General features: G+C 36.6%; 2 protein-coding genes across 2 annotated transcripts; one reads left to right on the top strand and one right to left on the bottom strand.

Annotated features, from left to right (window-relative positions):
• Positions 1-35,859: 35,859 nt before the first annotated feature.
• On the bottom strand, positions 35,860-40,176 carry LOC149223851 (uncharacterized). The gene is made up of 2 exons (XM_089388020.1): positions 39,271-40,176; positions 35,860-39,090 (listed from the first exon to the last, which is right to left on the bottom strand). The coding sequence occupies exons 1-2, from the start codon at positions 40,174-40,176 to the stop codon at positions 35,860-35,862; spliced, it is 4,137 nt and encodes a 1,378-aa protein (XP_089244146.1).
• A 1,678-nt stretch (positions 40,177-41,854) lies between these two features.
• Positions 41,855-45,439, top strand: LOC149223850 (uncharacterized). The gene is made up of 2 exons (XM_089388018.1): positions 41,855-41,963; positions 44,727-45,439. The coding sequence occupies exons 1-2, from the start codon at positions 41,855-41,857 to the stop codon at positions 45,359-45,361; spliced, it is 744 nt and encodes a 247-aa protein (XP_089244144.1). The 3' UTR covers positions 45,362-45,439.
• Positions 45,440-72,089: the final 26,650 nt, after the last annotated feature.

The following is a 72,089-nucleotide window of genomic DNA, read 5'->3' as shown; positions in this document are numbered from 1 at the left end:
GGATGCAAAATTTGGTGCTAAATCATATTCAGTATATGGTGCAAAATTTGATGCAAAAAATGGTGTGGAAATAGGTAAAAAATTAAGAGAAGGAATTGGTGTAATCTTAGATGCAAAGAATGCCACAAATTGGATGCAAAAAAGTGCTAAATCAAATCCAAAAGATGGTGTAAACCCAATACAAATGATGGCGCAAAACTGGAAACAAATAATGGCACAAAGATGGAAACAAAAAACGACACAAAAACATATGCAAAAATTGGTGCATAACAAGAAGAAAAACCTATCATAAAACTAGATGTAAATCCTAGCGCGAAATTGGAAGTAAAAGTTGTCGTAAAATAAGGTGAAAAACTATATGCAGAAAGTCGTGCAAAATTAGATGCAAAACATGACGAAAAAGTAAATGCAAAATCTGATGCAAAAAAAGATGCAAAATTTGGTGTAAAAAAGGATCAAAACTATGGGACAAAAAAGGGCACTTTAAAAATTGTACAATAGAGTCTAATTTAGCACCAAGATGCTCATCCCAATTGGAAAACAAATGCACAAAAATTTGGTGCAAATTGCCTGTTTTGTTGTAATAGCACATTTGATGCTACCAGAAATAAACACGATGTTGATCTACTTCTTTTTTCATTCGATTCTGCGCCAGAGTGAGGTTATCCTTTAAGTGTTGGAGAAATTGTTGTTGATGTTCTATGTGATCTTCCACTACTTTGACCTTAAAATTTTCTCTTAAATATGATTTGATGGATGGTGGATGATATCCATAAAGTGTAATAAATGGGGTCATTTTTGCCACAGTATGGAAGGAAGTGTTATACAACCATTCAGCTAGAGGTAATTGTTCCACAGTATTTTGTCACACCTCCTACACTTCCCTATGACATACACTGAAGTGCCCGAAACATGATCATTATACAGTATACTCATCAATTTATACATCTTAGATCCCTCCTTTAACTTTTCTTGGAAAATATCTGGAGCTTTCCCTGAAGAAATAGCTCATGAAACCCTAAAATGAGAATCATCGCCCTTATGAAGCTCAAAACCACGATGATCGCCTGTTGCACCTTGTTAAGCCAGCGATGACATCACTTTGTTCTCTCTCATACTCATGATGGTATCAAAAAGAAATTTTTCCCAAAGAGGATGAGAAGCTTCGTGATCTAGAAGCTTCCAAAGTGGCGAGCTGGAGGTGGTTTCTCATAGATGAGGTCGAATCATCCTAATTTGACCTCTTGGTCTCATCCCTATGAGCTACCTCCTTAAGATGTGACCCTTAAGATGTGACCCTAATCCTGTAACTCCCTCTCCCAGCCTATAAATTTCCCCTCTACCATTCCCAAAAGGTTGATCTATGTCCATTTGCACCTCTATGCTGAGCTTGTGCTTAGAAGTTATTCATTAGACTTGGAGAAGGAGTGTTGGAGAGTTTCTTGGCTTGGACTTGGATTACCACTCAAGGATAGCCTTTCAACATCAAGGCTATGGTTGTAAGCTTCCCATTTATTCTTTAAATAATATTACAATTATTGGTTCATATTCCCAATATATATGTTCATGTATGTATTTGTTTGGCATTCCTTGATCGGCTAAATATATTATTACTCAATTTGCTATTGGTTTTGGCATGCTTTGTTGTCTCTTGGATGTTTTTGCAGGTACATAAGAGCTTAAAGAAGCAGGAACAAGACCTTGACACAAGCAGTTTGGGGATCTCAACAAAGGAAATTGGATTATCATCAGAGCAAGGTAGGCCTTCTCTCTTGTTCTATTTGTGAATCATAATCTAGGAAGATTTCTAGTTGATTGTCCTCTAAAGTTGCTAGACCCACTCATTGGGCTAGAGGGATCATCTCTATTCCTAGAGAGGATCAACCTTGTCAACAAAATGGTGACTCCACTGGGGAGCCAATGACCTTTTCCTTTCTTTCCTTCACCTTGTCTTTTGACAAGTTTGGACAACCACTGATTTTTAGAATTCATTGCTTTCTTGCAGTCAGTGTCATTACCTGGTAGATGTTTGAAGATTTTTAACTTGAGCTATTTTTGAAAATTTTAGATATCTTTGTCCCTTTCCTCGACCATCACGGATATGAACCTGACAGTTGCGATGATATCGTGGGTTTTTTATTTACAGTAGCAATGATCGCTACTTTACTACTGATAGGTGCAATGATTGCAGAAAACTTAGAAATTTAAGGTTTTCTCTTTGATTTTCGGTTTCAACTGTCTTCTCCTTGTGATTTACTAGTGTGTTTGTTCATTGACTCTCTCATTTTCTGCTTGCAATTTCCTTTTGACTTGGCTTGAGTGTTATTTAAGTTTGATTAGTTGTTTAGGGTTCTAGGTCTTCTAGGTCAACCTTAGTACACTTGTCGATCTTCCGATCGGAGATCAGAGATTGATTGTTTGTGTTTAAAAGTCTTTGTGTGTTCAGACGTGCTTGCAGAATACTTTTGGTTCTTATGACTTAAGTTGTTTTCATTAGAGGATATAGTGAAAGTTTCTTAAGATTCATTTGATGAATGATAAATTATAATTCAGTTGTCTCATTAGGATCAAAAGAAAGTGTTTTCTTTGAAGTTGTTTATGTTTCAAACTGAAGTGAAAGTGCAATTCCTTTCCTAGTTTTTAGAACATTTTGCATTGCATTCGAATCATTGATGTGAAAGTGTTTTTCATACTTCTTGGTTTTCTTTCATTCTCTTTCCCTTTGCACTAGATTACGTTTGTTGCATTTTGGAAAAGAGAGAAAAAAAATATCATTATATCTTAGAGATTTTGCTTTAAGATCTATTTTGGCATTACATTTTCTTATCATATGGAAGATTAGATTTCATATTTTTTACATCTAGCATTTGAAGAATGTCATAGATGCATACTACATTTGGTTTCATGCATGATTTGAGTGATTTTCTTCCCTACATAGCTATCCTTCATCGAATTGAATGATTTCATTTCATCACCAAGTTTTCATTTTAGGGGAAAAAACATCGTTAAGGCCTTGAAATTGAGACATAATTACAAGATCAACTTTAAAATCTATCAATTAACCTAAGGAGAAATTGAAACATTAACGGGCATACCTAGTGGTCTAGGTTAGAGATGTTTTTCAACGTCTCTAAAACTTGGCAGCTTTTGTTAGGTTCAACATTAGACAACGCTAGCACGGACTTGTGCTCCCCATACCATCGCGTATATAAAGGGAGACCCCTATAGGTTGAAATACTTTATCCATAGGAAGCGGATTTTGCCACCTTGTAAACGTGATACATCGAACACATCATTCAGGGAGATTGCCTACACGTATGTCAAGTCCTTGGTCAATTTATTAGCTGAGAAGTATATTGTTGTTCACGGTTACTTGGTATTCCTTTTACCTAGATTCACCTGAGTAGTCATTTGAGCTTTTCTGACTCTTTAAATTTGAAAAGATCATCAAGCAACTTGTCCTTTCACACTCGTGAAACCATTGAAAGCGACTAGTGTCAAATTTTCGCCTTTTTTCGACTCTTAAAAGACGACAAGGAAATTTTTTGTTTTTAAAATATAACTTTCCACGGTAAACATGTCATCCCAAGCAGTTGCTTCTTAGACCAAATTGAATAATTCCCTATTAATTTCAATACTGTTAAATCCCTAATCAAATTGTTTCCTTTCCTTTTTTCTAGTGAGGGGAAACCATCATGGCTGAACCATTGAGTCCATCTCATAGTTCCCCTTCATTGTCCAATACTGAAGGGTCCTCCCAAGGAGTTCATCCGGAACTTCCTTAGTCGCTTGAGGATCAAGGTGTTGAACTTGGAATTGTTTTTTGTATCCAACCTTTGTCTTCTCGACTGCCTCCATCGGATTCTTGGTCACCACAAGAATCTAATCTAGATTCCTCTGATAATCCCATTGGAACACTCGAGAGTCCACAGACTCTAGAAAGTCCGCAAAGACTGGTTTGTTATCCATTGAACCCATTATTTGATCATGTTGTGATATCTCCACAGCATTCGTATAGTTCATATGATCGGCCTAGTATTCCTTTGGAGTTATCTCCTCAAACATCTCCAGTTCCTTGTCGCTAGTTGTTTCCATCTATGGAGTTAGAAGGCGAGATGCCAGTCTCCTCTCTGGGTCATTCAGAAGTTTCTGCTACCCACACTCCTCACGTATATGATGAGCAGGGATATGAGTTCCCTCCAGAAGGCTTCCCTTTTACGTGAAGAGTCCCATCTCTCTCATATCCTGAGTTTAGTGAGCCCATATTTCCACATGTTCATACCTCTCTAGTGTAGGTTTTAACCCTCTATAGAAATTACCTGCATACAAATTATAAAACAAAGAAAATAAACAATGCGAGAGAATAACACATAAAACACATATACACAGAGATTTCCCCTGGATCCCAAAACTGAGACTACTAGCTTGATTTTTCATTATGTTCCTTTCAAGATTACAATACATATTTATACATGCCGAAGAATCCAATACCATGGACTGAAAACCATTGCATCCAAAACCATGGACCAAAAACCATCGTGTCCAAAACCATGTGCGAAAAACATGCACAAAACCATAGGTAGGTCCGCCCAACCTAATATAGGGTCCAAAACCAAAATTTTCCAAGGCACTGCCCTGGACCCCATAGAGTGGGGTTACCTACAACCCTCAAACCCCCTGTGACGCCCCCCGCTATGCAATCAGTGCAATGAAGGGGGTCTCGCCCCCCTTCTAACCCCCCGGTTAACTACGTGGGCTAGTTGTGGAAAGAATATAACACAACCCAACATTCTACCACTTGATATATTCTTTCCACAAAGGGGCACAAGAGAGCTTAGTCATTTATCTAGCCCTGCAACACCCATTGTTTCTCTACACCAAGATAACTTCTCAGAACTCATAGATTTTGTCCAATCATCTACAGTATTCTTCAAAATGTCCACCTTTACCAGCAACACCTTTTTGTCTTCTATCGAATCCATCACAAAGTGATACTGAGCATCAATGTGCTTTGTCTTTGAATTATATGCAAAGTTATTTGCCAAGAAAATTGCACTTTGGTTGTCACAATCTATCCTTATAGCTCCCTGTACTAACCCCGTACTTGAACACAATCTCTACAACCAAATTGCTTCCTTGCTTGCATGAGTGGTTGCCATGTATTATGCCTGTGTATTTGATAGTGCCACTACAGATTGTTTCTTACCCATCCACTGACTGCACCTCCAAATAGGTTAAACATGTACCCACTTGTAGATCTTCTCTGATCCAGATATCCAACCCAATATGCATCAACAAAGCCATGAATAATCAACACTCGGTCCAATCCTGGTCTTCCTTGGTAACACAAACCATAATCACTAGTGCCACACAAATACTTGAAAACCTGCTTCACTGTTGTTCAGTGCTCCTTCCTTGGTTTTGACATAAACCTGCTCAGTACTCCCACTGCATGTGCAATGTCTGGTCTAGTACAGACCATTTCATACATCAGGCTATCGACTGCACTTGCATATGGAACACAGGACATGTCCTCTTCCTCTTCTTGTGTCTTGGGACATTGTTCAACAGATAACTTTACACCTACAGGAATAGGAACCTACACCGATTTACTATCCTGCATATTAAACCTCTGCAATATTGTCTCGACATACTTCCTCTCATCTAACCAAAGCTTCCTCTTTGTCCGATCTCTTTTAATTTCCATGCCCAAAATATAGTTTGCAGCACCAAGATCTTTCATGTCAAATTTGGAGGAAATATGGGTCTTCAAATCCTGGATAATTTCTTTGTCATTTCCAACCAGCGACATATCATCCACATACAAGACCAGATAAATAACATGGTCACCAATTAATTTAAAATACAAACAGTGATCTTCTTTGCTTCTGGTGAAGCCAAGTCCATGTATAAATGTATCAAATTTCTGATACCACATCCTTGGTGTCTATTTTAACCCATACAGAGACTTCTTTAACTTGCATACCAGTTCTTTCTTACCCTTCATCGCAAAGCCTTCAGGTTGCTTCATGTAGATCTCATCTTCCAGATCCCCATGAAGAAACGTTGTTTCACATCCATCTTCAAAAGCAACAACAATAGATAAAAGTAATCTAATAGAAGTTACCTTGGCAACAGGAGAAAAAATATCACCAAAATAAATTCCCGACACCTGGGAATAACCTTTTGCTACCAACCCAGCTTTGTATTTCTCCACCTTTCCTTATGCATTTGTCTTCTTCTTGAATACCCATTTGCTGCCAATGGGTTTCCTTCCATCCGGTAACTCCACCAAATCCCAAACCTCATTTTGTGCAAAGATGCCATTTCATCAACCATGCCCTCTTTCTAGAGTTTTCCATCCTCTAAATCTACTGCTTCCTTAACAGTTCTGGGATCATCATCAATAATAGATAAAGAAAAATTTGAATAGAAGGTAGATGGACTATACCTTTCTGGTTGTCTTCTTTCTTGAACTTATCTTCTCACACCCGAAGTTTGTGGCTCTTCATCTTATGATTCCTCCTCTGCTGTAGAGTCTGATTCTTTCTCCTTTAGCTCAAACTCTATCTTCTCAGGTTCCTTTGGTTGGACTTCATGTTTAATAATATCTTTTACCTCTCTGAACACCACATCTCGGTTGTACACAACCTTCCTTGTTACTAGGTTCCAAATCTTATAACCCTTTAAACCATCCTTATACCCAATAAAGATGCACTTTTCAGATATACTATCCAACTTGGTTCATTTCACCTTTGGACCATGTACATATGCATCACATCTAAATACCCTTAGATGTGAAAGAGAGGGTTTCTTACCATTCCATACCTTTTGTGGAGTCTTATCCTCCAACACTGACGAAGGTGATCTGTTGACTAGGTAACATGCTATCTCCACTGCCTCTGCCCAGAATTCCTGTCCTAACCTGGCACCATTGAGCATGCTTCTTTACCCTTCCATCAACGTTTTGTTCATTCTTTCTACAACTCCATTTTGCTCGGGTGTCTATGGAGTAGTATTCTACCATGCTATACCACACTTCTTACGGAATCCTTTAAATTCTTTACTGCAAAACTCTCCACCGTTATCTGTCCTCAGCCCATTTATCTTCTTCCTTGTCTGGTTTTCCACCAGAACCTTAAATTCTTTAGACCTGTCAAAGACTTCAGATTTCTTCTTAAGGAAATATATCCATGTATTCCTTGAGAAGTCATCTATAAAGGATACATAGTACACAGACTTACCCAGTGATGGAACCTTCACAGGTCCAAACACATCACTATGCACAAACTCTAATATTTGTTTTGCCCTCTTACCACTAGAGGGGAAACTCACTCGATTCTGCTTCCCATATGCACAATTTTCACATAAATCAAAATCGAAAGAGCTATTACTCATACCTTCTACCATACCTTTACCATGAAGTATTTGAAGGCCCTTCTCTAATATGTCCAAGCCTATGATGCCACAGCATGGTCTTCTCTCTAGAGACCACTATATTTTCTGCTCCACTTTCAGGAACCACAAAACTGTTGCTCCCATCAACAACAATGCTACCTTGCAGCTTGTTCATAGTTCCAATTTGAACTCCCCGCATCAATACCAGTGTGCCCTCAACCATCTTGCAGGTATGCTTCTCGTACACTGTTTTTCCACCTACATAATCCAGCTTGCTTACAAAAATCATATTTCTGGCTAATGCAGTAATATGTAGAACACCTGGAAGTGTTCTAGCCCTTCCACCTTGCAAATTCAACTTTACTTTTCCGCGACCACCGATTCTAGCCTTCCTATCATCCCCCAAGAGACATCACCACCATCATATTTCTCATACTCGTAGAACCACTCTCTATGGGGAGTGAAGTGAAAGGATGCACCTAAGTCAATCAACCAAGCCTCATGATCTACATGTGTACTTGAAGAAGCCAAGTACACATCCCCACCTTCATCTGAGGTGGTTTTCACCTCTGTGAAGGAGCATCATCAGATCCCTTTCCTTTATCAGGAGCTTTAGATTTACATTCCCTTTTGTAGTGCCCTTCCTTTCCGCATTTCCAGCACACCACCTTTACAGGTTTTCCTAGAGATTTATATCTCCCTCTAGATTTAGACCTCCCATTCAATGACTTCTTTTTGTTTCTATTCTAGGACCGTCCTCGTACAAACAAGGCATCACCATTCTGACTCTCCATATTTTTCCATCTCATTTCCTCCGTCAGCAAGGATGAGACTATTTCATCAAACTGTAAGGTTGTTGCATTGCTACCTATTTCAATAACCAGACTATCCCACGAATATGGTAGAGAACACAACAAACTGATGCACTTATCTTCATCTGAAATTTTAATATCAACAGATGATAGCTGACTTACCACAGTATCAAATGCGTTCAGCTTCTCTGTCACCAAGTCTCCATCTTTCATCCTCAGGTTATACAGATTTTTTCGTAGGAACATTTTATTCACCGGAGACTTAGATTGGTATAAAGTCCCTAACTTGTCCCACAAAGCCTTCACCGTAGCTTCCCCTGATACATTCAGCAATACTGATTCTGAGACACACAAATGTATTGTGCTCTTTGCCTTTCGATCCAACCTCTTCCATTCTTCATCGGACACTCCCGTTGGTTTAGTACCTGGATCTACCACGATCCACTGATCTTTATCCACCAACAGATCCTCCATCTTGAGTTTCCATGACTCAAAAATCTGACCATTAAATTTCTTGATCTCTATCTTTCCACTACTCTCCATCTTCTTTTACCACTAGAATCGATCTCGCAGATCTCCCACTAAACAGGGTCTACCAGAGGCCCGAGCGAAACCCCTCAACAACAAAGGCATCCCCTTGAAGCCAAAACAACTCTAATACCAAATGTAGGTTTTCACCCTGTACATAAATTACCTGCATATGAATTCTAAAACACAAAAAATAAACAATGCGAGAGCATAACACATAAAACACATATACACAGAGATTTCCCCTGGATCCCAAAACCAGGACTACCAGCTTGATTTTTCATTATTTTCCTTTCAATGTTACAATACATATTTATACATGTTGAAGAATCCAATACCACGGACTGAAAACCATCGCGTCGAAAACCATGGACCGAAAACCATCGCGTCCAAAACCATGTGCGAAAAACATCCACAAAACCATAGGTAGGTCCGCCCAACCTAATATAGGGTCCAAAACCAAAATTTTCTAGGGCACTACCCCGAACCCCATAAAGTAGGGTTACCTGCACCCCTCAAACCCCCTATGACTCCCCCTGCTATGCAATCAATGCAACGAATGAGGGGCTCTGCCCCACTTCTAACCCCTCGATTAACTACATGGGGTAGTCATGCAAAGAATATAACACAAGCCAACATCTAGCTCAGTTGGTTTCAGGCACTTCTAGTGCCTCGTCATTGTATCAGAACCCCATTTAGTCTTCTGGAGCTATGCTACATCATGTTCATTTGTTCAGAATATGACCTCTCGATCGATTGTGAAAACTACAGTCGCTTTAGTTCCAATTCAACCTACCATTCTATCTCAACCTATCTCGTCGTTTCGACTGAATCTTTCGGTTCTACCAACAGTCTCAGGTCAAGTCTTGGTAAGTTCTTCTATCCCTCCTGCAATTGGACAGACTATGCCACCTCCTGCGAGGAAAGATCCAAATATCCATATGATGTTTGGCGAAACTAGTGTGAGTGGATTACAAACTCACATGGTTGGAATGAATCAACTCTTTTACGATGTTATTCCTAAACCTGTTGCTCCATCTGGGTCAGATAACGTCCAACACTAGTAGCCATATATGGCGCAGGTCCCATTCCAACCGGCTTATTTCCCATATGGTTCGCAAGCTATGGTAAATCTACCTTACATTCCTCAAGTTGGGCCTTATGTTCAGCTTGGCCAATCCATTGTGCCTGGTAGATATGGCCAGATCCAATTCAGGGACTATCAACACCCTCAAGGTATCACCCCAGGAACTATCCAGATACCCTTGCAGCAACAAGGACAACCTTTGCAGTAGCAAGGGCAACCTTCGTAGTAGCAAGGGAAATCTTTGTAGCAACAAGGGCAAGAATTGCAGCATCAAGGAAAACTACTACAACCACAAGGGAAACCTTTGCAATAGTCGTAGCAAACTTTGCAGCTACAGATGTAGTTTGTTCAGCAGTTCCCCCAACCTTTGTCCTCACAAGGACAACCTCTACATGGCCAACCTTTACAGCAGCAAAGCCAGCCTTTTCAGCAACAAGGTCAGCCTTGGAAGTAGCAAACCTTATATGCATATCATTAAGGTCAGCCTTTGCAAGGTCAAGGTCAACCCCTCCATCAGTAGGTTCAAAATCCTTATGTCCAGGGTCAGCAGGTTCAGCAATGTTATAACTCATATGCCACATACAATGCTCATCATGGGCCTATGGGAGGGCAGTGTCAAACCTACCCAGGAAAAAATCCTCCTTATGGGAAAGGTAACCCTCAGTGGCGACCAAATTAGATTCCATATGGACAAAATCTGCCACTATGGAGGCAAAATAATTACCATCAAGGATGGACTCCATAGTTTGGGTCTCCTCAAAGGCCCTATATGCCATTTAACATGCAATTTCCTTTCTTGGATACGTTGAAGTTTCCCGATGTTTCCAGGCTCATGAATGATCCCATTATTCAATCGCCATACTAGCCTCCAGTTCTATCAAAGATTCCGAGCGATTGCCCCAAATGTTTCCAGGTTCATGAATGATCCCATTATTCATTCACCATACTAGCCTCTAGTTCCGTCGAAGATTCTGAGCGATTGCCCCAAATTTGAGGGAAAAGCGAAGCAGGATGCACAAGCTCATGTGATGACATATCACCTCTGGTGCTCATCAAATTTGTATGTCGATGATTCTATTCGTCTTCGACTTTTCGAAAGGACTCTCACAGGTGCTACCACCAAGTGGTACATCAAATTGGCTTGAGGTACCTATGGTGACTTCAACTCTCTCGCTATGGCTTTTCTCACTCATTTCCAGCTACAAGTTCGCTATGAAACTGGCACCCATTTGGTTACGTCACTAAAGCAAGACATCGCGACCCACATCTCTAATCATATCCATGAATGGAGACGTTAGGGTCGCCTCATCAAGTTTGAGATTACTGATGAGTTGTTGAAAGAATGTTTCACAAATCATTCATCAGCAACATTGCTAAGGACATAGCCATGGCTGGATGTGTTAGCGAAGAACAAGCTATCGCCATGCTTAGTATTTAGACCTAGTCTATTCGTAATATGGCACAGTGTATGAGATGTTACCTGATTCTCTGAGACCATCATCAGATCTGATAGCATCGAAGTCTCTGGATACACCACCTGTTGACAGTGTGATTGGTTCCATGTCTCAGACTCCTGCAAAAGCTTCTTTGACGCAGAAATCGGTCTGGAACACTTGTTCCAATAATCCATCTAAGAATTCATCCAGTCCTAGTAAAACCTCTGAGGTTCATGCTATCTAGTCTACCAGAGCAGATAAATCCTCTAAAGATAAAAAGAAAGGTAAAGGTAAGGCCAAATCCGATGCCCCAAAACAAGAACCTCCTAAATGATCTCTTGATGATGCTTCTCAAAGAAAGATGAAATATCCTTGCCTCATCTGTGAGGAGGATCATTACACTAAAGATTGTCCCCGACAATCTGAAGTTAGTCGCTTGCTAAAAGGGACTCCGACTGCCTTAAAAAATCCTTTTCCATCACAGCAAACCCAATTGGTAGACCAGCCTTAGTCTTCTACTGCATCAAGTTCCCAAGTGTTCATAACACAAGGTTGGTCACCTATCTCAATCGCTACTCGAACCAAGGACTATCAAGCTACATCTAAACAGACCATGGAGAAAGAAGCCCATGATGCTCCTTTTACTTCTACTCCGTCCTCTTCTGGTCTACTCCATATCGAGCGCCCTAATAGTGAGTCTATCATCTGACCACCCCCTAAAGGTGTTCTTCAGAAGTCATCTTTCAATCCGAATGCTAGAGCTCCACAACATTACAATATTGTTGAGGATTTAGCTTAGGCACCTTCGGTGATGTGGTTCTTCAATCCTGTCCAATGAAATGGAAGTCACTGCTATCTGCTATCGGTGTTATCGATCCTTTTGATTCGAGTCTGATTACTTTCGATCTACAGAATCATGTGCCTTGTCTTCCTCATCAGATCAAATTTCTGATCCAGGTCCTTATTAAAGGAAAGACGATTCATCGAGTGGTTATTGATGAAGGTGCCTCAACCTGCATCATGTCAGTTTTGTGTTGGAAAGCCATTGGCTCGCCTCCTCTTAACCAATCTCGGAACACCTTGGAATCCTTTGATGGCAGAGGTTCGTGACCATAAAGTATTCTCATGAACTTACCAATTACGTTAGAAGGCAAGACTATTGAATTAGAAGTAGAAGTTGTAGATTCCAATCTCAACTACAACCTTCTTCTTGGGCAAAGTTGGACTCACGCCATGTTTTTTGTGGTTTGTTCTTTGTTCTGTGTACTTTGTTTTCCTCATGAACGAAAAATAGTCACGGCTGATCAACTATCCTTCTTTTCTTCTGGTTCGTCCAATAGTAACCTTCCTTATGTGGGAAATACAGAGATTCCTTACAAGAACTTGGGCATAGGTCTCTTCAAAGACTCTTCTTTAATGGGTACTTTTACTCTTCCACCTCCACAAGTTCATTCAGTCAATATGATCTTGGATTCCACGGATCCTTGGGTTATCCCTTCCGAAGATCAAATTGACTCATTTTGTGATGTTATGCCTTTAAGTCCATTGGAGATAAATTATCAAGAAATTGTTTTAGCTTTGATGGCCACTTCAAAAATTCATACTGTCATTAGTGTGAACCTAAACACTTATGTGCCATCCCCTTGGCTTGGTTCTTGGGATTCTCTGGATCCCTTGAATGAGACATTCCCCACTGGTGAGAGTATCGTGGAGTTCATGTCTTTGGAGGAAGTTCCACGGAATTGTCTACATCATTATTCTTCCTTTGTCCCTCGCCTTGATGAGATGCCTTCCTGTCCTAAAGCATCTATTTCTCATCCTTTTAGGCCTCCATTTCAAAAGCCTATTTGGGTACATGAAATTTTTTCAAAGGGTAATATGGGAAACATCACTGCTATGATTCCTATTAACATTTCCGTTAAACCAGGAATTGTCAAGAACATCCATATATGGGTTTCTTGTTCTCCAAATGAGATCAATATCTATACTCAACATTTTAAGCAATTCTAATATGTTTTCACTTGGTCATATGAGGAGATGCCTGGTATTGATCCATCCATAGTGGTGCATTAGATCCCGACATATCCTGGTGCTAAGCCTGGTCGACAACGACTTCACCCTATGCACCCTTGAAAGGCTGCTTCTATCAAAGCATAAGTAGAAAAGCTTTTGAAAGTAGGTTTCATTTATCCTATTCCATTGACAGATTGGGTATCTAATATTGTGCCTGTTGCCAAAAAACAGGGCACGATACGCATTTGTGTTGATTACGGTGAGATAAATTGTGTGTGTCGTAAATACAATTATCCTACTCCCTTTATCAACAAGATCATTGACGAATGCGCAGGGAGCGAGATTTTTTCTTTCATGGATGGATTTTCTAGCTATAACTAGATTAACATTTCACCTGCCGATTAGCATAAAACAACCTTTATCTGTCCTTGGGGTGTACCTTCTCTTACAAAAAGCTTCATTTTGGTCTGAATAATGTTGGTGCCAATTTTCAACGAGCAATATCCTATGCATTCCATGAAATTTGACATATTGTTCAACCATACCTCGACGACTTGCATCCTCATTTGGCTAAACATCATGACCATCTGGATCACTTAAGAGCTATCTATTTACGATGTCAGCATTATAATATTTATCTCAATCTACACAAGTGTTTATTTTGCATCGATTCTAGACGACTCTTAGGTTTTGTCGTGTCTCGTGAAGGGATCAGCATTGATCCTTTGAAAGTTGAGGCCATAGTCAATCTACCCTCTCCTTCATCATTGTTGCAATTGAAGAGATTGTAGGAAAAAGCTAATTTTCTCCCTCAATTTGTCCCAAATTACGACGAACTTGCCAAAGGTTATACTCGCTCACTTAAGAAGGGGATGCCTTTTATTTGGGATGAGTTTGCATAAGAATCCTTCAATGCTTTAAAAAAAGTCCTGATTAGTGCTCCTTTACCCCATCCCCCGATTACCGCCATGATTATTTCCTGCATTTTACTACAATTGATAATACCATTGCTATGGTGTTAGTTCAGGATGAGGATGATGGCAATGAGCACGTGGTTTATTATCTGAGTCAAAATATTCTTGATACTGAGTTTCGCTATGCTCATGTCGAGAAGATTGCTTTGGCGATGGTTCATGTCATCCAAAGGTTTCGACACTATATCCTTTTAAGGAAAACCACTATAATTTCTGATTGCAACCCCATGACATATATACTAACTTGTCAGTCACTGGGGGTAAATACCCCAAATGGATCGTCATCCTATAGGAGTTTGATTTGGAATTCGTTGCTGCCAAATCAAATAAATTGATCGTCTTTGTCAAGTTAATCTCTGATCTTCTGTCTGTAAGCACCCCAACCAATTTTACAGAGCAGATACCAAATGAAACACTATTTCTTATTAGAAATCTTGACCCCTGGTATGGATACATTATTGTTTTTCTCCAAACCCAGACCTTCCGATCCGAGTTGTCCCAATCGGACCAACGCCGGATCCGGCATCAATCCCAACCCTATCGGATCCTCGGTGATACCTTATATCGGGTCGGTGTGGAATCTATCTTTTGCAGATGTCTAACCCTTGAATAAGTTGAGCGAGTCCTAAATTATTTCTACTCTGGTGCCTCTGGTGGCCACTGCTCAGAAGATCCTTCGCACCAGTTATTTCTGGCCTTCTATCTTCAAAGTTTGCAATCTAGCTGTTCAAAAATGCCATGCATGCCATATTTTCAACTGCAAACAACGCACCCCACCTACACCCCTACACCCCGTAATTATCATTGGACCATTTTCCAAATGGGGCATTGATTTTATGACATGTAACCCTCGCTCAGTCGGGGGGCATGGTTATATCATTGTCACCATCAACTATTTTACGAAATGGGCCGAGGCAATGCCTACATATAATGTTGATAGTATTACTGCCACACAGTTCCTTTTTAACCACGTTATAGCACGTTTCGGTGTCCCTCAAGCTATCATTACTGACCATGGATCAAATTTTTGTCAACACATGATGGCAGAGTTAACTGCTCAGTTGGCCCTTTGCCATGATAGCTCGTCTCCATATTATCCACAGGCCAATGGCCAAGTTGAAGCAGTCAATAAGGTTTTGATTACTATGCTTCAACGTACCATTGGGAAGCACATAAAATATTGGCATTTAATGCTTTTCTCATCTCTTTGGGCCTAGCGAATCTTGGCTAAGACGACCACTATATTCACTCCATTCCAGTTGGTGTATGGTTTAGAGGCAACTCTTGCAATCGAATGTGAAATCCCTTTGCTCAAGCTAGCTATCGAAATTCTTCCGAATATCTCACCTAAATAGGAATGGCTACTATATCTTAAGATACTCGATGAGACTCGTCACATTGTTGTGATGATTATCGAAGCTCAAAAGAAATGAGTCAAAGCTAATTTTGACCAAACCGTTTCTCCATGCACTTTGGCTGACGGCAACCTGGTACTTCTTTATGATCAAGCCAATGATAAGTTTGGGGCACGCAAGTTCAAACCTATGTGGCATGGGCCCTACATTGTCAAACATGTCTTACATAAAGGTTCTTATGAGCTATGTGATTATGAGGGAAATGCATTGTCACAGCCCTACAATGGGTTGTATCTCAAAAAGTATTATGCATGAAATTCAAATGATAACTTTTGTACATTAGTGTGTTAATTCATTAGTGTGCGTTTTGATTTTTGGTTTGTTTTGTTTGCTTTGTAGACATATGTTTTTCTGCTTACCCTGTGTTCCACTTGGTTGGCAGATGTCATCAGGTCATTACATTGGTTTTGTTGATGGTGCTTTCCATAGCACACAAAACCTCTCTTCTGTAGCATGGGTACTCTATGACCCTAATGGCGATTTGGTTAACTTACAAGGTAACTACCTTGGTCAAACAACCAATAATGTCATTGAGTATAGTGCAATTATTGAACTCTTGTCAGAAGCAGTTGCTCTTGGGATTAGGGATTTAGTTGTTAAGTTGGATTCACATCTCATTGTGTTACAATTAAACAATCATTATTCAGTAAGAAATCCACAAATATTGTGTATGTATCTACGTGTAAGATTGCTAGAAAGAAATTTTGATTACATTACATATCCACATATTCCATGTAATTTAAATATATTAACTGATGCATTAGAAAATTTTGTTCTTGATAGACATTTGCGTCATTTGTAAAACTAAATCATGTTATGAACAGATAAGTAGAAATAAAACATGCATATCTATATATATATATATATATATATATATATATATATATCATGTCTGTCGGAGTGTTTACATCAAAATGTTAAAAAATAGAGTGTTCTGAGACACTTGGCTTTCAAAGCCTACAAAATGTGTAAAAATCTAGAAGAGCTATCAAACTGTGCGGTGCTCATGGTAGCATGTAACTGCTCTAATCACTCAACCTAACAGTTGATGCAGTCTCGCAGAGACTCCGACTGTATGTCCCTACCAATGCAGTGGAACATAGTCGATGGTGGCATAATTTAGAACCCCTTGGGTGATTGCCTCCAGATTGTGCTGCATCTCGGCTGAGGGGTCATCCCCTTCTTCGTAGTCTGCAGCCACTATCAGATGGGCATCTCATCGTGATATTGGGGACTTGCCTAGTCATCTCTCTGGTCCCACATCTGCACATTTATCATAAATTGAGTCTTAGATTACATTCTCAAAAAAAATTGAAAAAAATCCAAAAAACAAGTTTTTACCTGCGTCGGTCCATTGTTCGCCTAGTGGCAGAGGTAGATCTGAATCCCCTCTGAAATCCTTACTGGCATAAAAATAGTCATCCACCATACGTAATTGGCATTCAAGCCAAGCAAATAATTGTGGAGGGTAGGGCATATGTTGGTCGTGCCTCCTCGAGGCATGAGCTGGCTCCATCTCACGAGACTCACATCTTAGGGGGTAGGATGTGGTACCTTTTCCCACTGATACCAGAGAGTGGTATTCTCTCCAAGAAGAAGGTCACTAGTATGGAACCAAACTCGAACTGCTTCAATTGTCTGTGCTTACCCTTGGTTAGTTGGTGTTTCATGTTCCCCAAAAGACCTCCACACCAGTTGAAGATGGTGGGGGTCAAACAAGAAATAGCGTACTGAAACTGAGACTTGGAAGCCTCATGAAGAGCTTGTGTGCCAGATACACATGCCATGGTGAACAATATTGTTCCTAGAATGAGGTTATTGCCAATTGTTGCAATCTTCACCTTACCTTCGTTGGTTATCTCAACTCCAGGACAATATATATGGACTAGACTCCTAGTACTACACCTCATTGGTGAGATCCAAAGAGTTGAATAGCTTATCCTCGACAGGATAATCTTGTGATGAAATAGATGTCAATTTCATCCATTTCCACTTCTTTCCCTTTGATGATGAAGATCTCTCAATCTACATCCAGAAGGCTGGTCAGATAAGGTAGCAACTCCATTTGTGCCCTCAATCCTGTGGTCCAGAAAAATTCAGTAGGCCACAATTCCTCAAAGAATTTATACATGCCAGATATTGATATTCTTGGTGATCCTCGGCCTCGTGGCGTCTTTATTTCCACTCTAGGACCATATTTCTCCTGCAAACAACATTTAAACCGTTTTTAGTGCTTTTTCGATGGATAAAAATCAACATTCTTTTTCTTTAAAACGAGTTTTAACCTCCAAAAAATTATTTATGCGCCATCGCACCTATTTTTCAAAACAATGTGATGGCATCGTGTGAGACTTTGGGCTCAATTGCAACCATTGCAGGTCCAATGACCATACCCGTGATGGTCGTCGGTGACCTAGATTTTAAAAATCCTCTTCTCTAGCTTAAAATTCACCGATAAAATCGCATAAAAAGGTAATGAAATGCAAGAGCAGAGATGAGGCTCTTGCCTATTGCAGACAGATCGTGAAATGGTACCCAAGATCTCCCATAGTAGACACTAGAAAATCAAGGAAATTAGGGCACAAAAAACACTTTCAGAGCTCAGTTTGGTAAAATGATTAAAAATGAAATTACCTTTTCCTATTTATAAGTTTTGAAAGTTGTTTTGTCAAATATTTTGTAATATTTTAATATTTTCTGGATATCGGTTATGGGTGTGTTTCTTGTGCAGTTACAGGTGCCTTTAATGTGAACAGTGATCATTATTGACAGATTCTAGGAGTTTTATTTTATCTCTTTTTCAAACTCCTTAAATAAACGAAAAAGGAACCCCCCTGGAGTCATCTTTCAGCTCTTTTCTGACTCTTGAAAATTGAAAATAATGCCAAGTACTTGTCATTTCAAACTCGTTAAAGTAAATGAATCGATGTCACCTCAGTATACATTTACCACTTTTTCAGGATGAGACTGACTATTTACGAAAAAGGTACACCTTGGTCGACATGGTCAAGAGGTTCCCTCGTATATTATTTTCTACCTTTTCAGGTTCGAGCGAAAAATTACGAAAAGGGACATGTTGGAGTTTCCTTTTTCGTTTCTTTTTCAAAATCTCTAAATATGAAAAAGATACCAAGTTATTCTTACATCGGGCTTGTTAAAATTTTACTACAAAAGGCTCGTCACCATGACGGGACCGAGCTTCTCCTTCCTAGAGCTCGTAAAACTTACTAGGATGGAGTCATTGGAAGAATGAACTTACATAACAGGCATATGATATCCCCTTCAAGCTTGTGATTAAAAATAATTGGGGTACTCACTTGAAATAGTGGGGGAAAATGAAGACGAGACATCCTTTGTATAGGCAGCATGTCACTCTTGAACATGACATTCTTCTGCTCTCATGTCGGGTTTGGGATATCCTCACTTAGTCACTTGTCCTCCCAAGTTTGGGTGATCAATATTGCCTCTCATTTGACTATTCCACACTGTCATCATGACCTTTAGTCCCGTGTTGAGTCAAATGTTGCCACAATTCAGAGTCGTGTCGCCAATATGTTCAAGAGAAGTCCAATTTGCAGTTATTTACATATACATTGTTTGAGTCATTGCTACAATCATGAATATCATTCCACTTTATTCCTTTTTTCGTGCCGATGATGGGGGATTCATCATTTCCCTCCTTCAATGGGTCACTTCCTATTGACTTCAGCTCACTATCCAGGAAGATGACTTAGGAACTCCCTTTCAATACCTTAGAGATGGCATGCCTTAATGGCCAATTCTTCGCATTTGACTACAAGTCTTCATTATTGGCTTTTGATCAGGTGATTCCACAAGTGTTCGACCTCAACTTCATTATCACATTCACAGATTGTACTATTGTACCTTGAGGGCCATTGTCATTATTGGTGGTTTCTCTTGTACCTGTTAATGGTCCACGTCATTGGTTGGTAATCAGGTGGTTTTCTAGCATGTTCGACTTCAACACATTTATTCGCATGTTGGGATTCATACATTGATTGGGTCAAGATGGAGTGGAAGACCCTGAGTCCTATCTATTATGGCTCAGGCTGCATGGAGTTTTATGTTATTCATGATTGTACACATGTTTCTATTATACGGGTGGCTGTGACCATACCGCGTGACTTAATATTTATACTGATCCTTGTTATCTGGATGGTTGTGTCCATACCATGGATCTTTTTATATATTCTTCATCATCTGAGTGGTTGTGTCCATGTCATGGATTCATGACCTAATCTCAAATATGTATATGTATATGCATCCTTGATTTGCAGGTTTCCTGATAGTATGCGTCCTCATCCTTGCCAAAAGCTCGTAAATCATTTTAGCCATCACTCCTCATTCTGCCTTCATGCTTTAGGGGGTATCTGTTACACATTATTTTTTCATGCTGCCTACACTTCCTTGTGGCATACCTTGAAGTGCCCAAAACATGATCATTATACAGTATACTCATCAATGTATACAACTCAGATCCCTCCTTTAACTTTTCTTGGAAAATATCTAGAGCTTTCCCTGAAGAAATAGCTCATGAAACACTAAAATGAGAATCATCACCCTTATGAAGCTCAAAACCACAATGATTTCTTGTTGCACCTTGTTAATCCAATGATAGCATCACTTTGTTCTCTCTCATACTCACAATGGTCTCAAAAAGGAAGTTTTCCCAAAGAGGATGAGAAGCTTCATGATCTAGAAGCTTCTAAAGTAGCAAGCTGGAGGTGGTTTCACATAGATGAGGTCGAATCCTCCTAATTTGACCTCTTTGTCTCATCCCTATGAGCTACCTCCTTAAGATGTGGGCCTAATCTTATCTTTGGAGGAGGTCTAACTCCCTCTCCCAGCCTATAAATTTTCCTTCTACCATTCCCAAATGGATGATCTTTTTCCATTTGCACCCCTATGTTGAGCTTGTGCTTAGAGGTTATTCATTAGACTTGGAGAAGGAGTGTTGGAGAGTTTCTTGGCTTGGACTTGGATTACCACTCAAGGATAGCCTTTCAACATCAAGGCTATGGTTGTAAGCTTCCCCTTTATTCTTTAAATAATAATACAATTGTTGGTTCATCTTCCCAATATATATGTTTATGTATGTATTTGTTTGGTATTCCTTGATCAGCTAAATAGCTTATTATTGGATTTGCTATTGGTTTTGGCATGCTTTGTTGTCTCTTTGTTGTTTGTGCAGGTACACAAGCACTGAAAGAAGCAGGAACAAGACCTTGACACAAGCAGTTTGAGGATCTCAACAAATGAAATCAGATTACCATCAGAGCAAGGTAGGCCTTCTCTCTTGTTCTATTTTTCATTCAAAATCTAGGAAGATGTCTAGTTGACTGTCCTCTCAAGTTTCTAGACCCACTCATTGGACTAGAGGGATTATCTCTGTCCGCAGAGAGGATCAACCTTGTCAATAGTAACCACTTGATCCATTTTGTTTGTTTATTATATAGAAAGCAATGAAGATATCCTTCCAAACATATGTTCACTATCTCAGTTTGCCTTTTATATTGAGGATTATAAGATGAGTTATGAGCTAATTAAGTACCCAGACAATAAAATAATTTCATCCAAATATTTCCAGTCAAAATGGGATATTTGTAACTATAATAATCTTTGGGTTTCCATGTAGCTTTTGAATTATTTCCATAAATTTAGTAGCAATTGTAATGGCTTTAAAAGGATGAGATAATGCACAAAAGTGTGCATACTTAGTAAGTCTACCAACTACCATCATGATGGCACTCAATCCTTTGGACTTGGGTAAACCTATGATAAAATCCATTGGGACCTCCTCCCAACCCTGACTTGGAATAGATAAAGGTTGTAACAGACCCATGGTCTTAATTATCTCAACTTTATTTTTCTGGAAAACTAAACATAATGCCACAAACTTCTGAATATAAGATTTAAGGCCATCCCAATAAAATTCCTTCTTGACCCTGTGGTAAGTTTTTAAAAATATTGAGTTCCCTCCTAGGTGGGAGGTCTGCAATTCCAAAATAATCTTTTGTTTGAGTTGAGAATTCTTACATAGATATAAGCGATCTTTGTACCATAATGAATCATTTTTCTAGATAAATGTATAAAATGTATTGGGCTCTTGCTACAACTTTGGAATGATTTTCCACACCTCTTCGATATTCCTCCATTCATTCCTTGCTTCAGTTATCCAATCAGGTTGGATAATAGAAATGGAAAAGAGAAATGCTTCCACATCCTCACCATTTATTGAGAGTGCAACTGCAATAACATTTTGCTTTCATTTTTTGTATATTATTTCAAAGTCATAACCCAATATCTTTGTGACCCATTTTTTTTTCTCTTCTTAAGATAATCTTTGTTCCAAAAAGTATTGAATACTATCATAATTTTTTTTTACCTTGAAGTGTCTTCCCATTAGGTAAGGTCATCATTTCTTTAGTGCATGTAGTATTGCCAACATTTCTTTCTCATAAATAGGCTTTTGTGAATACTTTCCCTTGATTGGACAGTGTTCAAAAGAAATGGGTATTCCTTCTTGGATTAAAACAACACAAATTCCATTTCCTGAGGCATCACATTCCATAATAATAGTTTTTGTGAATTCTAGTGTAGCTAAGGCCGGTGCTTGGCACATTTCCTCTTTAAGTTGTTCAAAGGCCTTAGTTGCTTCTGGAGTCCAAGAAAATGCATATTTCTTCAGTAATTTTGTTAGACACATTGCTATTATCCCATAATTCTTAACAAAATTTTGATAATACATTGACAACCCAAGAAATCCTCGAAGATGCTTTAGGATTTTGTGGGGGTTTTTCATTCCTTAATGGCCTTAATTTTGTTAGGGTCTACCTTAACACCCGCATGAGATACAATATGACCCAAAAATTCCACCTCCAATACTCCAGAAAGACATTTGGAGATTATTTCATATAATTGTTTCTCCTCCAATAATTTGAGCACCCTCTCAACATGTTGAACATGATCCTTCAAAGACTTGTTATAGATTAGTATATCATGAAAAAATACTAAAACAATTTTTTTAAGGAAGGGCTTGAAAATGGAATTCATCAAACCTTGAAATGTGGAAGGTGCATTAGTAAGGAAAAAAGGCATGACCAAAAATTCATAATGACCTTCATGAGTTCTAAATGTTATTTTTAGAATGTCTTTAGTCTTCATTCTAGTTTGATGAATGAATATCTAGCTTGGTGAAGTAAATTGCTCCATGTAATTCATCTAATAATTCATCAATGACAAGAATGGGAAATTTATCTTTAATAGTGAGCTTCTTGAACTCCCTATAATCCAGACATGTATGCCATGATCCATTCTTATTGTGCACCAATAATATTGGAGCAGAGAAATAACTTTGGCTAGGTTGAATTATACAAGCCTTTAACATTTATGTAACCATACATTCAATTTCACTTCGTTTAGGAATAGGGATAATTGTAAGGCATCATGTTTGGAGAAACACTTCTTGGAATAGAGTGAATAGCATGATAATTATCATGAATAGGTGGGAGGCCTTTGGGAGACTCAAATATCTTTGAATGATTGTCCATGATTCTCTGGAGATCTGGAGAAATGGATGATTTTGATGTTTGAACATCTTGTGAGAATAATTGTGCAATTATGTCTCATTGTTCTTTCTTCAAAATATTTATCATGACATTAAAGATAATTATTATCCTTGGTTTCCTTTAAACTCCCCTTAATTCAATTTCCTTTCCTTCCCAGGAAAATTTCAAGAAAATTTCTTCAAAATTAAAAGTTATCGTGCCCAAAGATTGTACCCATTGGACTCCTAATACAACATCAACACCACCCATTGGAATGGAAACCATTGGACTATACAAAACATATTCCCCCATGGTTAGATTGATAATATAACACTTCCCTAAGTAATTTATAGTTCCTCCATTTGTAACCAGCACTTGACACTCTGGTGTTGGATATAGAAAGAAATTCAATCCATTGGATATTTTACAATGAATAAAATTATGGGTACTACTAGAATCAATCAAAACTACTACCTTTTTTTTCTTGATATATTCTTCTATCTTGAAAGTTTGAGGAGTGGTAATTCCTTCCAATGCATTATAATATATCGTCAAATTCATTTCTTCTTTCTATGGGGTTGGTTCTTGGTGTAGATCCTCTTCTTTTGATGTTTCTTGTTCCTTCTCTTACCCCTCTTCAAAATCTATGTAAAATGATTTCTTCTCATCACACTTATGACCTTTAGTTTATTTTTTATCATAACTATAACAAATCACTTTTGATTTTTTTTCCTCTAGTTTTTGTGGTATCAACCTTGTAGGTTTTAGGAGGCTAGGAGAAACAACACTTCCATCTTTATAGTTTTGAGTGGTATACTTCCTTGATATCATAATTTTTATTTCAACTTTTCTTGCTAGCTTCAATTTCTTCTCCAATGAATCAGGTTCCCAAACATGAGCCTCATATTGGGTATTATCCTTTAAATTCCCTATGAATACATCAATCCTATGCTCCTCTCAAATATCATTTACCTTGATATTCAATCTTTATAAGTTATGCACTCTACCATTGAACCTTTTTTGTTGAGATTAATCAATTGGCTAAAGAAGTTATTTCTCTTTGTATCATCATAATGTGCTACTAATTCTTCTGCAAAGATTGTCTAAGTGACAATTAAATTATGAGAACAAAGTCATCAATGCCACAAAAATTGATTTTGTTTTACATATAAATATGCATTTCACACCTTTTCTATGTGTGACACATCATGTAGATCAAATAATTACTCCTTCTATAGTATCCATGTTGCCATATCCTTGTCACCAAACTTAATTATGCTGATCTTTGGAGTGTGGTGTGTTTTAAACCCAACATTGAAGTCTCTAAAATCATAATTCATATTCCTTTTTTCCTCGTCATGATTTTCATGGATTACCTTGTCACCACTGGGAAGCCTTTCTTGCAACAACTTTTTCAACCCTTCCAATTTGGCATTCATCGAGTCCATATCTACTTTAAAAATTCTCATATCTACTTTTAAACCATCCTTAAAACCTTCCATGTTTCGTTTTATTCTCCTTCTATACCATCCATATTAGCTTCTAGTTCAGTTTTTGGTTACTCTTTCAAGAGTGAAATTTTTGGCACTTGGTCTCGTAATTTTGATATATCATGTTGCATTTCTTTATCTTCTTCATGTGTCATAGTAGAGCTTTATGTTTTCTTACTAGGTGTGTCCATTTTTTTGTTTCAAGTAATTTCAGAATCAAACAATGATATCTATGCTTCATTAGGCCCTTTGAATCACTTCAAACTAATTTCTCAAACAAAAGTTAGAGAAATTTTTAAAAAATACACACCTTTCTCTTGCTTTCTAGGAGCTCGATATTGAAACGGTTGTATCTCTATAATTTTAGATCTCAAAGTATGAAATTTTTTTCCTATGGTATCACTTTGAGTCTTCTTTCCAATGCCACAAGTCATACCAACATTGGATTCTTCAAGAAAAAATTATTCCAAATCTCCCACGATGTCTTGATTATAGACTGGTGTTTCTGGGAAAACTAGTGTCTTTTCGATCTGCTAGTCCCATTAGGATTGGCAACTATCCTAGAAACAACAATCAAAGAAATTTGTGATTTCCTCTATGTATGATAGATAAGAGAGAAGCAAAGGGACCTACTTGGATCTTCGGCTTGACTCCTTGCTTGATTTCTCTCCTCCTTGACAGAGCTTGCAACTCTTCTCCTACTCGTCCCGCTTAGAGAATACCTGTAGAAACGAAGTAACAAAACACCATAAAAGCATCTCGATCTATGATATCATAAGCATTGTAGAATTAGAAATACAATGAGCATATAATGGCATTTACAAATAACAACATTCACAAATACACGATTGTATGGAGGAAAACTCAAAGAACTTTATTAATAATAGAAGTGAGGATTACAACCCAGCTGTCTGATCTAGCATCATCCTCCCAACATCAAAGCCTTCTTCACCTTATGAAAAGAAAGATCACCCAACAATACAATGTTCCCTCTCAAAGACAAACTATCGGCACTTCCTTACAAATTACAAAATTCCAACCTCTAGATCTCTCAGATGAGGGATCCATTTATAGATGTCTGCAAGGGTGTGAGTCATCTCTAGGTTTTTGATTAGTTTCATTCCACTTGTAGTTCTTGGTTCCACTTGCAGATTTCTTGGTTCTCTTACTCATCCATGGGCGAATTCAGAGAGGCAAGTGTCATAGGAGAAGTTTCTAGAAGATTCCATGAGTACCCACTTAGCAAACTATCTCATACATTTGTCCATTCTCGCTCATCGCACCCCACAAAAGGCTTCTTCAGTATGCATCACACCTGGCTAGTGTAGGAGTCAATATGCATCGCACCTTAACAATGGAGCAGTCAGTATGGTCCAGTTTTGGCCAGTTCTGAGTGGTTTTTCAGGTGGAACTTCTAGGGAATGATGTCATCAGTTGACCATGATCCTTTAGGGTATGAAACAAAACTTTTAAGGTTAAAGAGCCCTTGGTTTATAGACATATAAGATTGGGGTTGCAGTGCCCAAATATTTCTATAACAGTTTCCCCCTAAAGCATGAAGTCGTAAATCTTTAGATGTCGGGTGAAATGCTTTATCATGAGGATCCGAGGTATTCGAACTAGAAGGTGACATGTATAAGATACAATACAATACATCATCACAATATAATTTTCCATGATATAATTAAGGCGGGCATTCCCATGCTCAGCTTTATAAATTCATTTTCATGTACATAAAACAGATAATCGTTTTCAGTTGTAGACTGGTGATTCTTTATATGTAGAGTCATCATCCCTTAACTTGGATGATCATTTGTGCGGCTTCTATGTACATTTGATGTCTTTGTATTCCTGAATATATCGCAGCCCAGATGGATGAAATAAGATATGGGGTCTTCAAACTCGTTCAATCTTCGCTCGATGTACAAATTGATCCATGTGAAAAGATGTCCTGAAGTCGAACATGGAAAGGTATTGCCTGATTACCAACCAATAATGTAAGTTGTTAATAGACGCGAGAGGAATCACCGATAATGATAATGACCCTCAAGGTACTACAGTACAATTTACGTGGTGTGAATATATGATCCGATGTCGAACACCATGCAAAATATCTCAGTCGAAGGCCATTGATGTAAACCTGTCACCGGAAGAGAGAAACTTGCCAATGAGGCATGCAAGATTCAAAGTAATGAAAGGGTTGTTTCTAAGTCAACTTCTTGGATAATGAGCTGATGTTAACAAGAAGTGACCCGTCGTAAGAGGGCCTTAATGTATCCCACATCAACGACACGAAACGAAGCAAATGATTTTCTGGAGGTGAAAACGATGTGATGATACAAGTTTCAAGAATGGCAATCATGAAAAATGGAGGGTGAAGGTATTGCAGTGGATGAGGCATTAATTGGATGGTGAATTCTCTAAATGAATTCTCTTGAACATATCAGTGACACTGAGATGGATTGGTAGCGTTAACCTCAAAAGATGGATGGTACGGCGGACCAACAATGATATGACCGATGAACAGAATAACCCAACCCGACTCAATCATGGTGATCGAGCGAAAGTGTCATGTTCAAGAGCGACCTGCTACCAATAAAATTCTTTAAATTTTCTTCCATTTTTCCCTGGTCATTGTTGACCAGTACCTCTTTATTTTTGTCAAGCTTGAGGAGGATAACATATGCTTGTTCTATAATTTTCCCTTCGGGCAAACTTGTTGCCATGTTTTAGCGAGCCTAGCAACAATGAAACTCGTTCTTGTCTGGGCGGACAAGTTTTTCGCTATTGTTTTAATGAGTTTAATGACAAGGATAACTCGGTCCTTTTCATGTTTCGAGAGTTTGAAAAGGGACGAAAAGGAAACTCCAGTGGTCCTTTTCTGTAGCATAATCCCTTAAGTCTGAAAAAGTATAAAATAATACGTAAGGGATGATTTTTCGATCATTTTAGCAAGCCAAAAAAACAAGCGCTCGATATTTTTGTGGGATAATCCCTCAAGTCCAAAAAGATTAAAATATGCAGAAGGGATGGCACTCCCAATCACTTTAGTGAGCTAGAGAGGCCAATTGCTTGACAATCTTTATTTAACGATTCTGAAAATAGTTTAAAGTGGACTCGTTTTTTTGAGGAACAAGTGGTGCTTAGGGTAGCAACTAGTTCTAGGTGAGCTTGGAACTTCTCAAAACATGGTGATGTGAAGAGGCTGGCTAACAGGACCACTCGTCACAGTTGTTCCTCAAAAGTGTAAACAATCAAGTGGAAGCATATAATCGGCCAAAAGAATGGCGGTGATGGCAGGAACACAACCAAGGCTCAAAAGGCTGACATTATGGCAATCACAAAGGTTATTTACCAAAGGTGGGTTTATTTTTTAATGAGCTTGAACTCTGGGGGAACATATGCTCAGTGGTAGGTTTATTTTTTAACGAGCTTGAACCATGCGATAACATTGCTCATTTTTCCTTTTTATGTAAGCTAGAAATGACCAAACTAAAAAGCTAAAAACTAGAAAGCTAAGGAACTACTAAGGTTAGGTAGGATGGTTTCGTCCGTGGAACGATTCAAATGCTTCCTTTGCTTCGTCTGTAGCACAGACAAAGGTGAATGATGGATCAAACCAATCACCTAACCGAAGAAGTTGAAAAACTAAAAAGCTAAAAAATCTAAAAAATGAAATTGGTCGTTTTTCGCTTGCATGAAAAGGTTTGCATGCCCCCAGGCATCGAGAAAATGGGAGTTTCCAGGTAACCATATGGAAATCACTGCAGTTAAGCAGGATTCTTTTCGTGAGCTGTTAGACAAAATACTTCCTTGGCTTTGTCCGCCAAATAGACAAAGGTGAATGGTGCGTCGGACCAGTCACTTAACCTACAGGGAAATTCATATGGTAGGACGGTTTCGTCCATAGAGTAGTCAAAACACTTCCTTGGCTTCGTCCGTAGCGCAGACAAAGGTGAATGGTGTTTAAGACAAATCACATAACCTACAGGGAAACTTATCTTTTCATCTAGGTTCGTCTGCCAAATAGACAAGGGTGCATGCCCCCAAGCTTCGTTACATGCACCAGACTACTCGTTGCAATCAGGTGGATGGAATGAAGGTTGAAGAGACACTCTTGATGCAAAGAAACCATTTAGGGATGATGTTTGACTTGGGTCTGTGTTTGAACCAGGAAATGAAAGCTGGTCAATAAACTGGACAATTTTGCCTTCATGCGAGAAACACATCACCCGAAAGAGTATGGAAACAATAGCTTCCATGCTATAAACATAGTCACGTCCAAGGAGTAGATTGTAATCTAACAGCCCTTGGACTACCATCACCTTCCTTGTTGTCCTCTTTTGGGTGAGGCCAAGAGAATCTTACATAACTGTCCTGCTTTCACCGCAGAGACTTCCACTTGGATACAGGAAACTCTCCCCAAGTCCTTTATTAGTTGAAAATCCGACTGAAATGACTCAATTTTCAGTCGAAACACCTATCGTTGAGAGTGAAGAATCTTCTGAGTCCACACCAAACCAAACTCAACGGTTCGAGATAGCAATCGATCCAGTTTTACCTTCAAAAGGTCCACCTTCAGAGGACACCATTCCCAATGAGAATGAGAATGATACCGTTCAAATTCTTTTTATTACTTCAGAGTCCAATGAACTCGGGGGCAATCCGCCCGTTCCTTCACAACAGGAAGAGAATCCCCCAATTCCCACTACTCAAGGAGTTAGCTCAACAATTTATTCGGTACCCCCTCCAAGCAGTCTGGTCGCTTCCTTCAATTGGAATCGACAAGCAAGATCCCACCTTCCTTCTAATGTACCATTCTGAATCATAGTACAAGTTTACAAAACGATCGTGTCTAGTAAACTAGTGTCTTTTTTATTTGCTAGTCCCACTAGGGTTAGCAGCTATCCTAGAAACAAACAATCAAAGCAATTTGTGTTTTCCTCTATGTATGATAGATAGGAGAGAAGCAAAGGGACCAACCTAGATCTTTCGCTTGACTCCTTGCTTGATTTCTCTCCTCCTTGACAGAGCTTACAACTCTTCTCCTACTCGTCTTGCTTAGAGAATACCTGTAGAAACGAAGTAACACAACACCATAAAAGCATCTCAATCTATGATATCATAAACATTGCATAATCAGAAATACAATGAGCATACAATGGCATTTACAAATAACAACATTCGCAAATACACAATTGTATGGAGAAAAACTCAAAGAACTTTATTAATAATAGAAGAGAGGATTACAACCCATCTGTCTGATCCAGCATCATCCTCCCAGCATCAAAGCCCTCTTCACCTTATGGAAAGAAAGATCACCCAACAATACAATGTTCCCTCTCAAAGACAAACTATTAACACTTCCTTACAAATTACAAAATTCCAGCCTCCAGATCTCTCAAATGAGAGATCCATTTATAGATGTCTGCAAGGGTGTGAGTCATCTCTCAATTTTTTATTAATGTCATTCCACTTGTAGTTCTTGGTTCCACTTGGAGATTTCTTGAATCTCTTACTCATCCCTAGGCGAGTTCAGAGAGGCAAGTGTCATAGGAGAAGTTTCTAGAAGATTCCATGAGTATCCACTTAGCAAACTGTCTCAGACATTTGTCCATTCTTTCTCATCGCACCCCACAGAAGGCTTATTCAGTATGCATTGCACCTGGCTAGTGTAGGAGTCAGTATGCATCACACCTTGACAGTGGAGCAGTCAGTATGGTCCAGTTTTGGCCTGTTCTGAGTGGTTTTTCAAGTGGAACTTCTGGGGAATGATGTAATCAGTTGACCATGATCCTTTAGGGTATGAAACAACACCTTTAGGGGTTAAAAATCCCTTGGTTGATCGACATTTAAGATTGGGGTTGTAGTGCCCAAATATGTCTATAACAACTGGTTCAGTAGAGCTAACTTTTACAGAATGTCGTGTGTCACTATTTTGACCTTCAAATGAGATACAAAAAACTAAATTTCATTCCTTTTCAGTCATGTTTTATGAAATTTAAATCCAATTTTGAGAGAGAAAGATATGATGTGGTTCCCTAGGTCACTTGCTTGATATTGAATCTTGGAGCCTGAAAAAACCTTAAGTTCTTTGAACCATATCTCAAAAAGTATAGTGAACCAGGATCTAAAATGTTTACATGAAGTTCACAGAGATTTCAACTCTTTGTGTTAGAAATTGCAGCTTCTAAACCCTCTTATAAAATAATGTATAGCGAAAATTCCAAGATGATCTGTTTGAAGTAGTCAAACCCTAGAATCCAAAGCTCTGATACCAAATGTTATGCAACCAGATCACAAAATAAAATAAAAGATAAAGCAAAAACTTGAGAATTAGCATCTTCGAGGGGGAAAACACATTTACTTCACATAAATGAACAATTCATGGATGATACAAATAAAAATACCTCCTCTCTACATATAGGAGTCTAAGGGGTCACAATATAATAAGAGCCTACATAACAATAATAATGTAAGGGAACAACAATAACAATAGTGGCATTTTACAGGACACAACAATAATAATATGGTGGCTACATTAAAAAGAACAATAAGGGGGCCACACTAAGAATAACAATAAGGGTGCTACACTAGTATTATAGGGACCTAACAACTAACAAATGAAAATAATATAAAATACAACTATCCTTTTTGTCTGTCTTTCAAATGCATTATACAAATCGATGTCTATTTACTTTTGTTATTAAATATATGAAAGTTTACTGAAATATCCCAAGATAATGAACTATAGTATTGGTTAACTAACAATATTATAATTTATTATTTGGAATATACTATTTGATTTAATAAAATTTAACCAATAATATTTCCATTATCAGTTAAATTCTGCATTTGTGCACAAGAACAGAGGTAATCTTCCATAACAAAAGAAATCATCATAGAGTTAAGATTAGTTTATGAGTAGAAATCATACCTCTAAACCTTTGCATGAATGATTTTTAACATCATTATTCATATTGGATTTAGACTAATTATGCACAAAGGAACTAACCAACCCAGTCAGCCATAAATAATCCAATAGCTTGAAGTGGCGACTTTATCACTGATTTCTTGGGATGAGGTTTATTGTTGCCTTGTCGATATTCTTTCCCAAGGTCATTTCTCATAAATTCCATTACGAAATGAGTTTCTAATGAAATATGGACAAAGTTTCCATTTAATAAGAGGTGTTAACATCTCAAAATATGTAGTGACAATAGTGGCCAATTTTCTTAAGATTGCCATGAAAGCAATCATTTTTGGCTTATACATCAAGCTTGTAAGAACCTGTCTATTGTTGGAATGTGTTATTTGCTTGGGTCTAGAACATTCAAAATATGCAAATAGAAATAAATTATCAGCATTTGTTCCTCTGAATATGCAGCTAGTAATAAGTCTCTAAGGTCGTGAAAGCTTTCCTTTCAAAAAAATTATTTTTGCTGAGAGTTTAAGTGTTTATTCCATGCACAACACCTGAAAAATCAATATTATAGGTTGTAGCCTAGAGCATTTCTAGAGGTTGGAAAGTGAAATTCTATTTACCAATTTGATCCCTTTAGCACCCGATAGGAAGAGGTTGGGGGAGAATTAGTTTCCCCTCTGATATTTTTTGAATCAAATAATTTATGGTGAGGACATGTGCCATGGAAGGCAAGACTCTTACAACCTTTGAAGAGAGGAAAGGCAAGGTATGTGGTGAAGAAATAATGATGTCAGTTGGTTCAACATTGTCCCCCCATGAAGATTTGAGCTTGGAACAGATAACCATATGGTAGTTATAAATCGTTCTAGAATCAAGCAAGGTTTTCTACAAAGTTCTCAACTCCATAATTGATTCTTGATGACAACCAAATGAAACTGACCATTTCGAAACACATTAATCCAAAATTTGTTTTCATATTATTAAAATTATAATTTGTTTGGTTCTAGGGATATTAAATGAGACCCATTTGTGTGTGTTTTTTTTAATTTATTAGGCCTATTTACAACTATTTTGACTTTTCTTCGTGGGTCAAAATTTGAACCATAAAATAAATTTCATGTGCAACTTGAGGGGGTCGAAAGGGACACATCTATTAATATTTGTGTTTGTAAGAAATGATGATTTGAACATTATATTGTCCCTTTCTTTGGGTGGGAGTGTTTTCTTCTCTCTCTAGTGCTCTTGCTTCTTGACTAGTACTATTTGAATAAATTGATGTGATTGAAGGAATTTTCCTTTCCATTGGAATCATTTTTGCATGAGTGAACATTGACCTAAGGGTATTCTATCTAATGGTTTGTAGAGTCTTCTCAAGATTGAAAATGGATAAACAATACTTTTTATAGGAGTAACAACATACTTAGTATGTTTAGTTCCACTATGGTTTTCATTTTGATATATTGCAAGCATGTTTTTTTCACTTAGTGAATTGTTTTCTTTTTGTTGGTTTGACCCGGATGGAATTTGAACTTTGAATATCATGATTTATACAATACTTCATAACAAGGTGATCATCAATTGTGTTTCCTCCCATGGGATTCACCTAGTTAATTGTTATATATCAATAGCGCCCATTTTTACTCCACTTCGTTTAAATTTATGGCACTTATAATTCATTTGGGTCGTATTAAAGAAAACATAAGCCAAGGTTAATGTTAGCCTTCTCAAATATTAGGCTAAGTTTAAATATATGTTTTAGCTTCTAAATTCTATTGATAGGTTTATATGTCCTTTGAGATTTTAAGGTGTGTATATATCTAATTTAATCTCCTAGTGTGACTAGTTATGCTACATATTCTAGAGGAGTTTTATGTGAGAGGGTGTTTAAAATTAACTTGTTTCATGAAACTTGTTCTAAGGGAAAAAAAAAATAAACCTTGATTTTATTAACACATTTTATTATGAGGTTGTTCAAGACAAAGCATGGAAGCAGGAATGACTTTGGGATAAAATAATCGAGTTTATTCAACCTTCGTATGTTCAATTCTATAATATTAACGTCATGGGATTTTTGAAGCCTATATAGACTAATGACATTTAACAAGAACTTGATTATCGTTCGATATTTAGATGATGTTATCATGCTTATGATGGTAGAATGTGAATGGGATTTCCTCAATTGGAAACAAGTTGTTGATTTATATCATGAATAACAAGTTATTTATTTGACAATGAGAGATATATGCACTTGCAAGATCACAAGTGATGGCATGCCCATCCGTCAAGTGAAAGATTACTTTAAGGAAATATAAGTGGATGTGTCCACCATAGATGAAATAAGAGTAAACCACTATTGTGGGGACTAATGTGATTTTTTCCAATAAAATTATTCAATCAAATAAATAAGTTGTTTAAAAATAATTTTGTATAATGATATGATACAAAACATGAAACTTAATATCAATATCAAGATGCATTAGAAAAAAACAGATATATTTTCATCCACTTGTGGAAATACAATAACTCATTTGATACATTAGAACATATTAACATTACAAGCATTAGTGACAGATACAAATTAAATTCAATATTCACTATTGTATTTATATCAATTAAAGGAATGGGTTAGGGTTGTTCTCTATGTGATGGAAGATTATCATCAATTACCAATTGAATGTGTGAAAAAATATATTTTTTTTTCTCCGTAAAAACTAGCTAAGTCATATATTAACTGTACAAGTAAAAATTACAGACTGTAAGACGAGTTTTCCAGGGCCTCTGGTAGCACCCTGGGAACCTTGACCAAAATTCTGAAGGCTCCCACGCAGGGAAAGCCTTATCAAAACCATTCAGACCATGCTCGACACTAAAAGCTCCCATGCAGGGGCAGCACCGGATCAAATTTGCAAAAACAGTTCTAGAAATCAACGGACTCCCAGTGGAGCCACAGAAAGAGGACCCAACACATTACTGCCCATGCAGGGGCTAACTGCCAAAAGGGACTGACTCAACAACCAGATAGAAGTGAGCAAGACAGAAGCGCTCGACGTGGACCAATTGAAATTAAGATCAGACCAGAGACAAGGCTTAATTACATATGGCGACGATGCAAGCATCAGCTGCCAGCAAGCAAAACGAAAATGCAAGAGAGAAGTACCCGCGTCTGCGTCTGCGTTAATCCTTGTGATGAGTTGAAGATGAAGGAAGGGTCGCGAAATAGGCATCAGCTTCTTCAGCGAGGCTTTTGTCCTCCACAACATACGCCCAGCCATCCCCCTCTGGTCGTCCCTCCCACATCTTTCTCCATGTCTCTTCATCAATATCTGAAGGAGCTGGCCCCACCGGAGGAGAGGTATCGTGCAGTCCAGCCTCAGACGCTGGTGGCTCCATAGCTGAGCTCTGTTTCCCTGCTTCATGTTCTCCTTTGTCAATTTCTTTGCCTTTGCCTTCCGCTTGCTTCTCCTGCAAGTTCTGAGGGGTGTTCTCCCCATTTCCTTCCCGAAGTTTTGTGAACATGACTGAGATGTGGGCATTGAGCCCTGGGTTGCTCTCAGAACTTTGCAATGTGAAAACCACTGAGCCAAAGGAGGGAAGCTCGGATTTTTCTTCATTAGTGCTCCCAACCTCCAAGAACTGACTGATGGGGAGTGGGGTAGCTCTGGCTCTCCTATGGCAATAGCAGCAGCAGCAGTGGTGATGCTCATCCACTGCTGGGGCTCGCGAGGAGGAACCTCTTGCTGGACCTCTCCTACATGGCTGTCGTTGTCGGAGTTTAACCATGGTGATTCTGAATCTTTTCTTGTGTGTTTGCAGGTGAGCTTGGAGTCGAAGACAGAGCCAATTGTTTCCCAGATCTCTCTCTGGTGCCCAATTTCCTTTCTGAGACCCGTCCCTTGGTAGCAAGGTGGACCAATTCCAGTTCTTACCCTGCAATTGAGCCAATTGCCGCCGTCTACATGACCAGCAACCAGAGTGGCAATGGCAGTGACAATGACCACGAGAAACCAGGCGTCGAGGTGAACGAAGCTGCCACCGCCTCAGCTCTCTGTAATTTCCCCTCTTCCAAAATTCTTCAGACAATAATTCCTTGCGCACTCCATCGCGCCTGATAAACTCTGCCTTATGCCCTCGAACCAGGCGCGCATTAAGTGCTCTCTGAAGATCCATAAACCTACCACCCTTGCCATTAACTGCATTAACGCAGCTGGGGGGTTCATGTTAAGGTTGACGGCCTTCCCCTGGTGGCCGTATTGTTTACACGGGGCAGCCCATGCGTGGCATGTGGCGTGCCCATCTCTTCCGTCCCGCCACCCGCATCCGGGGTCTCATTGTCCCTGTGGATGAGACTCTCACATTCCTGTTTTCTTTGATTATTTGGAATGATGTTCAGGTGTCCCTCAAGGAAGGGCTGATCTGAGTCAACCCCTATGTTGGCAAGAAGATCAACCACCTTATTACCTTCTCTTTTAGTATGATGAAAAGAGATGGCATTGTAGTTGCCAATTTCCTCCGCCATGCTGCTGAGTCTGGCCTCTAGTCTCCAACTATTGGCTATTTTCCTGGCCTGCGATCCATTCTGGATTCGAATGGCCATGTTTATGAGAATTTGGGAGTCCCCCTCCACTATCAATGGTTGAAGATTGTGTCTCCTTGCAGTGAGAAGTCCTTGCCACATGCCCTCCAGCTCTGCTGAATTGTTGGTGTCCCAACCTAGGTTGCCAAAGTAGATCTGTTGCAGAGTTCCGTGATGATCTCTGATGATTCCTCCAAATCCTGCAGGTCCTGGATTTCCCTTGGATGCGCCATCAAAGTTGAGCTTGTATGAATGAATAGGTGGGGCCTCCCAGCTTTCCTTCTCCTTGCCGTTGCTATTTGCTGCTTGCTGTGTGGTTGGTTCTTGTGTCAGTTGCAGTCCCCAGTTTGATAAGATGTTTTTCTCATTGTCTTCAGTTGGGAGATCTTGTTGGGTCCAGGACTGCAGAAGCATGGTTTCTTGGATGTTGGCGTGCATCCTGTTCCATATGTCCTCCTTATTCAAGCTATAGTTTTTGAATATGCGCCTATTCCGTTCCTTCCAAATATTCCATAGGAGAAAACCTGGAATTATGTTCCACAAGTGGTTAAGCAGACCACTTTTGTAGGGGCTTTTTGGCCATTGCCTAATGGTATTTATTATGCCTCCCATGTCTCTGCAGCGCCTTTGACTTCTGAATTCTATCTTCTCCCATAGTTGAGTAGCAAGCGGACATGAGTCTAGAAGATGCTGCAAGGTTTCTTCATTCTGAAAGCAGTTGTGGCAAATCGAGGGCCCGTGGAAGTTGCGTTTCTGCAATTTGTCCCATGTAAGAATCTTTTTGTGTCCCACCAACCAAAGAAAGTGAGTGATTTTGGGCCATATTTTGAAACTCCAGATTCTAGACCAGAGAGGATCAGGGTTGACGGGAGGATCTTCTAAAAGATTGTAGGCTTCAGAGGTGGAGTAAGAGCCCTTGGGGAGGTAGCCCCATCTGAGAATGTCGTCGTTGTTGTTGTGCCTAATTCTTCTTTTTGCCAATTCAGTGTCAAGGGCCTCTGCTTCCTGCGTTCTGTTGGTGTTGATTATTTGGTTGCTAGAAAGCCAATTCCTGAAGCCTCTTCCCGTTTCCGGATTCCAGTAATGGTGGACTTTGGCATGCCGTTGCTCTTGCCCACCTGGAATAATGGCTGCTGGAAGTACATTGGTTAGTTTGGGAAGTTGGTTCCATGCATCGTACCAGAATCTGGCATGTTGACCATTCCTTATTTCCCAGAAGCTATGTTTCTGAATCAATTGGTGATGCTGCTTGGCCGCATTCCAAATGAGTGAACCTGTGCTTGTGGGCGTGAATCTAATAAGCTCTGCATGCGGCATATTGTTGGTGTATTTGGCGATCCAAATTCTGGCCCATGGTTTGTCCTGATTTGTTAACCATTGCCACCAGATTTTGGCGGTCATGATGATATTGCTGTGCTCAGGGTCTCGGAGGCCAATTCCACCTTTGTGCTTGGGCTTGCTAGTGGTGTCCCATTTTACAAGCGCCCATTTATGGTTGGTAGCTGAACTTCCCCAAAGAAAATTGCGCTGTAAATTTCTCAGCCTTTTCAGGACCCATTTTGGAGCGGCTAGGATGGAGAACAAGTAGAGGGGCATGGCTTGAAGGATGGCTTTAAGGAGCACCGCTCTACTTGCTAAATTGAGGGAGCGGTGCGTCCAAAGGTTCAGTTTAAATTCCATTTTCTCAATAAGACGCCTCCAAGCTGGTTGCTTTATGGCGGAGGCAGTGAGAGGCGCTCCCAGGTAAGTGGAGGGGAGAGAGGCAGTTTGAAAACCCAGAATGCGAGAGACAGCACGTTTGACAGAGGGAGGGGTGTGGAAGAAGAAAATTTGGGATTTGGTGTTATTGATTTGGGTTCCTGAAGCTTTTGAGAAGTCGTTGAGCAGAGATTTCAGACATGAGGCTTCCTGAGCAGAGGGATGGCCATACAGCATGGTGTCGTCCACAAACTGCTGGTGGGAGGAGGCAAGGGAGTTGTGGATTGAGATTCCCCTAATATGGTTGGCTTGCCTAGCTTGCTTGATGTGCCGACCTAGGCCCTCCGCCATTATCACAAATAAGAAGGGGGATAGAGGATCCCCTTGCCTGATGCCCCTGGAGGGTTTGAAGGGGTTAGAGGGCAGCCCATTGACAAGAATGGAGAAGTGGGAGGAGGAGATGAGGCTCATTATCCATCTTACCCAAGTGGCACAGAAGCCAAAGGCTCTCAGCATGTTCTGAATATAGGCCCAGCTGAGTTTGTCAAATGCCTTGGATAAGTCAAGCTTGAGTAACATGCCCGCTTTTTTGGAGAGCTTGAGCGAGTGAATGATCTCATGGGAGAGTATTATACCATCCATTATTTGTCTGCCTTCCACATAGCCTGATTGCTCAGGTGAGATGATCTGAGGGAGAAGGGGCTTGAGTCTGTTGGCGATGACTTTGGTAATGACTTTATAGAGAACATTGCATAGAGCTATGGGCCTGAATTTGTCAGGGGTAGTGGAGTTCTCTTCCTTGGGAATGAGAGTGATGAAGGTAGAGTTTAGAGAGGGCAGCATCCATCGAAGGGCTCGTGATTCTTCTACAATTTGCCAAACCTCTACCTTAATCATATCCCAGAAAGCATGAAAAAAATCAGTGGTAAAGCCATCAGGGCCAGGAGCCTTACCTTCTTTAAGCTGCGCCATTGCTTCATCCACCTCTTGGCTGAGAATCGGGCTCATGAGCAGATCGTTTTGCTCCTCCGTTATTATCCTGGGAATGTTGTTTGTGATTTTCTCGATAGCTGCCTTCCGATCCCCTGATTGTTCTTGGTGGACTTGTTTGAAGTGATTGAGGAGGGTTTCTTCTATTTTCTCATGCTCCTCCTCTTTACCTCCCTCCTGGTTCTGGATGAATGAGATCTTGTTGTGCATTCTTCGTTGCACTGTTGTATTGTGGAAGAATTTGGTGTTACGCTCTCCTTCTTTAAGCCATCTAACCCTTGATTTCTGTCTCCAATAAATTTCTTCTTGCTTTCTCCTTTCTTCAAGTTGATTGTTGATGTTCTTTTCTTTTTCTAGGGTAGCCTCTGTATGCCCTGAATTGATGACTGTCTGGTGGAGTAGCTTGAGCTCCTGATTGAGTTGCTGTTGGGCTTCGAAGATGTTCCCAAAGATCTCCTTATTCCAGTGTTTGAGGTGGCTTTTCAGGTGCCTTAATTTCTGTTGGAGTTTGAACATTTTGGTGCCTTCTGGAGGGACAAAGGAGGCCCAAATAGATTTGACGAAGTCCTTGAATGCCGGGTGGGTTAACCAGAATTTTTCAAATCGAAATGGCTTCCTGGTGCTGCTCCCTGGTCTTTGCCATTGTAGGGCTATTGGCCAGTGATCCGATCCAGAGTGGGCCAGAATCTCCGCATTGAAATCGCCCCCGATGTGCACTGCGTTGTCCGATATCAGAAATCGGTCCAGCTTGGAGGCTATCTGATGCTTCCCTTTTCTGTGATTGCTCCAAGTGTAGATTCCATTACAAAAGGGCATATCAATAAGGGAGGCATTTAGGATGAAATCCTTGAAGTGTTCCACCTCAGGTTCCAATCTGGTTCTACCCCCTGTTTTGTCCTCTAGTTTGGTGATCATATTAAAATCCCCCGCCACAATCCAGAGAGGATGTTGTCTGTTAATGCTGAGGGCCTCGATGGTGTCAAGGAGTATTTTTTTACTGCCTCCATCCTGTGGGAAGTAAACATTAGATAAGTTCCCATGAACCTTTGTGCCTATAATGTGAAAGGCCGCTTGAATGAGATGGTGGGCTGCATGGAAATCAGTGAGAGTTATGGCTTGAGTGTTCCAGGCTATGGCGAGTCCTCCCGAAGCTCCAGTCGCATCCACAGCCACTGATTGGCAGCCCGGCCAGGCCTTGGAGAGTATTCGACCTAGAGTAGCGCTATTGCATTTGGTTTCTTGAAAGAAGCAAATGTGCGGTTTCTCCATCTTTATCATGTTTTTGAGCATTCTATATTTTGTAGGGCCGTTGAGGCCTCTAAGATTCCAAGAGATGAGCTTCATTGATAACTGGGTTGAGAGGGGCTGAAGTATTTCGTAAGCTTCGCATAGTGGCCTGAATCCACTAGGACTTCTCCAAGCTCTATTGTTCTTTGAAGAACTGTTTTCCTTCCTCTTTTTTTGAAATCTTTTGGACGCAGTCTACCATCCCAGGTGCTTCCCGCTTGAATCCCTAACTAATGTTGTTGGTAGACTTTGGAGATGACCATCTCCAACTTTTCTAGGTCAGTTTCAGCGATGGATTCAAACGCCTTTTTCCTACATGCCAACTCTAGTTCATTAATGTCCAGTCCGTGAAGGTCCACATTTTCAGCTTCTTCCTCCATTATTTCTATGACACTGGTGTCTTCCTGTGTAGGCTCTGAAGTCTGGGCGGGCTTCTGTTTCCCGTCTATCTCCATATTCTTGGGGTTATTCATCGGATCCTCCGGATTCCTGGATAAAATGGTTGGTATTATGAAAGGGGTTTTCGAGTTGGGGGGGGGGGCTGGAGGGGGGGGGGCGGCTTGAGGAGGATGGGAGATCGGCTTTGCTGGGATTTTCCATGGGTCGTTCTTCCGGAATGCTATTGAGGATCTCAAAACTATTTTTGGATGCTTGATCTTTGTGATTATTCTGCTGAGACTTTTGCCCGCTGGCGTTTTTCCGGTGCGAGCGCCTTCTGCTTGTTACTTTGGTGAACCCATCTTGATTGGGCTTGGCGGAGGAGTTCTGAGACAGATCTGGGACATTTAGAGGACAGTCCCTGAATAAGTGCCCCAGAGCATGGCATCGTCTACATCGGAAGGGCACATGCTCATAATCCAAGGGCTGGGTCCATTCTTCATCCCAGTGGGAGAGTGTTATCGATTCTGGTAGCGCTTCATTCAACCTTATGAAGACACATATGCGAGCATATGAAATGAATCTGCGGGATTTGGTTTCTTCGGCCGTCCTGATGTATTCTCCCACACCATTTCCAATTCTTCTGAGTGAATCTTCGTCCCAATATTCATCAGGGAGTCCATATAGTCGGATCCATACTGGTGCCCAGGTTAGATCTTCTTTATCTGGATTAAATCTGGGTTTCCAGTCTCGCATGTACAGCCCTGCAGCATTGAAGAAATGTGGGCCTGTACCTAACACCCTGAGTTTGTCTTCCACGCAGTAGAAGATGACTGTAAAGAAGCCTTTCGATCCTAGTTGAAGCTGGACATCTCCCTTTGGTTTCCATTTGGCAGCTATCCAACCAGAGAGAGCTTTTTCCGTTGGCCATAAGCCTATGAATTTCCCTATGATTGCATGCTCTTTCATAAACTCTATTCTAGCATTTACCAGGTGACCTTGTAGTTCGATTCTGGGCCTTTCTGCAGCTACAGGTTTGCAGGTGGCTGAGGTGACTTTTGGCGTCTCCTTTTTGTCGTTTTTCCCTTTGTCCTGAGGTCCATTGTCCTGACCTTGCGGATCTTCCGGCTTGCTGTTCTCTTGCCTTGTTGAGCTTTCATTGTTCAATATTTCTCTGCTAATCGATCCGAAGAAGAGGTCAGAGTCCTTCTCCTGCTGCATTGGGGAGGGCCCTGTCGCCCCCCCCCCGGTGTTTCCATAGCGCCTGGCTGGCGCAGAGCTGATGCGATGTGGTCTCAGTGCCTGGAATAGGTCAGGGTTTGCAGGAGGCTCCTCTGTCTGGAAGCGCCGTCACGGGTTTCAGAGGAACCCTAGTCGCCTTGCAGAGCCGAGTCGTTTCCCGATCTAATGTGTGAAAAAATATTAAAATGATAGTAAAAATATATTTTAGAAAAAAATCTATGTGAATTGTAAATAAGAAAATATGTAAATATTGATGGACTTACACACTCAAGAAATCTATCTGTAGGAAATCTAGGGGAAGGATTGCAGGAGATTCTCCCACAATATATGTTGAATGTGGGAGAAAATGATGCATGTTAGTCCTATCCTATGTGACGGTGGATGGCTCATCCCTACCATGAGTTGTGTTAGATGAATCCTCCCTACCATGAGAGGTATCATATGATTTCCCTTATCATGAGAAGTATTGGATGACTCCTCCTTAGATGTACCCCAATTGCATGATTGGCAACAAATGTGAAATGGTCAACCATTGATTGTAACACTTAAAACAATGTGTCATTTATTATCAAGAAAGATAGGTGTATGAGGATATATATAGGGAGAATTTTGTGGGTGAGAAAGGTGATGTATATAGTTTGGATTATCCCTAGAATTATGTTTTTATTTGGGAATCCCTCACCAACTCCTTAGAACTCTAAAGTATCAAGATAGTTGACATGTTTATGTAGGATAACATTGGCATAAATTTCTTAAATAATTACAATATCATGTATTTATTGTCATGATAATATTTATTAAACACCATGTACCATAAGTTCACATGCTATCCTTGATATTTTTTTCTTTGCATCAATCGATGTAATATGTGGTTTATTAGTCTCAAGAATCAAGTCAATGTCAAAGTCTCAAAAATAGTGAAACATGATGGATTTTGTTATTTTTTTTTTCACTTCTTTATAACTAGGCCCATTTACATAAGAATCCCTTTTCATGTCTCTATAAGTAGTGTTATGTAATGCTCCCTCAGAACCAGCAATCATGAGAATAATAGAGTCAAATATTATCCAAAGTAACAAAAATGGTCTCCCTCAATATACAAACAACTTATTAGGGTTCTCGAAAATATTAATTTTCTTAACATTTCAATAGATTAAGATTGATATCAATGTTTTGGATTAATCACATCGTTAGGATTAATCCGAAAGACTGATATCAACATTATGGAACACAAAAGTCTTAGATCAAAAGATTAAGATTTTGAACTTATTAATTTGCAATTTCTATCTCTAATATTGTAGAGGTTTGATTTTCATTTCCAAAGACTTCTAGCGATTTTGATCCTTAACATTTTTAAGATTTAAATTGGGATCTTTTAATTTTGAGAATGAAAATTTTGATAATCCATTAAAAAACCAATATAATTATTAAAACAAAAATTATTCTTATTAAACCCAAAACTTTATTTAACAATAAAAAAAATATAAATTAAAAACACTTTAGGAAGATTGAGCATTTCAATAATTTACTCATATCCTCACTAATAATAAAAGTATCGAGTGAACATAATATGCTTTCGTCACTTATATGAAAGGCATTAATAAACATACTATCTTACGAAGGTTTATTAAAAAGGTTATATCAATATAATATATTGTATGCATTCTTTGTTGTAATTTATATGTAAATTCATGGATGTTTATCAACCAAAAAAATTATATATATTAAAAAAAATTAATTAATTAATTATATAAATAATAATAATAATATCTATTTTTAAGGTCACGGCCAAGCCAAACACCAAATTAGTGTATGAGACCTCTTTGTTTGTGGGACAAGAGACCCATCTCAGCATAGCCATTTGATTGCTAAGTCTATATTTAACCTCTTAAGAGAAAACACATGCTCTTAACCATTAGGGCTACTCAAATTATATATAATTAATTAATTAATTAAATTAAATTTTTAATTATTTCATAATTAAATAATTAAAGTTTATTCAAACGACAATCAAATCTTAATACATATAACACATAAACGAAAGAAAGAAAGCATTTGTTAAATTCCTTACGTTTATTATAATTATGTCATCAGCCACTTCTGTTTTTGGCTACATTATTGTTATTCGTATTATTGTCCTTTTACCATTTTAAGTAATTTGATGGTATTTTAAATATATTTTAGATGTAAGAAGAGAGATAAGGTTTCACTTTCGACATCGTGAATCCAAAATTTTGAAAGGAATGGAATCACACGCTAATGTTGAAATATGAAAAAACAAACTGTGATTAATATAATATTTAGGCCGATAGGTCCTCCTATGCATCAACAATCGTCAACACTTTTACCCTGCTCCGTTCGATCAGGTGAGACACTTTCAACCATTGATTTGAAGTGTGACTGCTTTTTCCAAATATCGGTTGAGTTGCCTTCTTTTCACAAGATATTTTCACTGCTTTTTGCTTTTAGTTTGTTTTAAACTTTATTTGTAGTCTAACTTATTTTAATTTAGTTTTATATTTTGTATATAATTTTTATTTTTATTTAGTTTTATATTTTGTATATAATTTATTTATGTTTTAATTTTAGAATTGTTTATTGGCTATAATATGTCTAAATGTCTAACTTATTTTAATTTAGTTTTATATTTTGCATATAATCTTTATTTTAATTCAGTTTTATATTTTGTATATAATTAGGCCGATAGGCCTTCCTATGCATCAACAATCGTCAACACTTTTACCCTGCTCCATTCGATCAGGTGAGACACTTTCAACCATTGATTTGAAGTGTGACTGCTTTTTCCAAATATCAGTTGAGTTGCCTTCTTTTCACAAGATATTTTTACTACTTTTTCCCATTCTTTTATGTCACTCTTGGCCTCAGAGTTAATTGTTTCTTTGGTCTGCCAGTTGTTGTTGCTGTGCACGTCGGCACCTCCGTCTGGCCCTGCTCCCTCATCGTCGTGAAATTCGTGGAACGCTGCCTCCTCACCCCAACCCCGAACCCCAATCCCGTATACACCCAAATCTTCCAATTCAAGAACAAACACGGAATCGAACTCGGGACTGGCTGCGGCATCGCCGGAATGGGCCTAGCCCTGCTCGGCCTCAACGTGGTCTTGACCGACATCGCCCCCATTCTGCTCGCCCTCAAACGCAACGTGAAGAAAAACACGGCGGCGACCTCCCTCGCCTCGGCCGGAAAACAGGGATCCGACGTTGGAAGAGTGAAGATTTCTCAGCTCTATTGGAACAACGAGAAGCAGATTCAGGTACTGAAGCCTCCATTTGCTTTCATTGTTGTCACAGATGTTGTTTATTTGGAGAATACTGTGGAGCCTTTGATTTCCACCATGAATGCCCTTTCTGGAGCGAATACTGTAATTCTATTAGGTTATCAGATACGATCTCCAGAAGCCCATCAGCTTTTTTGGCAGATTTGTCCTAATTATTTCACTGTGGAGAAAGTACCCCATGAGGATTTGCATCCGGAGTATGCGTATGAAGAAACTGATGTGTATATTCTCAGGAAAAAAATGACCTAATTGTGGGTAAAACAAGGTTTTCCAGGGTTTAGGGGTGGGGCACAAATTGTATATGGGTTATAAAGTAGAGGGCGCATAAAGTACCTGGCCCTATTATGCAAAAAATTTGATCAAATTTCCACTGGGGGAAATCTTAGGCAGATCCCATTTCCGGAACTGGGTTGTCCAATTTTGTTCCACCGCAGGACAACGTTGCAGCTTTTGAAGTCGACATTCTTCGTTATGTGTGTGAGCATGAAGCCTCCTAGGCGAAAGGCGGCCGAAGAAGGCCAGAAAAAGGGTCACTATCATCTCTTTAACTGGTCATCGTCTTTATTTTCTTGATTTTCCAGATGGCAATGATTGGTTTGCGCAGTCAAGACTGTGGAACACTAGCGTTTATATTTGCTACTTCTTTGCTTTTGAATGGGGATAATGCTCTGGCATTGCAGGGCTTGGTTTTGTTTTTTGTGGTTCTGTTATGGCTCATGAATGGATGTGTTTATGGATTGAAATTTAAGGAAAATATGGGTTTACTGTAGCATATGAATGGGATGCATCCAAGCATTGAAATTTCAGAAGTTGGGTTTATTGTGCATATGAAATGGCATGTGTTCATGCTTTTGAAATTTTACTCAGAGAAAAGAAAAGATGGATTTGGTATTGCATATGAATGAGATGTATTCTTCGTATATGCTTGGCCATCTATAAAGGTTTCTTGATTTTGGGTAATTAACTTAACCTCTTGATTTTGGGTAATTAACTTACTCTAAAATGAAATAAGACATTCAATGTGTTCCTGAAAAGTAATTGCACAATGATCCAGTCCAAGAAAACAAGGTTTTCCACAAACCAATTAACTCTTCTAGAAAAATTCAACAATTCCAATTTAATAATCCTATCGACCTCTCTTTGTACCTTTTGGGACAATTGCTAGTTTAAATAGGTTATCATTATTCTTATTCAAGCATAAATTTGTTGTTTTATTAAGAGTGATTTTTATCTCATATCATTATAATATAATTGTTAATTTATTTTTTACTTAATTAAAAAAATATTAAAATAAGTTTAAAAATATTAATTATTTTATTTAATAATAAATTATCATTATTAAATTATTAAAAATATAAAATTGGATGAAGTGTTATTTTATTTTTCCATTTCCATATTCTATATATATGTAATTCGATAAATGTTAAAAGTATTATATATATATATATATAAAAGGTTTATATTTTAATATGTTAAAAATGATATTAATATATTAAAAAAATATTTAGAGTTTTCCAAAATTAAATTTCTTCATATTACACTTTATGAATAAAACATAGATACTCATGACATGTTTAAATGTATGTTAAAGAGCATTTTGGAGATTTAAAATTTAGCTTTTTTTAATGTACATGTAATTATAAAATATCAAATTCTTTCCTAAAAAGTCTTAATTTGTTCACAAATATATTTAAAGGTTTTTAAAAATTATTTTTTTATTAAAGTATGTGTTATTGTATATTGAAATTTAATATTTATTTTTATTGATTAAAAAAATAATTATTATTTTTTATTTAAATTTATATAAAAATTAACAATTTGTAAAATATTTTCTGATGGGTGTTATGAAAGACGACATAAGGTTTTAGATGTCGCGCTTACTACTTTCGAGTTTTCAATATGTCATTTAATGCCTATGGTACCTGATATGAGCTTTGAATGGATAAGCATGCAATTAAACTTTTGGCTTGGGTCTTTGGTTATGGCGTGGGAAGTTGGCAGTTTCACTTGGGGAGGGAGTTTGAGAGCTGAGCGTGAGACCTCGGCCTCTTGGACTAACTTGTCTAAGAAACGGAAGTAGAGTAATGCCCTAGTGTGGAATTTTCTTGTGCTTCACTCGAGGTGGGAAGGAGTCTTGAGGCTCGTCACTCTCTGGTGTATAGAGGTGGTGGTGGCTTGTCTATGTGGGTCTGACTAGATGGTGGGGCATGTTCTTCCTCATTTTGGGCTAGAGATTTTGGAATGTAAGTCTATCCCTTCTGTTTTGGTCTTTTGTCAAGTTTGGTTAGTAACTTGTTTCGATCTTTGTGGCCATTTGGTTCCAGAAGCATGCATATATCAATTGTTTCTTGTTAATTGAACCTGGAAGGCATGTCCTCCTCTTATGTTGTCTTAGGTTATTGGGTGTCTAGGTCTATGTTAGATTGGTTGTGCCTTTGGTGGCCTTCATTGGTGGGAAGTTTGAGTTTGTTGTGGGTAGTGTTATTTGCTTGTTGAGTTAGGTTTTTTGTGAGGGGTTTGAAATTGGGTCTCTATATATTGGGTTCTAATAGGTCTATTGTCTTGGGGTGGTGATTTCTTTGTCCAATGGTGGTGGAAATTAAGTTGGTGATTGAATTAGTGTTGCCTTTTGCTTGCTCGGGTGACTAGTTGTCAAAATGCGGTCACTTCATATGGCATTATTGTGATGAGCTAGTGTGTTGATGTCCGGAATTGGTAGAGAGAGATTGGGTAGGTTTCTTTGTCCTTTTGCAAGTAGGGAAACCCCTATAGTGATCCATTTTAGTCCCTTCATGACTCAGAGATGCTGCCGAGGCAGAGGCAAAGAAGCAGAAGGGATGGCGATGACGCTTCATAGCTAGGACAAAGGGGAGCAAGTTTATTTGCTCACAATTCTGTGGTGACATATTTCAATGTGATTTTGCTAGAATCGTGTGAGGAGATAAGGGATTTGGAGATAAGATTTCGGGAGGAGAGGAAGTCGATGTCTGACTCAAAATTGCTAGAAGACCTCATTGGGTGGGTTCCAAACCCTATACACACTAGAGGTAGAAATAAATAATACTTGAAATCAGTTTGTCTTCATTGGAAAATGAAGCAGAGAGATAAACAAGTTGATAAATACAGCATATTCAGCTCCTTGGGAGATGTTAGAAGGATGTTGAGGAATTTGTGTTTTCATTTGGATCAAATTGATTCTCACCTTAAGCACATGGAGATTGATGTTCCCTGTGAGTCAGATGGAGGAGACATAAGAAATCCTCATGGTTCTAGTGCTCATGCTGCAGTTAATGTGTCCTTGTCAGATGGAGAGTAGTGAAATCAAATAATGGTTGAAGGGTCTAGACTCTCTCCTCAATCACTTGTTTTCTTGTCTTTGGTTTGCCTTGTGTTGACCTTTATTTCTTGAGATTACGACGATATATCAGAGTCACGACCATGTATTTTGGCTTGGTTATGTTATTTTTCCATTTATTGTTGCTTCATGTCTGGTGGGTAGTTCTTATGTTATCTAAGTACTCGCAACGAAGGGGTATGGCACTTGTGGTCTGCTATTTTGTGGGCTAGCAATGGTGTTCTCCTTTCAGGCGTGGAATGACGGTAATGATACCCTTGGGGTCTTTTACTTTCATCTTTTGGGTGGGAAATCATGGGCAAACATGAAGCAACTCAGTTGGTGTATCATCGTGGTGTTATGGGCATGGACGTAATCTGAGTTTCAGCATTCTCTTGTATAATTTTTAGGCCTAAGAAGGTTGAAAGATGCAATTTTATATGTATAAATGTAATTAGTTTAAGTTGACATCAACAATAGATGTTAAGATTTATTTTCTGAAACTCCCTCTGTACAAATAAGATTATATTTGTATCTCAATTTTTTTATTAATACGAAATTTAAAAAAAAAAATTGCAAATTTAAAATTAAAAAATCTATAAATATAAATTATTATTAAATTTAAAAAATATTATTTATATTATCCATTATAATTATAAACAAAATTAACACAATAATAAATTTAAATTTAAAATACAAATATATAAGAAAAATTAATATTATAAAAAAAAATTATTTTTATAATAAATATAAATTGAAAATATATTTTTATTTTAAATGAATTCACTTTACATTCCATAAATCCCCAAAACTACAAATTATATAAATTTTATGAATTTTAATATTATTAATCGAACATTTTAATTTATTTTTTCATTCTAAATATAAAATATAAATTAAATATAATAATAGCTACTTAATCAATAAAATATTAAAACATATTATATATTTATTTTTTCTAATTTATAAAATAATATATTTTTAAGATTATTAAAAAATTTAATTAATAAAAATTATTTTTATTTATAAAATCAAATATAATAATGGTAAGTTTATAATATAAATTAAATATAATAATTGTGTTACCAATATACCTATGACTCAATTAAATACCATACAAATATGTATTTTAATTTTTTTAAATCATTTTTATATCTTACACTTTAAGAAGCTGCGACGCAGCGAGTCCCTGCGTGAAGTTGACATCTGTTGCTGCTTCTCTAGTAGCTGTTCGATCCAGACCCATAACCTGAAAGCTAGAAAGCCAGCCAGCTACATAGCTTCTATGATTGCCTTCACATAACTTGAGTAGACGACAGCTGGAAGTCCCTTTTGGTTAATATAGCCGCTTGATTGCTTATTTACTATGAACCAGAATTACTTTCTTTCCTATTTATAACTTCAGATTTGTGTTTGTCGCTGGTTCGATCTCTAAGCCGATGGGCTTTACCTGAAAATAAGGTATCGAGACCTACTGACATAGATTAAGCAGCTACTAGATCCCCCGTCTTGTCGAAGAATCAAATACTTCGTTCTCATCGATTGGGATTGACTGTCTTCTTTACTTCGACAGATGTGGTCAGACCCAGCTTGCTTATCTACGGCTGCCATATTCTGTGAAACTCGAGTGAGAATTCCACCCTTTGAGCCATAAATATACCTGCAAAAACCCAAATGTAGAGTAGGGTTAGAAACCTACAATGACAAAAAAAAAATGGAAATTAAAAACATAATGATTGTAGATAGAGAACAATATGCTATATTTGTCACGAGATAAATCCACGGGCGCTCCTTCCCTATGTGTAATAAAGTGTAAGAATTTTAATGGAACCATTATAAGAAAGAAAGGGGAATTTAAAAAAAAACAAAGTTTCCGATTGCAATATCTGCCTAGCGTGTTAGCAAAAACTCTGAGCACCCAATTTAATGCCCATATGGCAAGAAAGGATAAAACCAGACTTCACCGAGTGAATTGGTCATAGCCATATGTGGGTCGATTCCATACAACCCTAAACCACTATATGGAGTGTATGTGCATACAAAAATTATGACTTGTTATATTAAAAGAAAAAAATAGAAGGGATGATGTGAAAACCCTCTTTATACATGTGCTCATGCTGAATCATAGTTCAAGCGATCCTGGCCAAAAATATGAGAAAGAAAAAGGCTATGGGTAGTTAGATGTAGATTAGGGTTTATAAACTAGTGATTCAACAAACTGGAACAAAGTTACCAGATGGGCCACATCGATTTCAGGATATTGCCTCTGTGATCGTCGGAAGAAAATCCCAAATTCAAACCCGAACACTCAATCCATCGCGGGAGTCTATTTCCTTTCCATGTTCCACCATACGACTAATAAACTAGTTCATAACCTAGAAGACACCAAGGAAAAGTTAAAATTGAGAAAAAGAGGAACTAAATGAAACAAGAAATCTAATTGTGCACAAAATGAAATACCAACTTATACATGTGCGAGCCGTTCCTCTTTCCCTTGTAGACAACGAGTGCTATGATAGAAAATCTATAGGTGTCTCGGGCGGCAAAATGGCAAGTGCGAATTAAAGCACATGTAGAGATGCTTTCAAACCCCACAGCTACACTATGTGGAACCCAAAAAAGTGGAAAAAAGGTCCAATGAACGGAGAGAGACCAGGGAAAACGATTAGTGTTTGTTCCAATCAAACGATAACCCTTGGATTAAACCAAATTGATCTCCACTATTGAACAACACTTGCACAACCATTCGGGAATCACCCTATGTAATCATATGCCAACAATAAAACTCTAGAAAAATCCCTTTTATCCGACGTGAGTGATGTTTTTTAAGAACTCAAGCGAGAAACAGACTAGGAACCAAATCAAAGGTGTATGTGGCACGTTCGAATGACTCATTAAAACTCCACGCGTGAAGCCCTTTCAGAAGTAGCTCTCCACGCGTGAAGCCACTCTCCACCCGTCAAACGCTCATGCAAAGAACCCATTTCCGTGCTAAGAGTTGGCTGATAACCCACGGCGGAAGGCATTCTGCCTAATAGGGTGGATACCTCTGATCATGGTTTGCGTTTTCGGTGCAATTGTACAGTGTTTTCTTCAAGCTTTTATTCAAGCACAGGCTCCAGAACCAAGCGCAAGTGGTTGATCATGATGCTGGGCCCTAGTTACATCGAGGTCTGGATCAGGCAACGTGCCTGCAAATGCTGCATTCGTCGATGGGATTGCGACCAAGGACATACACATAGATGCCCTCACAAATCTGTCGATCAGGATTTTTCTTCCAGAGTCATCTTTGTTACCTGAGCAGGTATCTAAACAGTCCCTGACTGGTCTGAAAGATGCAGGGGTGGGATCTGATAGGAGAACAAAGGAATTAGACACTAATAGAGGCTTTAGGAGAAGCAGCTATGGAGGGGCCATCGACACAAGTCATGGGGAAGGCAATAGGAGGAGCAGCTATGGAGGTATTGGCGAGAAAGAGAGGAGTTCCATGAACGAAAGGCTTAGGAATGGGGTTGAAGCAACAGGTTATATAACACAGAAGGAGGGCTTTCAGCCTAATGGGGGTACTAGATTGGGGCATGACGACACAGAAGTTGAGACAGTGCGGTCTAGATCTGGGGCAGATGCGGGGAAAGAGAAGAGAGTAGAAGTCGGGAATTACAAAGGCTACCTGCCCAGAAATTTAGAGTCCGTTAACCGGAGATTGCCCATCATCCTTCAGTTCCACGGTGGGGGGTTTGTCGCGGGTAGTAAGGATTCTTCTTCTCAAGTCTCGCAAGAATCGTTAAGCAGCAGCAACCATGGCGTGCAGGAAAGATGGTGTCTGTTGCACATTTATAGCGGGAGGTTTTACCGCTTCTCAGACAATAGGGGTACACTCAGGTAAATTCACAAATTCACTTTGTTTTTTGTTTCTCGCTCTGTTTGTTTTCTAAGTAAACACCAGAATTAGCTGCAATGCATTTCCTGGCAATGCATTTCCTGTCAGAATAAACAAATGCAATTAGGAATACGAACCATAATGGGAACTATGAAAATGATAATTAAAGTGTTATAACAGAACAATAAGTGACAAGTGTAGAAGAACAAATCTTCTGTGTTAATTAAGGTCAAAAATATTATGCATAGTAAAACCTAGTTCCTAAACTGAACTGTGAGTCAGACATCGTTCCAAAGGAAATTCCAAGTATGCAAGTTCTGGAATTAAAAAGAAAACATAGATGTTTTCAATTAATAAAAACAAGATAATAAGCACAGTAAGTTGACTGTAGCTTGTGATATCATTCCAATAAAGTTGCTGAGAGCCGATAAGAGCCTTGGAGAAAATCATCCAATTAAAAATAGGCTTCAGAACCCTGTAGATTAGATGCAGGAGTCGCAAGCAAGAATGTAGAGAATTATTTTGAACCCCATGTTTTGTACCTACCAGAAACCCAGAACTATGTGAATTGTAGCAATAATAATATTGCCGCAGTCATTCGATGAAAGGAAACAAAACAACTTGAACCATAACATGTAGGGGCATCATTACCTAAATCATTCGCTGAGATCCTGGGCGCTAAAGACAAACCTGGCATTGGAGTTAAGAAAATAGATTAGAAATCGGTGAAAAGAGTTTAGCCAAGACCTTTCCAAAAGAACAGAATGACTGAATAGAAACGTTACTAGCTCAAAAACGCTCACCTGGAATCATGAATATGCCCTCGTACACAATAAAATGAATTAATCTACTGCGTTATGATTTTCTATTGCTTTGAATTTTTTCTGTCAATATGTTTTATAGTGAATATTAAATAATCAACGAGAATCAACAGCTATTACGACAAAAAGAATGTGCAGAAAATTCATATACAAATACGTGTTGTTGTATTTAACTGAATTTCCTTATACATGCTTTTCTGTTTCTGCAGTGTGCTTTGGAAAGAGTACTAAACCTGCGGCCAGCTTCAAGTATAACGGTGATGGTAACAATCTACTTAGATTTGATGAAATTCGTCCTGTCAGTCACCATAATCTCTTCATATCCACACTGTGTCCTGTGCTGAGAAAATTGGGCGCAGCCTGCTCGGAAAGAACAATCGGTGATGGAATGGAATGACGAAGGATCAAAAGCGAAATGAATATAAAGCAAAGCACAGCTTGAACCTTTGTTAATTCTGCATCATCCACCTGTAACACATGCAAACACACCTGTAACTAGTCTGTGTACACACTTGTAATTAGCTGCGATTGCTAATGATACTAATGATGTCTGAAACTTATGATATGCCTGCCAATCTCAAACATTTCATGTCGCAAACTAATGTTAACATTAGTTATGGAAGTTAAAGCATTTAAAAAAAATGAATAGGCTAAAACCAAATTAACCTATAGTCTAGCCTCTTCCGCCTCGGGAAGAGGCCAAATAAGAAGACTAATAAATCCATATTGAAAAACTTTGCGAAGCGAATTGGTAGTCGTGAGAAAACTTTGGTTATGGCGTGAATAAGCGGACTAATAACCAGCTGAACTAATGTTAACATCGCCCCGAACGATTACTATAGTCCCTGCTGGATGCCAGATGGCAGGGACTAATAATACTACTCTAATTAATATATCCAAATTTCTCCTTATCATTATAAGTCCATTATAAGTGCAGTAAACGTAATAAAATGCATTAAAATATATTCAGTTAAAATCTAAACTTACTTTAATTGATATACAAATATATAAAGACATTTGAAAGTTATAAAACATACTAAAATATGTTTGGAACTTTCTTGAAATTTAAATTTCCCTCCATCATTATAAAAACATTTCTAGAAGATCATTTATTATAGCAATAAATTAATGTCTTAATTAATGTGGAATTGCATGATTATTTATAAGTAGAACTTTGGTGTAAATCACATAAAGAGAGACATTTGTCGACGCGTTTCGAACCAACCAGTATGGTTCATCGTCAGGACAAGTTGAAGAAACAGATCCAGCTATGCATGCTAAATAGTCTAAGCAGAGCTTCCAACGGCTATCTTGATCAACAACTATTTTTGACTCCAGGCCTAAAAAGTGAAAAAGATCAATTACTGGGAGTTAAAGAAATAATTATATATGTTAATTCTGTTAATAGTTTAATAAAATTGATTAGATTAAGGCCCTGATTTATATATATATATATATATATATATATAAATATAAAATAAATAATTATATATGTTAATTCTGTTAATAATTAAATAAGGATTGGTTAGATTAAGGACCTGATTTATATATATATATATATATATATATATATATATATATTTATACAAAAAAATATAAAATATAATTATATGTGAGGCCATTCTAGTTAGTTATCGTAACTAAATTTTATTAGAGAAAATATTTATAAAAATAATACAATATAGTTGAAAGGTATAATATAATGGGTATAAGTAAAATATAAAGGGGCTAGTTAGTTATAATAACTAGTAACTTATAAAAGAAATAATTTTAAAGTCCTCTGCCATTAAGTTCACCATGGAAAAAGAGGTCAGGGTTGCCTCCCTTTCCTGGATATTCTTATATCCAAGAATAAGGATGGCTATCTCTCCCTCTCTGTGTTCCGAAAGGCAACACATACTGAGCAGTATCTTCATTCAGATTCCCATCATTTCCTTGCTCAGAAGATGGGTGTTCTTAACACCCTCGCTACTCGTGCCCTGAGGATTTCTGATAGTGAGAGCTTTGATAAGGAGAAATCCCATCTCCTTGATGTCTTTGTGGAAAATGGATAGAGTAGACGCCTAGGTCAGAAGGTTTTCAGTAAAGCCTCTAAAAATGCGTTAATTAAGAAAGAGCCTAAAGAACGCTGACTAGGTGTCAATCTTCCCTATGTCCAAGGAACCACGGACAAGATTGCTCGGATCCTTAAGAGGTACGAGATTTCCTCAACCTTTAGGCCCCTCAGCACCGTCTGCAATTCCCTCCAATCGGTGAAAGATCCAATTAACCCTAAGGACATGAAGGGTGTTTACTTGATCCCTTGTTCTTGTGGGACCCCCTATATTGGGAAGACAGGGCGTTCCATCCATCAGAGGATTAGTGAACATGCAGTTGACCTAAGACATGGGAGATCCAAGTCGTCAGCTTTGGTTGAGCATGTAGAAAAGACCAAGCATCAGGTGTGTATAGAGGAGGCCAAGGTTGTCACCAAACTTGCTCAGTTCCATCATTGTAAATTCAGGGAAGCTATTGAGATTGAAAGAAGGCCAATCAATCTCAATAGAGATGACGGGTGGAAGATCAGTAGATGTTGGATCCCCGCCCTTTCATCCTAGTCTCTCTCTCTCTCTTTCTCTCCCCCCCTTTCTCATCTTCTTTGCTTTAGTTTGGGTCTGTCCTTCTTTTTTAGGTGCTCTTCTTCTTGATAGATTTTAATAAATATGATCTTATCGATATCAGAACTATTATATATTATTATATACTATTTAATTAACTAATTAATTAATTAATTAATTAATTATTCTATTTATTTATTTATTTTAATTTTCATTTATGTAATTTATTTTCATTTATTTACTTATTTATATATATATAGTTATATTAATATTATTATTATTATTATAGGATTAATACTATATAATTACTATATCTAATTACCTTCTAAATAATTTAAAAAGTAATATTCTTTATCTAATTAATTTCCTTTAAATGTATATATAACTTTTTAACCGACCAATAAGTTACCACCATATTAAAATTATTTCTTTTATAAGTTACTAGTTATTATAACTAACTAGCCCCTTTATATTTTACTTATACCTGTTATATTATACCTTTCAACTATCTGGTATTATTTTTATAAATATTTTCTCTAATAAAATTTAGTTACAATAACTAACTAGAATTGCCTCACATATAATTATATTTTATATTTTTTTTGTATAAATATATATATATATATATATATATAAATCAGGTCCTTAATCTAACCAATTCTAATTTAACTATTAACAGAATTAACATACATACATATATATATATATGTTAATTCTGTTAATAGTTAAATTAGAATTGGTTAGATTAAGGACCTGATATATATATATATATATATATATATATATATATATATATATATATATATATATATATATATCAGGTCCTTAATCTAACCAATTTTATTAAACTATTAATAGAATTAACATATATAATTATTTCTTTAACTCCCAGTAATTGATCTTTTTGACTTTTTAGGCCTGGAGTCAAAAATCGCTGTTGATCAAGATAGTCGTTGGAAGCTCTGCTCAGATTATTTAGCATGCATAGCTGGATCTGTTTCTTCAACTTGTCCTGACGATGAACCACACTGGTTAGTTCGAAACGCGTCGACAAATGTCTCTCTTTATGTGATTTACGCCGAAGTTCTACTTATAAATAATATGGATCACAGAAGCCTCAATTCAACACATTAAATTATGTTCAGAACATTCTGAAATCCAAATTTCCCTTGATATTATAAATATTTCCCCTTATCATTATAAAGGGATTACTTTTAAGACCTTCTAAAATATGTTTAAAACTTTCTTGAACTCTAATTTTTTTAAAATTATGAGGATAGAAAAATGAAACGTGATTTAATTGGTTCACTTTTGTCTTTTTTTAAATAAATTAAATTATTATTATAAGTTATTGAGTGTATAGAATTTTAATAAAAATTAGAAGGATAGAAAAATGAAACTTGATTTAATTGGTCAACTCTTGTTTTTCTTAATAAATTAAATTATTATTATAAGTTATTGAGGGTATAGAATTTTAATATTATAATTTGTTTGTAAATTATTAGTTTATTTTCGTCTTTGGGATTTCTTTTTGCTGATTTTGAAATAGCCATAATGCCCGCAGGTCAACAACAATGAATTTTTTTCATCCACATTTTCTGAAGCTTGATTTAAAGTCCTCACATCAGATCAAAGCCTCCCACAATACTGGAAAATCTTGCGATTCTTTGTAGCGAATCAAGAAAACTCATCCTGAGGAAAATTGGGTATTGTTGAAGGTTTCTGTTGACAAAATCTGAACGTCTAGAAGGGTTTCTTTATAAGTATCAAAATCAATTAAAGGCAAAGTATTCGTTTAGACATCTGTGACGATTTGATATGAGTTCACCAGGGAGAAAAGGAGAACTTGTGTTGGACTCAAGCTCTCTGTGGTCATTGAAACTCGTGGATCTGCGGCTCTTGGATATACCGGATTGGGAGCAATGTTGAACCTATTATATCTTATGACATGGATCTGCGGCGGTGTCGGTTTGTGGTGCCATCTTTGCAAAGAATAACAACCATTCATATTTCCAGATCCAATCCGGTTTGCGGGCTATGGTTCGTCCAAGGCACGTCTACGGTCTAGTTTGCTAATATCAGGTGCACACTTTCCTTATCTTTTTCTAATACATATCTACTCATATATTTTCAAGTATGAATAATTCACCATAGCTACCAAAGGTAGACCTAGCATAGTTACTCTACAAAGCCTTTATGAATATATAGAGTCTTCAGAGAAACATAGAGAAGAAAGAGAAGTCAAGCTACAAACAGAGTTAGTAGCCATGCTGGAAAATAAATTCACATCTCTTGAAGACAAGATCCAAAAATAAATAGAAAACAAAAATATAACTATTAGAGAATAAAATTGAGGCAGTGGAGACTAGGTTGCAAGTATAGAAAAACAAAACCAAGATACTAACCAAACACCTCAGCAAGGAGATGATGATACTCTAGAGAGTCTTAAAATGAAGGACATGATTAAAGAACTAGAAGAAAAAGTTAATAGCCGCCTCACCCTAAATAGTGTGGCAAGTAAATTAGATATTAAACCAATTAAAGATGAAATGAAAAAATTGATAGAATTAGACCATGAGCGTAACAAAAGGGCCTTGAACCTTATAATCTTCGGTTTGAAAGAGGAAGTAGACGAGGATACTTTAGCCATAGCCCAGACAAAATGACATAATAGATTACAAATTGAAACAACGTGTGTCATAGAAGCAACAAGGTTGGGGAAATTAACTGAGAATAAAGGAAGGCTGATCCAAATAAAGGTGAGCTACACCGACCATAAGTATGACATACTTAGTAAAACCTCAAGTCTAAAAGGAACGGGAATATTTATAAATGAAGATCTCATTCCAAAAGATCAAGCAGAATAAAGAAAGGAGGTTCAAAAGGTAAAAGAAGCTAAGAAGGAAGGAAAATGGGCAATAATTAGAAATGTTATTTAAACATTTTGACTAACTGATTTTTTCACCTTTGTCCTAATGATTAACCACATTAGATGGTTTGAAACGTCGACCAAAAACTCATGATATGATTAATCCGAAAGAATTTATCAAAATCAGTATGGATCACAAAAATCTAAAATCAAGCAATAGAAAAGTTGGTATTCGAGAAAGAAACCAAAAAGATAGTAATAAATAGTAATTCAACATGCTTCAGATTCTTTCTTGGAATTGTCAAGCCTTTCCATGGAACAAAGGCCCCAAGCTAAGTTGGATCTCGAATGATGTTGATATTATACTGCTTGTTGAAACTTGGGAGCACGAAGAATCTAAGGTCCCTAACATAGATGGATTTGCACTATGGTCTACCTAGAACAAGCGATCCTCCTGTAGAGGCATTGGGGGTATAGATTGTTGCATTAGGAAGAACATCTACCCCCATGATAGGATTTATTAAAATGACCCTTACAACCAATATAGTTGGATAGAGATTACTGACATTGATGATAAAAAGACCTACATAACAATCTCTTATTTCCCCCCATCAATTCTAACTTCTATAAGAAAAAGACTCTAGATAAAAATAGTCCTTACAATGGTTTAGAAAATGATATTTCTAGCCTAAGGAATGAAGGTAATATCCTTTTAATGGGTCAATTTAATGCTCGAACTTCAAGCAACCAAGCTATTCTTCTAAGCAATCATTCCAACCCTAATCCTCTTTAGTTGGATGAAGACCTTACTCTGGCTAGCTAGTACTAAAGGAGCTATGAAGACCTCACGGAGAATTTGTTTGGGTTGGAGCTAGTCAAGCTCTATAGTGCTGAGGATCTCATAATTTGCAACGATCTAAAGAAGTGGCCCAATTCTACCTAGATGACTTGCATCCATGGGCTTGGTAGCAGCGTGGTAGACTATGTTATTTCTGATCTCGCTTTATACAACGAAATAATAAATTTTGACATCTTAAACAACCACAAGCCTAACTCTGATCATAGGCCTTTACTTATAACTCTCAATTTTGTCATGAATAGAGATCTCATAGAAGATAATCCTTATAGACAAAAGAACATAATATTTGATAGAAATAAAAATTATCTCTTTCTAAATGAATTAAAAACTAATTTGCTTCCTTTATCTAGTATTGACAACATAGAAGACCTCTATCATAATTTTACTGCAACCCTCTCATATTCTATTAACAAGTTCTCAATTGAACTTTCAAGTAATAAAAGAAACAACAAAACCAACCTATGGTATGACAAAGATTGTAAAAGTGCGAGGAGAGAAATTAAGGAAGCTTTTGATGAATCTCTTAAAATTGGCAAGATAAAAATATACAAAGCCCTAAATAAAAGGAAAAAAAGCAGTATATTCGTAAAAGACGAGAATCTCTTACACTTCTCTAAGGTAGCACCAAAGAAATTCTGGAGGCAGATTCTAACTGGGAAAACTAAAGATAATAATAAAATTGCTTTACACAAGTGGAATTCCCATCTTAAAAAGCTTTATGAATTTCCAAATGTCATGGATAACTTTGAAACCCTTCTCACAACGAAAGAAGTTTTCTCATTAGAAGACATTGATTTTGGGGTTGAACGCCTGGAAAATGGGAAAGCTAAGGACATTGAAGGTTACCAGGTGAAAATCTTAAAAATTGGAGGTCATGTCCTCATCCCCTGCATCCACAAGCTTTTCAATCAAGCGGTCAGGCAAGGGTTCCCTAAACCTTGGACTCAAAGCCTCATTATCCCTATTTTTAAAGGTGGGGATACAAATAACCCCTCTAATTATCGGACAATTATGATCAGCCCTCTCTTAGCCAAGTTATATGGTATTATTTTGGAAAAGAAGTTGAGCATATGGATTAAAAGTGAAGGTAAGCAGGCTAAAGGCCAAGTGGGTTTTAGAAGGAAGCACTCAACAACAGACCACCTTGTTACGCTTAGAATCATTGTGGAGGAATGTCACAATGATAAATCCAATCTCTTTTGTTGCTTTGTGGACTTTAGAAAGGCTTTCGATATGGTTCCTAGAAACAACCTATGGAATATATTAGAAGAGTTAAAGGTTCCTTTTGAGTTTAGAGTTGTCGCTATAAGGTTATATGAGAAAGTAATTGCAAAGAGCAATGAGCGGTGGTCGAAATATATTAAGTGTAATATCAGAGTTAAACAAGGTTTCCCCCTCTCCCCTACCCTATTTGGCATTTACATCGGCAAGCTAGAAGGTTGTTTAGAGGAAGCAAGTTGTGCTGGCACAATCTTAGCTGGGATAGTCATCATCCTTCTTCTCTATGCTGATGATATTGTTTTTCTCGCAAGGTGCCCATCTGATCTTGATAAGCAACTTAGACTTCTTAAGGATTTGTGCTCTACCATGGGTATGATTGTTAACATTGACAAAACAAAAGTTATGATTATCAAATCCAAGAATGACACTTATGCTAATTTTATGTATGACAATAGTAACTTGGAGGAAGTGTCTGCTTATAAGTACCTTGGAATTGATATTCATCACAAGCTCAACCAGAACTATAACATTGAGAAAAAGATTAATGGGGGGTGGAAAGCTTATTTTGGTCTTGAAAATAATTGTAAAATGGAAAACCTCGTAATGTGGGATAGAAAGAAGTTCCTCTTTGAAACTTTAGTCACTCCTGTTATCTTATATGGATGTGAGGTTTGGGGTTGCAGCATCTCTAGAGAATCCTGGAGAAAGATTGAGCAAATCTAGAAGCATTTTATAATGTATAACCTTAAAATTAAAATCAATACACCCTATCCTATTCTCCTTATAGAAGTGGGTCTTTCCCCTATCGAGAGCCTAGCTATGACCAGGCTTCTGTTGTACAAGCACAAACTCAATAACATAGGAGATCATAGACTTCCTAAGCTAGCTTTAAATTCCAGCCAAAACCACCTAAGGCTCAAATGAGGTTGGTATAAAGACATCAAGGCTTGGTTAAACCATTGGGAGATTGACGAGAATGTTGTATTGCAAAACATTAATAACATTAAAAATATTTTTACTTCTAAGTTCACAGAAAAATGTGGCATGAGAAAGATTTAGCAACTAAAATAAAATTAAGATATTATAAGGAGGTCATCAACCCCACCCTAGAAGATCAAAAGTATCTCTTGGTTTTAACTAGCTCAAAGAAGAAAATTAATATAGCCATGATTAGAACGAACTCTCATGAGCTTCGTAGTGAAACGGGTCATTGGGTAGTTCCTAAAACACCATGGATAGAAAGAATCTGCCATCTTTGTAAGAATATGAACATCGAGGATGAAAATCACTTCCTCTTAGAGTGCCCCATGTACAACCACATTAGATCTCACTTTCATAATCTTTGTTGCAATACTGTACTTCTTAGCCTTTTTACGATGTTAAAATTAAAGTGAACTTGGGAGGCTTCTCTCCAAACATTTTGTGCATAGGAATAAAATCTTAAATCAAACTAAATAATTCGTTTTCTTTAGCTTTAATAGGCCAAAATTTAGTCTCAATCAAAAGACGTTAACCATCATCATCATTTTATATTTTAAAATATAGTTTAATTAAAAAATATATTATTTGACTTAATAATCATATTAAGGGGATTTCAAAGAAACACTCAAATCTTATATATGAATGTAGAAAGCATAGAGATGATAATGGGAAACAAAAATAGAATAATTTTAAATTGTTAAGGTATATATTTATATTTTTTGAAAATGTAAATTTCTTTTATTGAAGTTTTTTAGAATATATATATACATATATATTTTGTAGATTTCCAAATAGCATAAGTTTTAATATTTTTATACGTAAAAATAAAAATAAAAATAAACAAACAAACAAAACAGATATATGAACAAAGATAAAATTTCATAATTTAATAATTATAATTTATAATTAAATAAAATAAATTAATAAATCTAACATATTTTATTAATTCTTTTATTATTTTAGTAATTAAGTAAAAATAAATTAATAATTATAACATATTTCTAATTATATCAGATAACAAATTACCCTTAATAAACAACAAATTTAATGCGACCAAATTTATGAAAACTTATTTAAAATATTATGTTAATCACCTTCATAAATCAACATTAGCATATCATTGCACTCCTTTCATGGGTATGCAATGTCCAAAGTGAAACCTTATCTCTCAACCTGCGTCTAAAATATATTTTAAAAAATCCTGGAATCATTGCAATTATTAAAACAGCATCACATTACTTAAAATGGTAATAATAAGAATAATAATAAGGCAGCCAAAGGTCAGATGATATATTACGAGTAAACGCATGGACTTTATATAATATGTGACTACACATATAATGACAAAATGTGCATTAGCTTTTTAAACAATAAACGGTACTCCAATTTAAAATATTTAGTCGCATCATTATGTATAGAATTAATCGATCATTCATATATATAAATGAATTAGAAAAATTATCATTTCAAAAAAAATTATTAACCATTTTTTTAGATAATTATTAAAACCTTCCAGTTTAAAATATTCCTTTTATATAATAATATATATACCATATGTACACAACCAATAAAGTACCCATTGTATTATATTAATATAGCCATTTCAATAAACCTCCCTAAGATACTAGGTTCATTAATGTCTTTTATATAATTGATGATATGATATTAGGTTCATTAGTTGCTTTTATTATAAGTGATGATATAATTAAAATATTGAGATGTTTAATCTCCCTAAGGTGTTTTATATTTGATTTTTTTGAGTGTGATAAGAATGATTTTTGTCTTAATAGTTATATTATTTTGTTCTTATCATTATGTAAATGTTTATATGAAGATGGAGTGATGAGTGATATTATATCTTTATATGAGGAAGGAGTGATGGGTGATATTATATGTTTATATGAGGATGGAGTGATGGGTGATATTATATTATGTTTAGCATAATATTATTTATTTTTATTTTTATATGCTTTACATAATATCTTTTTTTACATTTATTTTTATTTATTTTAACATTTTTAATATATCAAAAAATTATTTAGAATTTTCCATAATGTAAAGTTCTTCCCATCACACACTATGTATAAACGATACATACTCATGGTATTTTTAATTGTATGTTAAGAGCATTTTGGAAATCAAGAAATCAACAATATAGATCCTCTTCTCTTGATGTTTTTTGTTCCTTCTCCTCCTCTTCAAAATATATGTAAAATAATTTCTTCTCATCACACTTATAACCTTTAGTTTATTTTTTATCACAACTGTAACAAATCCCTTTTGATTTTTTTCCTCTAGTTTTTGTCGTGTCAACCTTGTAGGTTTTGGGAGGCTAGGAGAAACAACACTTCCGTCTTTATAGTTTTGAGTGGTAGACTTCCTTGTTATCATAATTTTGTTTTCAACTTTTCATGCCACCTTGAATGCCTTCTCCAATGAATCAGTTTCCCAAAGGTGAACCTCATATTGGGTGTTATCCTTTAAATTCCCTATGAATACATCAACCATGTGCTCCTCTCAAATATCATTTACCTTGATATTCAATCTTTGTAAGTCCTATATGTTCTCTTCCATTGAACCCTTTTGTTTAGAATAATCAATTGGCTAAAGAAGGTATTTCTCTTTGTATCATCACAACCAATTCTTCCACAAAGATTGCCTAAGTGACAATTGACTTACGAGAACAAATTCATCAATGCCACAAAAACTAATTTTGTTCTAGATATAAATATGCATTGCACACCTTTTCGATGTGTGACACATCATGTAGATCAAATAATTGTTCCATGTGTAGTATCCATATTACCATATCCTTGTCATCAAACTTCATTATGCTGATATTTGGAATGTGGTGTTTCTTAAACTCAACATTGAAGTCTCTAAAATCATAATTCATATTCCTTTTTTCCTCATCATGATTTTCATGGATTACCTTGTCACCACTGGGAATCCTTTCTTGCAACAACTTTGTCAACCCTTCCAATTTGTCATTCATCACATCCGTGACTACTTTAATATCTCTCATATCTACTTTTAAACCATCCTTCAAACCTTCCATGTTTCCTTTTTTTCCTCCTATACCATCCATATTAGCTTATAGTTCATTTTTTGTTACTCTTTGCAAGGGCGAAATTTGTTGCACTTGGTCTCGTAATTTTGATATATCATGTTGCATTTCTTTCGCTTCTTCATGCATCATAGTAGAGCTTTATGTTTTCTTACTAGGTGTGTCCATTTTTTTGTTTCAAGGAATTTCATAATCAAACAATGATACCTATGCTTCATTAGGCCCTTTGAATCACTTCAAACTAATTTCTCAAACAAAAGATGCAAAATTTTAAAAAATACACACCTTTCTCTTTCTTTCTAGGAGCTCGATACTAAAACTGTTGTATCTCTGTAATTTCAGATATCAAAGTATGAAATTTTTTTCCTATTGTATCACTCTGAGTCTTCTTTCCAATGCCACAAGTCATACCAACATTGGTTTCTTCAAGAAACATTTATGCCCAATCTCCCACGATGTCTTGATTATACACTGGTTCAATAGAGATAACTTGTACAAAATGTCGTGTGTCACTATTTTGACCTTCATCCCTGAAAATGAGATACCAAAAACTAAAGTTCATTCCTTTTTAGTCACGTTTACGAAATTTGAATCCAATTCTAAGAGAGAAAGTTATGATGTGTTTCCCTAGGTCACTTGTTTGATATTGAAACTTTGAGCCTCCAAAAACCTTAACTTCTTCGGACCATATCTCAAAAGATATATTGAACCAGGATCTAAAATGTTTACATGAAGTTCACAAAGATTTCAACTCTATGTGGTAGAAATTTCAGCTTCTAAATCCTCTTATCAAAAACATATAGCAAAAATTCCAAGATGACCTATTTGAAGTAGTGAAACCCTAGAATCCAAAGCTCTGATACCAAATGTTGTGCAACCAAATCACAAAATAAAAGAAAATATAGATCAGCAACTTGATAATTAGCATCTTGGAGGGGGAAACCACATTTACTTCACATAAATTGACAATTCTTAGATGACACAAATGACAATACCTCCTTTCCATATATAGGAGTATAAGGGGTCAAAATATAATTAGAGCCTACATAACAATAATAATGTAAGGGTGCAACAATAACAATAGTGGCCTTTTATAGGACACAACAATAATAATATGGTGGCTACATTAAAAAGAACAATAAGGGCCCTACACTAACAATAACAATAAGCGTGCTACACTAGTATTATAGGGACCTATCAAATAGCAAATGCAAATAATAAAAAATACAACTATCCTTTTTGTCTATCTTTCAAATGCATTATACAAACCAATGTCTATTTACTTTTGTTATTAAATATATGAAATTTTACTGAAATATCCCAATCTAATGAACTATAGCATTGGTTAACTCACAATATTATAATTTATTACCTGGAATATACTATTTTATTTAATAAAATTTAACCAATATTATTTCCATTATCAGTGAAATTCTACCTTTTTGCACAATAACAGAGGTAATTTTCCATAACAAAAGAAATCACCATAGAGTTAATATTAGTTTATGAGTGGAAATCATACCTCTGAACCTTTGCATGAATGGTTTTTAACATTGGTTTTCATATTGGATTTAGACTAATTATTCACAAAGGAACTAACCAACCCAGTCAGCCATAAAGAATCCAATAGCTTGGAGTGACGAATTTATTACCGATTGCTTGGGATGAGGTTTATTTTTGCCTTGTCGATATTCTTTCCCAAGGTCATTGCCCATAAATTCCATTACAAAATGAGTTTCTAATGAAATATGAACAAACTTTCCATTCAATTAGAGGCGTTAACGTCTCAAAATATGTAGTGACAATAGTGGCCACTTTTCTCAAGATTGCCACAAAATCAATAATTTTTTGCTTATACACCAAGCTTGTAAGAAACTATCTAGTGTTGGAATGTGTTATTTGCTTGGGTCTAGAACATTCAAAATATGTAGCTAGAAATAAATTATCAATAGTTGTTCCTTTGAATATGTAGCGAATAATAAGTCTCTAAGGTCGTGAAAGCTTTCCTTTCAAAAAATATTATTTTTGTTGAGAGTTTAGGTGCTTATTCCACGCACAATGCCCCAAAACTCAATATTATAGGTTGTAGCCTAGAGAATTTCTAGAGGTTGGAAAGTGAAATTCCATTTACCAATTTGATCCCTTTATCACCCGATAGGAATAGGTTGGGGGAGAATTAGTCGCCTCTCTTATATTTTTTGAATCAAAGAATTTATGGTGAGGACGTGAGCAATGGAAGGCAAGACTCTTACAACCTTTGAAGAGAGGAAAGGAAAGCTATGTGGTGAAGAAATAATGATGTCAGTTGGTTCAACATCCTCCCCCCATGAAGATTTGAGCTTGGAACGAATAACCATATGGTAGTTATAAACCGTTCTAGAATCAAGCAAGGGTTTTCTACAGAGTTCTCAACTCCATAATTGATTCTTGACGACAAACCATTTCAAAACCCATTAATCCAAAATTTGTTTTCATATTATTAAAATTATAATCTGTTTGGTTCTAGGAATATTAAATGAGACCCATTTGTGTGTTTTTTTTTGCTTTATTAGGCTTCTTTACAATTATTTTGACTTTTCCTCTTGGGTCAAAATTTGAACCATAAAATAAATTTCATGTGCAACTTGAGAGGGTTGAAAGGGACACATTTATTAATATTTTTGTTTGTAAGAAATTATGATTTGAACATTGGGTTGTCACTCTCTTTGGGTAGGATTGTTTTCTTCTCTCTAGTGCTCTTGCTTCTTGAATAATACTATTTGAATAAATTGATATGATTGAAGGAATTTTCCTTTCCATTGGAATCCTTTTTGCATGAGTGAACTTTGGCCTAAGGGTATTCTATCTAATGGTTCATAGAGTCTTCTCAAGATTGAAAATGGATAAACAATACTTTTGATAGGAGTAATGACATACTTACTATGTCTAGTTCCATTATGGTTTGCATTTTGATATATTGCAAGCATTTTTTTTCACCTAGTGAATTGTTTTCTTTTTGTTGGTTTGGCCTGGACAGAATTTGAACTTTGAATCTCATGATTTACACAATACTTCATAACAAGGTGATCACCAATTGAGTTTCCTCCCATGGGATTCACCTAGTTAATTGTTATATATGAATAGGGCCCATTTTTACTCCAACTTCGTTTAAATTTATGGCACTTCTAATTCATTTGCATCATATTAAAGAAAACATAAGCCAAGGTTAATGTTATCCTTAACAAATATTAGGCTAAGTTTAAATATATGTTTTAGCTTCTAAAGTTTATTGATAGGTTTATATTTCCTTTGAACTTTGAAGGTGTGTATATATCTAATTTAATCTCCTATTATGACTAGTTATGCTACATATTCTAGAGGCATTTTATGTGAGAGGGTGTTCAAAAGTAATTTGTTTCGTGAAACTTGTACTAAGGGAAAAAAAAATAAACCTTGATTTCATTAACACATTTTATTATGAGGTTGCTCAAGACAAAGCATGGAAGTAGGAATGACTTTGGGATGAAATAATCTAGTTTATTCAACCTTCCTATGTTCAATGCTATAATATTAATCTCATGGGAATTTTGAAGCCTATATAGACTAATGACATTTAACAAGAACTTGATTATCCTTCAATATTTAGATGATGTTATCATGCTTGTGATGGTAGAATGTGAATGAGATTTCCTCAATTGGAAACAAGTTGTTGATTTCTATCATGAATAGCAAGTTATTTATTTGACAATGAGAGATATATGCACTTGCAATATCACAAGTGATGGCATGCCCATCCCTCAACTCAAAGATTACTTTAAGTCCATATAAGTGGATGTGTCAACAATAGATGCAATAATAGTAAACCACTATTGTGGGGACTAATGTGATTTTTTCCAATAAAATTTATCATTCAAATAAATAAGTTGTTTAAAAATATTTTTGTATAATGATATGATACAAAACATGAAACTTTTCCCACTAGTCCTGTTGGGATTCCATGGAAACATAATATCAATATCAAGATGCATTAGAAAAAAATAGATATATTTTCATCCACTTATGGAAATACAATAACTCATTTGATAAATTAGAACATATTAACATTACATGCATTGGTGACAGATACAAATTACAATCAATATTCATTATTGTATTTATATCAATTAATGGAATGGGTTAGGGTGGTTCTCTATGTGATGAAGGATTATCATCAATTACCATTTGAATGTGTGAAAAAAAATTAAAATGATAGTAAAAATATATTTTAGAAATAAATCTATGTGAATTGTAAATAAGAAAATATGTAAATCTTGATGGACTTACACACTCAAGAAATCTATCCATATGAAATCTAGGGGAAGGATTGCAGGAGATTCTCCCACAATATATGTTGGATGTGGGAGAAAATGATGCATGTTAGTCCTATCCTATGTGATGGTGGATGGCTCCTCCCTGCCATGAGCTGTGTTAGATGAATCCTCCCTACCATGAGAGGTATTATATGATTTCCCTTATCATGAGAAGTATTGGATGACTCCTCCTTAGATGTACCCCAATTGCATGATTGGCAACAAATGTGAAATGGTCAACCATTGTTTGTAACACTTATAACAATGTGTCATTTATTATCGAGAAAGATAGGTGTATGGGTATATATATAGGGAGGATTTCGTGGGTGAGGAAGGTGATGTATATAGTTTGGATTATCCCTAGCATTATGTTTTTATTTGGGAATCCCTCACCAACTCCTTAGAACTCTAAAGAATCAAGATAGTTGACATGTTTATGTAGGATACCATTGGCATAGATTTCTTAACGAATTACAATATCATGTCTCTATTGTCATGATAATATTCATTGAACACCATGTACCATAAGTCCACATTCTATCCTAGATATTTTTTTCTCTGTGTCAATCAATGTAATATGTGGTTTATTAGTCTCAAGAATCAAGTCAATGTCAAAGTCTCGAAAATAGTGAAACATCATGGATTTTGTTATTTTTTTTTTTCACTTCTTTATAACTAGGCCCATTTACATGAAAACCCCTTTTCATGTCTCTATAAGAAGTAGTGTTATGTAATGCTCCCTGGGAACCGGAAATCATGAGAATAATAGAGTCAAATATTATCCAAAGTAAGTAACAAAAATGTTTTCCCTCTATATACAAATAACTTATTAGGGTTCTCAAAAATGTCAATTTTCTTAACATTTCAATCTCAATAAAGATTAAGATTGATATCAGTCTTTCGGATTAATCACATTGTTAGGATTAATCTGAAAGACTGATATCAACATTATGAAACACAAAAGTCTTAGATCAAAAGATTAAAATTTTGAACTTATTAATTTGTGATTTCTATCTCTTATATTGTAAAGTTTTGATATTCATTTCCAAAGACTTCTAGTGATTTTGATCCTTAACATATTTAGGATTTGGAGGGGGATCTTAAGGATTTAGATAGGGATCTTTTAATTTTGAGAATGAAAATTTTGATAATCCATTAAAAACACAATATAATTATTAAAACAAAAACTATTCTTATTAAACCCAAAAATTTATTTAACAATAGAAAAATATAAATTAAAAACACTTTAGGAAGATTGAGCATTTCAATAATTTTAATCATATCCTCACTCATAATAAAAGTATCGAGTGAACATAATATGCTTTCGTCACTTATATTAATGGTTTATTAAAATGGTTATATCAATAGAATGCATTGTATGCGTTCTTCGTTGTAATTTATATCTAAAATATTTCATTTTAGAAATTATATATATATATATATATATAATCAATAAAAAAACTATTAATTGATTTTTTTAATTATTTAAAAATTTATTAATTAAGGTTTAATGACAATCAAATCTTAAGATCAAATTTATATGAAAATCTCAACTTGAAGTACCTTGTATTTAATACATAAACGACAGAAAGAAAGCAGTTGTTGAAGTCCTTACGTTTACTCTAATTTCTGTTTTATTATTGTCCTTTTACCATTTTAAGTAATCTGATGGTATTTTAAAAATTGCAATGATTAGGGCCATATTTTAAATATATTTTAGATGTAAGAAGAGAGATAAGGTTTGACTTTCGACATCGCGAATCCATAATTTTGAAAGGAATGGAATCACACGCTAATGTTGAATTATGAAAAAACAAACGGTTATTAATATAATATTTTAAATAGGTTATCAGTATTCTTATTCAAACATAAATTTGTTGTTTTATTAAGAGTGATTTTTATCTCATATCATTATAATATGTATATTATAATTGTTATTTTATTTTTTACTTAATTAAAAAAAATAGGTTTAAAAATATTAATTAATTTTATTTAATAAAAATTATAATTATTAAAACCATAAAATTGGATAAGTGTTATTTTGCAATTCTAGCTTTGCTCATACACTCATTTTTATTTTCCCATTTCCATTTTATTTTTCCCATTTCCATTTTATTTATATATATATTAAAAATGATATTAATATATTAAAATATATTTAGAGTTTTTCAAAATCTAAATTTCTTCTCATTACACTTTATGCATAAAACATAGATACTCTTGATATGTTTAAATATATGTTAAGAGCATTTTGGAGATTTAAATTTTAGTTTTTTTAAATGTATATATAATTATAAAATATCAATTTCTATCCTAAAAAGTCTTAACTGGTTCAAAAATATATTTATAGGTTTTCAAAAATGTAATTTTTTTTATTAAAGTATTTGTCATTGTATATTGAAATTTAATATTTATTTTTATTGATTAAAAAATTAAATATTATTTTTTATTTAAATTTATATAAAAATTAATAATTTGTAAAATCTTTTTTGATGGGGTGTTATGACAGATGACATAAGGTTTTAGATGTCGCGCTTATTACTTTTGAGATTTCAATCTGTCATTTAATAAATATTGTATCTGATATGAGTTTCGAATGGATAAGCATGCAATTAAACTTTTGGCTTGGGTCTTTGGTTATGGCGTGGGAAGTTGGAAATTTCACTTGGGGAGGGAGTTCGAGAGCTGATGGTGAGACCTCGGCCTCTTAGACTAACTTGTCTGAGAAACAGAAGTAGAGTAATGCCCTAGCGTGGAAGTTTATTGTGCTTCACTCGAGGTGGGAAGGAGTCTTGAGGCTCGTCACCCTATGGTGTATAGAGGTGGTGGTGGCTTGTCTATGTGGGTCTGATTGGATGGTGGGGCATGTTCTTCCACATTTTGGGCTGGAGTATTTGGAATGTAAGTCTATCCCTTTTGCTTTGGTCTTTTTTCGAGTCTGATTAGTAACTTGTTTCGATCTTTGTGGTCATTTGGTTCTAGAAGCATGCATATATCAATTGTTGCTTGTTAATTGAACC

This window comes from Pinus tabuliformis, chromosome Q (assembly GCF_031772625.1).
Source record: "Pinus tabuliformis cultivar Carrire ecotype Pingquan chromosome Q, CPIR1, whole genome shotgun sequence".
Classification (NCBI taxonomy): Eukaryota; Viridiplantae; Streptophyta; class Pinopsida; order Pinales; family Pinaceae; genus Pinus; species Pinus tabuliformis.
This window is presented reverse-complemented; position numbering and strand designations above follow the sequence as displayed.

What these genes read in the sequence shown, in the direction of transcription:
- LOC149223851 (XM_089388020.1), bottom strand. Translation starts at nt 40,176, where the DNA reads ATGGAGAAACCGCACATTTGCTTCTTTCAAGAAACCAAATGCAATAGC. An exon ending in TCAATTCAGGGCATACAGAG is followed by an intron (nt 39,091 to 39,270) that starts GCTACCCTAGAA and finishes TCATTCATCCAG; the next exon opens with AACCAGGAGGGAGGTAAAGA.
- LOC149223850 (XM_089388018.1), top strand. Translation starts at nt 41,855, where the DNA reads ATGCGATGTGGTCTCAGTGCCTGGAATAGGTCAGGGTTTGCAGGAGGC. An exon ending in TAGTCGCCTTGCAGAGCCGA is followed by an intron (nt 41,964 to 44,726) that starts GTCGTTTCCCGA and finishes TTGGTCTGCCAG; the next exon opens with TTGTTGTTGCTGTGCACGTC.